We start from the raw sequence: 67,852 nt of genomic DNA on the forward strand, positions 1-67,852 counted from the left end.
GGATATAATGAGTCTCGCTGCCCCGGATAAGCGGTAGAAGATGGATGGATGGATGGATGGATGGATGGAGTCTCGCTGTGGTTCACTAGAGTCACATAGCCAGAGAAATGAACTTGTAACTGAAGTATTTCAGACCGAAATATTTTCTCATTTCATCTCTTAGAGAATTTCTTTTGATTGCATCCTAGTGTGAACCTTTCAGCCTGCTTCACAATGCACATCAAAAGGTGTTTAGTAGTAATTAGGCCTGGGTGTGTTCATGCTACTTCAACCAAACTATTAATTAAATTTGGTTAACAGTTTTATTGAGAATCTAAGGTGAAAATATTTTTATTTTCCATCAAGAAATGAAATGATTGTTTAAAAACTGTATTTTGTCTGGTTGACAAAAACTGTTGTTTTTTCTGGGATGAAGATCTAAAAGAATTAAATGTGACAAATATGCAACAATGAAAGAAATAGAAACTTGGAAATAAAAAACTTAGCAATTACAACATAGGAGAAGAATTAAAATATGGCAGAAACATATTCAACTTAACTACAGCTGATAAATAAATAACAATGCATGCAAAACAGTAAGAAATACAGTGTGGAAGAGATCAGAGACTGCCCCATCAGACACTGCCCCATCAGAGACTGCCCCATCAGACACTGCCCCATCAGTCACTGCCCCATCAGAGACTGCCCCATCAGAGACTGCCCCATCAGGCACTGCCCCATTTGCTTTAGACCCTTTAGAGACTGACCCTATCATAGACTGCCCCTTTAGAGACTGACCCTTCAGAGACTGCCCCATCTAAGTCTGCCCCATCAGGGACTGTCCATCAGAGACTGCCCCATCTAAGACTGCCACATCAGGGACTGTCCATCAGAGACTACCCCATCTCAAATTGCCCCATCAGAGACTGCCCCATCTAAGACTGCCCCATCAGGGACTGTCCATCAGAGACTGCCCCATCTAAGACTGCCCCATCAGAGACTGCCCCATCTAAGACTGCCCCATCAGAGACTGCCCTATCAGAGACTGCCCCAACTAAGACTGCCCATTAGAGACTGGCCCATTAGAGACTGACCCATTAGAGAATGCCCCATCAGAGACTGCCCCATTAGAGAATGCCCCTGACTCCTGGTGCTTTGTTGCTTTTTATTAACGAGGTATTTGATTTTTTTCACTTATCACCAGACAGGAAAAGATTCCATATGCAAGCATTTTAATGACACAATCCTAATAATCAACATTAACAGTAAAAAATAACAGTAAGGATCAAACACAGTTTACTCACAGATTGAATCAGGTCCAAAAGAAAAAACACAGCAATACCCAGGTTATAAGATACACAGACAATTAAAGAGGGTAATTCAAAGGGGGATATGCAAGAATACACAACAGCCCAGAACTCAGAACAACAACATGAAGCTTCCTTGTCCTTATAATGGTAACAGGAAATCGCAGAAAAACTCACAGGAAGGATTTGTCTGGATTTGTGAATAAATTCCACACCAATATTTGAACAAAACTGTTTTCTTTGTCTCAATAATGCTACTTTAATTTCGATATTTAATGATGTAATGATTTCAGATATTGGTGAGCTATGTTGGTTTATTCAGATATTTATAAAAAAAATTGCTGAAATTCATAGATGTAAAATGGCAAAATAACTATATATAAAAGGGAAAGGACAGGTTTCCATGAGTCCTCCCTGGCTACTCGGTTAGAACAGGCATACAAACTTAGTATGATTACAGGCTTTTTTGACTGCAGTTGTTGATTTTACTGAAGCTTCTGTAACCTTGTGTAACCTACAGACCAGCTGAATGCCAGAGCAAAGATTAGAGGAGAAGCATTTTTAGAATTCAACAGCACCATAACCCGGCTTTCGCATATATACAATCATCCCAAAAACACATGAGTTTCATTCTCATTCCCATGCTCTTGGCACCAATAGTCACCACTCCTATGGGCAGGGATGAAATTCTTCTCAGAACATGAGCTAGTGTGGCCAAGTGGCTCAAGTAAAAATGTAGTCTCTGTGGAGGAATGGGTTTGAATCCCACTTTTGTCAGTCAGACATTTGCTATGAGCTTTACTCGCTTATGGTTTGGCATTGAGCCTCATTCCAGAGTCTTTACACAGTGACTCACTCTGTTATTATGCGCTGTAACTGGCTGTGGCACAGATTTCACCTTTTGCCTTTTAACAGTCCAGTCTTGCATTGAATTCACTTCCAATTTCTATTCCATTTCAACCAAGTCATGTCAAGAAGTTAAGATGCTTTTATTGTCAGTTGAACCATGTACATCTGATACAGTACATTGTGAAATAAAACAACATTTTTTTCAGGACCATGGTGCTACATGTAACAACAAAGAGCTAAGCACATAACTAAGTCTTAGCCACATAAAGTGCATTGTGTTCAACCTAGTGCAAACAGAGTGAGAAAAGCACAGGGCAAACAGACAAAACTAAAACACTACTGGACAAATACAACAAAATAGCACCAACAGCATGTGCAAAAACAGCATGTAAACCATTCATTCGTTCATTCATTCATTTTCTACCGCTTAACGAAACTTCTCGGGTCATGGGAAGCCTGTGCTTCTATGTTTTTGGACCGGGGAGGAAACCGGAGTACCTGGAGGAAACCCCCGAGACACGGGGAGAACATGCAAACTCCACACACACAAGGCGGAGGCAGGAATCGAACCCCCAACCCTGGAGGTGTGAGGCAAACCACTAAGCCGCATGTAAACCATGATTAACTTAAATTAATGACTTGAGTGATTAGTGGAATTATTGTGATATTGGAATATTTAGTATTTGGGATGGTTATGTTTAAATAGAGATGTAGAAACGGTGCAGAAAATACAATTAAAAAAATGGGAAGAAATATTTTCTGAGTTTTGGTCCATACTGTATGTCACACAAGTGACTGCTTACTGAACCAGGTCAGAATTTACATTAAGATCTACATTTATCAAGCACCAGCATGAATGAAGCGATTCCTTGGTTACATGAACTGCTTTTTTCCCCTGTGTCTACTTACTGTAGATGAAAAAACATTTCTTACCCATTCTGTACCTAAGCTTTATTACTAGTCAAGAAAAACAATGTAACACCGATGTATGTACATAAAGTAGCACATCAATTCTATTGATTCACAGATTCCATTTTTCCCCATCAGAGTCATAAATGATTGGAAAATATTACATCACAGTGATTTATGAGTACGTTCTGCTCTTCCAAAGAGTCTTCTACACCGGAATTGTGAAGATTTTGAGTATTAGGGATCAATTTGAACTAAAAAAGGAACTTTAAATTGAACTCCCAGAAAGAAAGGGTACTAAACTAAACACTACTTTAATAGTCCATATACTTTAGGGTAGCTTTAAAGCTTTACTCTCAAATAGTTACAGTAGAAGCCCAATTATATCACTTTTTGTAAATTATATCCACATTTCTATGTGAAAGAAACATCTTAAAGCTGCAAACGTTCATGTTACAGGTACAGATACAGGTACAGGTACAAGGACAAGGTAACAAGGACTCCCCCTGGTGGTCATGAGCTATTATTGCGACCATCTAGCTTGAATTTTGTTAGTGTATTTAGTACTTAACTGCTCCATATAGCAGTATTTAAACTCTAAGCACTATTATATGTCCATTCTCTAGCACATTACATGGATGTTTGGGGAAGTGATGGTCAGATATCCACAAATCTTTGGCCATATAAGATATTTTCATATTTGAAATAGTTCATGTTCTCATATGCATATTTGTACCATCAACATGATTATTCGATGAATCGAAAACATTAGGAAAATGTAATCAATTAAGTATTGTTATAAAACGACTGGAGTTGTAATATTTATTATTAATATTTAATATTGTCAGTTGTAATATTTATTATATTTTTGTAAGGTCATTAAAACAGACTTCATCTATACACTTGGCTATACACTGTAGCCCAGTTGGTGGCGATAGTGAGTCTAAACGCTGATTCACCAACTGCCGAAAAGAACCAAAAGAAGTCTTTTCTTTACTATTTCAGCCCCAGCTATCAGAGTGCTACAGTATTAAATTCATTTTATTAAAATGATATAAATATCAGGAAACCTGTCATTTCACCATAGCAGCAACTGGTGAGTAGTCGAGATTAATTATGAATACAATACGCTGTTTTTCAGTGTTTCTGCTTCAATCAGTCACGTGGAGCAGCTCGAAACCTTGTTTTTACTGTCAACACTATATGATGTTTATAAGCCTACAAATCAGTTGTTCTCTGCCGACAGTAATCAAATCTTTTCAGGAGAAAGTACACAATGTCTGCTCGAGTCGCCAGATGACGTCACAGCCCAATTTGCATATTCATTGTAAAACCTGGGTTAAAGGATTCCTGACGTTTCACACTGTTCAACCCGGGTTCATGTTCTCATATACATATTTGTACCATCAACATGATTAATCGATGGATCGAAAGAATCTTGGAATAGAAAATAGAATTGGAAATAAGGATTATGTTTTATTCGTTGTTTAAAGACGTCACGTTTGGTTCGAAAGGCCACAAACCGACCGTGTAAGGACGGAAGAGTTGTCGAATTGTAAGGAAAATCTCAAATTCAGATTTTATTTGTTACACATACACGATCATGCATAGTACAACATTTAGTCCTGTCACTGATATAGACAATAGAATGCAATTTAAAGAAGAATAAATTTTATCAAATAAATATTAAAAATAGAGGTCGTTACTGAATATGGTGCAGAGCCATGTGTAAGCAGTGTTGGGCAGTAACGCTTTACTGTAAGGCCGTTACTTTTGACAGTAACTAATACTCTAACACGTTACTTTTTAAAAAAAATTAACTCCGTTACCGTTACTATATTTGGCTGAAGTGTAGCCTACAGCCTAACCTGTTTACAGCAGCGACGCATTGTAGGATCGGTGGATGCCAACCTGTAAACATGAAGAAGACGCGCTGTGGGCGTGTTTCTGTTTATTCAAGTATGTGCGGCAGTAATTCCGAAACACATGGGCTATAGCCCGCCCACACTGAAAATTGATTGGTTGACTTACTGAAACAGGATTGGCCCCCTCCCTCTCTACTGTGTGCTACCGTGTGCTTGCTCGCTCGCTCGCTCGCTCTAGATTCTGGGAGATTGTAACTAATTTGCAGGCATCAGGGAGCCACAATCAATATGCGGGAGACTCCAGGAACATCCGGGATACTTGGGATGTCTGGTTTTGTGTTTGTATAAACCGTAAAGCATAAAGTGGCATTAATGGGAACATTAAAGAACGTTCTTTAAAAAAGTAACTAAAAAGTTACATTTAACAGTAACGTATTACTTTTTGGTGTAAGTAATCAACAATGTAATTGAGTTACTTTTTGAATGAAGTAACTAGTAACTGTAACTAGTTACTATTTTTTAGTAACTAGCACAACACTGTGTGAAAATGTATTATATATATATATATATATATATATATATATATATATATATATATATATATATATATATATATATATATATATAAAATATGAAATGGCCTGTGGGAAAAAGCTTCTTCTCATTCACTCTTGTGTTCGCCTTCAAGGCTCAGAAACACTTCCCCAGGTCATGCCTCCGATTTACATCCGGTTTCTAACAGGCTCTAACACAGCGGTGTCCAATCTTACCCGGAAAGGGCCGGTGTGGGTGCAGGTTTTCATTCCAAACAAGCAGAAGCCACACCAGAGTCCACTAAAAGCCAAGAACAACCAATTAAAAAGATGGAATCAGGTGTGGCTTCTGCTTGGTTGGAACGAAACGCTGGTCTAACCCTTGCTCTTGTTTTGGTGAAGCCTTTCTATTCTCGAGGTGCGCTTCGGCTCATCATACCGCAAGGTCAAATTTCTCTTCAGCAGAAGCTTTAATGTCTTGCAGTAAAACTGGAGTATTTGGAGCTGTTCTTCATTCCATTTCTCCTGATTAAAGTTCTAGAAAAGAAAAGCAGTCCAAAAGTGACATGTCTCTGCCACCACTGGGCTTCACCACGGACATACGATGGTGTCGATGTGATTTCAACTTAACTTTTGGTATTATAACTTTTGTTCTCGTCAGACCGTCACACGTTATTCCTCGTGGCTTTATGAGATCAAATAAAAAATGTTTGAGAACTTGATCCAGGCTAGGATCTTCACACTTAGAGTTTGTTTAAAAATAAAAGAGCCCTTTGTATTGCCACCCGAACCCTGCAGCCCAGTCATATGGAGAATTCAGGAGGAACTGGTTACTTAACAGAAGTTGTTTCAATTCTGTATATGTTGCTGTAGGCATTTAGACCAGTTTCCTTCTGCTCTTCTAACCAATTTTAGCAGAAGATCTTGTTCTTAATGATCTCACTGTTGTAATCATATTTTCTCCATTGGTAGTTTATTACTTTTCTGTGTTCCAAAGTATATCCATGGCCTTGGAAATGTTTTGTTTTACTCTGATTGAGATCTCATACTCTGACTTTTCCAGGAACAATCTCTATTGGAACAGCTAATTGATCACCAGATGGACTCTCATGTCCTGTCAGAGCAGGAATTCACTCTTTATGCGACCTGCCACTGATCACACTGGAAGAGTGAAAAAGGACTTTACTATTTACTCTGGATCTAGTGAAAGTGGAGACGGATATCGGGTGCCGTGTTACAATCAGTCAGTCATAACCACGCCGGTCGATCCAAGGGCAGGTTCGGGTTTCTGTGTCCTTTAATGAACTCACTCCATTACTCCGTATTAATAACCCGATCTCCATTCTTTTCCTCTTCTGATTTTATTTAAGGATCTTCGTCGTCAGTGGATGAATTGCCATGTCGTACAAGCTCAAAGCTAGATCCCGCAGTTCCTGCAGATAGCGGCTGTAAAATGGCTACACTTAATCTAACGGCTTTCTTAAGTTTGCTTAAGGCAGCGGCGACTTCTCCGTGACTTCTCCGTCTCCGTTCACCTTCTCCTGTTCCCAAATTAGCAAGGCTCCACGTTGTGTTGGCGTGACTTTTGAAATCCCCTTAACAATTCATGCGCCGCACCTTACGAGACCCAAGTAGGGTCTGTTCTTTGTTACTGATACTGATATCAGATAACTTGAGGACATTTTCCCTCGAGGAAATTAATTCAGTGCTGAGTTACAGTGGTCTTGTATCTCGTGGCGTTCGTAATGGAAAGTGCATAGGAAAGAAATTACTAAAATATTTAGAGGTTGTTTTTTTTGTTGTTTTTGTTTTTTCTGCCACCTATTAGCTCGGCTTGCCCTAGTTTTCGAGTAGCGTTGGTTTATCCCGAGATTAGAACGAGCTCACCTTTAATGAAACCGATGCTTTTGCTTCTTCGAACAGGACGTCCTCGGTGCTGCTGCTGCTGCTGGTGCGTTGCTGCTGGTGCTGGTGCTGCTGCTGCTGGTGCTGGTGCTGGTGCTGCTGCTGGTGCTGCTGCTGGTGCTGCTGCTGGTGCTGCTGCTGGTGCTGGTGCTGCTGCTGGTGCTGGTGCTGGTGCTGGTGCTGGTGCTGGTGCTGGTGCTGGTGCTGGACGGCTGCCGCAGGGTCTGAACGCTGAAGATGGAAAATATTTTTCTGCTTGCTTTTAGATGATCTGATAACTTTTTAAAAAAAAAAATATTTAGAAACCTTAGAAAAAGGAAAATAAAAGCCAGGTACGTAAGAATAATAGCAGTTCCCTAATTATGTATTTAGGTTGTTGATGAAATATGATGGACAGATCTGACATTGTGTTCCATGCAGCTCAGTTTGTTGAGTAATTGTTTACGCTCTAAAATGCATTATATATGGATGTCATATCTAAACTTCCCTTTTGTTGCCAATTAAACCGTTAGATTTCGGTCTGACGATCTGTTTGTTGCAGGAACAAAGATGCAGAGCTGGAGGTGTTATTTCTCAAGGCTCATGCGTCTCTCGGGGCACTGGGTACGTTTCTGTCCCCGGCAGAGACGACCTGGACCGCTGCGGCAGTTGTGGAGCTACGGGAAAGTCGTCTACAATTCCCTTTACTTTAACGTCCTCACCAACTGGGACACGGTGCTCGACTCCATCTTCGAACCGGTTTATTGGTTGGTGGACAACCTGACTCGCTGGTTTGGGGTGGTGAGTTGCCTCAGATGATTTTTTTTACTTTGGATAAGTCAGTAATCAGTATCAGTACTTTTTTTTTTTTTTTTAATTCGTCTCTGATTTTCTTTGTGCTTTCTTAATTGTCAGAGATAAACTTTGTATATCTTAATGGCAGTAAACAGGTTTAGAAACAATGTCACCTGCAGTGACGTACTAAGTCTTATTAACCCAAATAAACCAGAATTATTAACCCAAATAAACCCAGAATTATTAACCCAAATAAACCCAGAATTATTAACCCAAATAAACCCCGAATTATTAACCCAAATAAACCCCGAATTATTAACCCAAATAAACCCCGAATTATTAACCCAAATAAACCCAGAATTATTAACCCAAATAAACCCAGAATTATTAACCCAAATAAACCCCGAATTATTAACCCAAATAAACCAGAATGCCACGTTAATTTGACTGGCAGTTAATTTTGCACTTAATAATATAATAATAATATAATAATAATAAAGTTTTAATAAAGAGACCCGATTGTACCTGTTATTATAGTATGACTAATATTTTGAACAGCTATACTTTTGCTAAACGAATCCGAAGGAGGTAACATATTCTGTAAAAAAAAAAAAAAACCCAGCAGCCGCAGCGAAGCAGCTCGGATCAGGTTTCCTCACTGGTGCTTAAAGACTGATGTCTGTGCACTGGAGGATTAATCACACAGGGATGCGGTAGAGCAGAGGTTAAGGTGTTGGGTGTTGAGTTCAAATCCCAGGTCCACCAAGCTGACACGGCTGGGCCCCCGAGCAAGGCCCTTAACCTTCAATTTGTCCGTTGTATAAAATGTGACAAGCCACACTGGATAAAAGTATCTACCAAATGCTGTAAATATAAATGTAAATGTTTCCTATATTCTAAATACTCGAATAAGAAATGACAGGATGTACAGAGAACGGAAATGATGTCCGTCGGTCCAAATACGGTCTTAAAGCACGTGTTAACGCGGTGAAGATCCCTTTAAAAATAACAAATGAAAACTTTATTATTTCTAAAATGAAACCTAGATAAAGTCAAGATATTATTTAACTTTGTCTTTAGATCAAACCGTACATCAGTAGTGACAGATACGTGTCTTGGCTCGTAGATCCGTAGCCACAACAGAATCTGACACGGTGCTGCTGGAGATTTTTTACCTCACACACGTCATTTGTTTTTTGCAGCCGATCCCTGATGTTTAAAATTGTTCTGGTATACACAGTAGATAGATTTTCTTGAACCAGTTGTTTTGCTGTTATTTTTTCCTCCCGCAGGTGTTTGTGTGTCTGGTGATCGCTCTCACCACGTCTGTGGTACTGATCGTCTACCTCTGCGTCCTGCCGCTGATCGTCCGCACGTACCCGGGGCACTGGATCCTTTGGCACCTGTGCTATGGCCACTGGAATCTTGTGAATATTGTGTTTCACTACTACAAGGCTATCACCACATCTCCCGGGCGTTCTCCACAGGTTCCTCATCCTCTCGCCTCTTAACCTAATTACAGCACTACATTATTACTCATGTGTCCACTTCTGAGTTAGATGGAGCTTAAAGTTGGGGTCTTGGTTATTTGAAAAATGCTACAGAAAACTGCGTTGGGCCACCAAACAAAACAAAAACAAAACTAATGAGCATAAATGGGCGGGGCTTGTCGATATGGGTGGAGAGTGTTCAGTGCGCATGTGTGACATTAGCAGGAAGCGGTTTTAACATTGACATGGAGGATAAAGATGAAGAAAGAAAGGCTTACGATAAGGCAAGTAGTAGGACCCGTGTTAATATAGAACTGAACGTCTTCCACGTGAAACAGAGATAAACCTTTCCTGCTACAACACACAGTACTACAAAAACACATTTGTATTACCATAGTATTACTCATCGAGATCATTTATTGCTAAAGATATACCCTCGGTTAGCTGCCCCAACAGGTTCCGCCATAATACTCTGGTGTATGTGTGGGGGCGGAGCTATCAAAACAGGGGTGGGACCCATTTGGGTTAGGGGCATGTTTGTTTTGGTGATTTCAAATGTCAACATTGGCTTTCAAACAACAGAGACCCCACCTTTAAGAGAGCTCAGAGGACCGTAAATGACCGAGGACCGCCTGACGTGCTTTAAATTCCAGGAGGTGACGGACGTTCCGACGGTGACGATTTGTAAGAAGTGTATTGTCCCCAAACCGGCGAGGACACACCACTGCAGCATCTGCAACACGTAAGGGTTTGGCTTTGATGCATAATGAACGAGCCTCAAATATTCAACGATATAAATATAACGATATCCTACAAAGCTATAAACACTGGACATAGTTTATTATTTAGCTGTAGCTGTGGTGCTAATTACTCTTCCTATTATCCTTATTACTATACAATAACTTTACTCTGTGTCTCTGTTCAGCTGTTCAGTCCTGACAATCAACAAATTTGTGTTTATTTTTCTCACAGGTGCGTCTTAAAAATGGACCATCACTGTCGTATCCTTTTGTCTTTTGTCTCTATATCGAGACATATGTAAGCGAAAGCTCTGTTTGCTCTTCAGTTGGTTTTTATCCTTAACTTGTTTGTCTTCCAGCCTGGTTAAATAACTGCGTCGGTCATTTTAACCACCGCTACTTCTTTTCCTTTTGCCTTTATATGACCATGGGCTGTATCTACTGCAGCATCAGCGCCAAAGACATGTTCATAGAAGCTTACTATGCCATCGAGGTAGGCAAACCAGACTGTTCTCATGGGTTTTAGAGCTACGAATCGTCTTCTCTGACTCCTGAAGGAGGAATCGACTCACAAGTCGACTCAGTTAGGGGTGTTGATGCAGTACCAGTTCTTCTAGTAATGATCTACAAAAATACTGCAAGGTTATTTCAACAGTTTAGCAATAGCAGTTAGCCTTAGCAATTCTACTTGTTGCACTCTAGATACCTTGGGAGCCTGTTAGTAAAAGATAATGAGATCAGAGAACAGCGCAGGTTTTCAAATGAGGTTTTTTCTACCTGGGCTTCGGTCTGAAGTTCGATCATAAAAGTGGGTCATTACAAAAAGGACCTTTTGTGTAGTTTGAAGGTGTTTAAGGCCTTTAATAAGCTTAGACAGGATGGACAATGAGGCTTCCTGACCTCTCTTGTTACCATGCAGTCAGGATTGTCAGGCTAAAAGGATTTAAAAGATTTTGGAAAAAAGTCACGTTTATCATCCTCCTCCTCCTCCTCCTCGTCCACAGACTTGAATTAATAATTGAAAAAACTCAATAAATCACAGTAAGATGAGCTGCTCATGTACCACGAGGTTCTTCTTTTGTTTTTATTATCAGCTGTAATTCTTTAGTTCTCCTATAAACATTTATACGGATGAATTTATAGGCGTCTTGGACTTTAACTCCTTTACCGAACATGTTTAACGACACTCTGTGAGGTGATTTAGATTCCTTCGTGTGAACCGTGATCTTGTAAAAATCTTCTTTTTTTTCCTGTTACTTCCTAAGAGCTATTATCAGACTCCTCCACCTCATTTCACTTCTGAGGAGAAGTTTTTCCATAAGAGCCTACTTTACCTCTGGGTGCTCACAAGGTAAGACGTGGCCAATGCGTCCGTCACTTCGGTATTAAAAGGTTTTCATTTATTAATAAATACAAACAAAAAATACATTTTTTATGGTTTTAGCTCCGTTGCAGTAGCTCTCGGAAGCCTGACCATCTGGCATGCTGTACTTATCACCAGAGGAGAGACGAGTGTGGAGAGACACATTAACGGCAAAGAGAAGAAACGCCTGAAGCAGATAGGCAAGGTGGGCTTCCTGATTTCTGGCCATTTACATCAGTATGAAATTTCTACACGGATGAACAGATTACAGTGGATTTTACAGCTTCAGGCAAACACTCACCATGAACCGAGGAATTTCCTTTAATAATCTCTGTAATTATTCAGAACCGATTTCATCACGATGTCGGAAACCTACATCGTCTAGATGCTTGTGCTCTTGTCGTGCTAGTAAACATCTGTCCATAAACAACGTTTTAATTAGCTGCTGTAATTAATCGATCATCTTACTCAGCTCCCCCACCCCCACCCCCCACCCAAAGACTCTTTGTTTTGTGACACAAACCGGTTTCAGTGTATAAAAAAACTCCATCAAAATTGGAGAATTAGTGAGAACCCTGAGCTTGTATCTGACGGTCTTGGTGCACTCACATTTGTTGATGTGGTGACATTCAATAATTCGCTTTTAATAAAAAAAAAAAAAACTCTAAATGCAGGACGCTTGGATTGCCTCATTTGACAACCTGTCAAAATGTTAAGTAGTGCTCAGTCCAGTGGAGCGTAGGAGCACCTGGGATTTGCCTGAGATGAGGGCTCAGGAAGAACAGGAGAGGTAGGAGAATAATGAGAAGTTAGAATGAGAGAGTGGACACAGGTGAGGCGGAGGGCAGGGATACACGTGTGGACAGTCAGATCTGGTGCCTAACGAGAAGCCTGAGTTGACTGGGATAAGGAAAAACTCCCATAGATGAAGGACATGAGGGTGAAACCTTGAGAGGAACCAGACTCGAAATGGAACCGATCCACATTTGGGTGACACTAAAGAGTGGAGTTACCAGTGAAGGGCTCCGTGTATCACATTCGAGGTGTTTGGCAGTATCGGCCTTGCACTATACAGATTACAGCGAAATTAAAGCGGTCCTTACAGTGCAAATCACTTAAGTTGGTGGAAGCTAAATTTCAGTATTAAGAATTGAAATATATAAATATATAAATGAATATATATATAAATAAAATATAATAAATAAATATATAAATGAATGAATAAAATAAAAATAAAACTATTTACAAGTGAAAAAAATGAACAAAAACACAAAAGAATAATAGTGAACATGAAGAATGAGCATGGAGCCTGTGACTATGCGTGCGGTGGTTAAGGTGTTGGACTACTGATCAGAAGGTTGTGAGTTTAAATCCCATTTACACTAACCTGACACTCCTGGGCCCCCTGACGAGGCTCTTAGCCCTTAAGTGCTGTACAAATGAGAAACATAAGTAGCTCTGGCTAAGTAAATTCAACGCAAGAAGAGTTTATTTTCATCACGTATTACAGCACAGTGAAATTCATTCTTTACATATCACAGCTTAGAAGGTTAGGGTCAGAGCACAGGATCAGCCATGATACAGCACCTTTGGAGGTTAGGGCCTCGCTCAGGGGCCCAACAGTGGCAGCGCTGGGGCTTGAACCCGGATCCTGATTAACAACCTTAACCACTTGAGCTAATGCAGAATGTCCAGAATTTTTATTTACACCTCACACGATTTAGACACATCTCATAATCTCTTGAAATTTCTTCCTTTACGACTCAACAGTAACCCAGATCTCACCTCCCTGTGCAGGTTTTCAGGAATCCGTATCATCATGGAAGAATAAATAACTGGAAAATGCTGTTTGGTGTGGAGACAAAGAGGTACAAAATTTATGCGCATGTCATTTCAGCTTTAATGAGGGAAAAAAAAAGTTTGAGAGCACTAGGTTTAATACACATGGTTAAAACCTTTCTTTTCCCCAGTCAGTGGATAACTCGGGTGCTGTTACCCTCGAGTCACCCTCCTCACGGTGACGGGCTGATCTGGGGCTGTCCTCCATTCAGACAGGACACCATGGACACTATATAAAGGTTTAGTTTCAAACCAGCAGACTTGTCAGTGCGAACATTTACACTGCTGTTAGCAAACGGTGGAGTATCGCAGTGGATTAGCTGTAAAAGTGACTGACTGACTGTACGTGCCAAAGATTTGCTGCAAAATGATCTTTTCTGGATGTGTGTGAGTATTTTGTGCGATTTGTGAGACACACAATCTTCTGAAGTGTTTTAGTGGGTGAACAATTTGAGTTCTGTACATTTCATTGAACAAATGTAATTCTCAAGGGGTCCATTTTGAATGTAGAAAATTCAATCAGTTTCTTTCTTTTTTTTTTTAAAGCTTCAAGATTGAAACTTTTATTTGATGATCAGCAGCTCTGACGAGACAAATACAGTAACATTTCATTAATCAGCAACACGCTCGTTCGGAGCTGTGCTCCATACAGCAGAGTTTTTATTGTATAAATTTTTTTTTTTTTTTTAAATAAATCATGTTTCATGTAGACCTGCTTGTCTTCTCTTACGTCCCAGACGAAGCCACGTGGATTCCAGCACGTACGCTGTTTAATAAAGAAGCCAATTTACACCAGTATAATAACGAGGTTTATTTCCGTTTTACACATTTACAAAGATTGACATGTAAATACCACCCACTATCTATATCCTTGGCATAAGGTTACTTGTGTTAGTCTTTCCAGTGAAATGCAAAATAATAAAAATCAACACTACGGCTCTGAGAACTGAAAACAAATGTTTATAACGTATGGAACATAAAATCTAATACTTGTGGCCTCCATTTTTTTTTAAGGTAAGTTAAAGTTCCTAGAAAAACGGCATTTTTTCTTTGTGAGATGGAAGTGTGACGCCAACCGAGTCTGTAGGAAGCGAAATGCCTTCTTTGAGTCTCGTTAACTCCATCATCAGTAAAGAGCATTATCTTGGTTAGGATCATAACGGACATGGAGCGTATCCCAGAAACACTGTGCATGAGGTGGGAACGACGCACCCTGTGGTGTATTGTAGATATTAAAATTCACCGTGAGGGGCAATTTAGCGAGGCTAGTCTACCAAGAGCATGAGTTTTATTTCTCCTCACCCTGAGAAAGCAAGAGCAGGTCAAACTCCACACAGACGGTAGGCTGAGATCAGGCTCAAACTGAGGTCCCTGCAGACCCTCCTGATTATCAGCAACTGCATTAACCAGGCTTCATTATACATAGCAAGCTGAGCTAGCGAGCTGGCTGTTACTAGGTAGGGCTGGTAAGTTGGGCAATATTGTAAATAATTCGCTTCAGTTCTTGATTTCCTCTCGTAAGTGGAATCTCACAGAATGGCATTTTCTTGGCTGATTGGACATTATGTCCAGACGTTCTGAAGCTAGTGCGTGTTTCTGGGTTCAGTGGCAAGACTGACTGGGACGTGTGTGCGGGACGAGAAAGCAGCGTATTTGTTGGTGTAAAAGGAAACTGGTGAAAAGTATAAACATTACGTAAAACATGTTCATCATTAAGCAACAGAAATCATCTGAGATCAGGGACAATACTTGGTAGGAGTGAGCTCCACGCCCCCCCGCCTCAGTGCATTATTTTATCAATAGTACATTCCTTTATTCCTCATGGAGTTATTCCCTGTGCCTAGAAGTCTACCTCGACCTCCTTTGTGTGGAATTAGTTAGAGCAATGTGGTGCGAGTAGGACAGTGCGGAAGAGACTGGGGGTGAACCTTTCTGATGGACAACGGTGCTCTCGTCTTCACCTTCCTCCCGGACTCCCTAACAAAAACCTGCAACACACACGAGCATACTTGGTTCACATGCTGCAAAAGGAACAGGGTTAGGATTTATTACTTTCACACAGACATACCATTCGCTCCGTGTTGCCACCGCCTCCTTTCTCACAAGTCTCTTCTTGTCATCTAGCGGCTTAGCGAGACAGCGCAGGACCCTGGCACGGAAAGGCAACACCTGCAGCCACACAACGGAAAAAGGTCAGAGTCGTTTTGGAGCACAAAATGGTTGGCACTTGTGGGCACGTGATTTACTGATCACCATAAAATAGCACTTACCATGTGACCAGGCAGGCGGGAGAGGGCGTGGATGCAGCGCAGCGTGGCAATCCTCGCTTTCTGTTCAGGAGAAAAGGTTTGAATGGGATTATTTCCAGACCAGCACCAAGACAAGACAAATCAGTCAGTCAGTGAGTGCTGATGTACTGAAATGAGTGTGTATGGTGTACCATGGCAGGGCTGGAAGTTAGAACCAGCAGGCGGGTGAAAAGAGCCTCCAGCTGTGCCGTGAGAGCAGGTGGAGGTTCCAGGAGCAGCGGCTGAAGGCAGGAGAGGGTAGAGAGCTGCACCGCCTCGTCAGGACATGACAGCGCTTCCAGAAGCAGGGGCAGCAACTGAGCAGCGACAACAATAAAAGGTTTTTAGTCAGCCGGGTCAATTTTCTAACCACGGAAAGTAAGGACCGGGATTATGAGCTACGGAATTGTACAAATGCTGCTCAGACTGATCTACTCACAGGTGGAAGCTCCGTCAGTTGCACTTGTCTGGGCAGATTATTGACGATGTGTGACAAGGCCTTCAGGAACACAGACCTCTTTTCTGAAAAATGTGCACAGACAAACATTATTAAAAAGGAGATTAAATAGACCGGTGCCCAAGGTTCTCTGTTCATCAGTAAATACCTTGCTCTGCACTGTTGAAGCCTTGGACGAGTTTAGCAGAATTCTCGGTAAAGAATCGCTGGCGGTACATAATGCGCACGTCGGCATGACAGCTGCGGTTCAGCACATCTGGAGAATCGCTCATAAGTAGCGAGAAACTGTCTGCTGCCTGAGAAGCTAAGTGATCGTCGCTCAGCAGGCAGAAAAGCTGAAAGAAAAATGGATAAAACATAAAAGACAACCTTTCAACAAAACAAATTATTTCCAAGTAAACATTAATGTGGAAAGTTTTCACGTAATCAGGGTCCGTATCAATAAAGCTTCTAAGTGTGATCTCAGAGAGCGCCTAATGTAGCTTAAAATTTATAACTAGGGATCATAGCTCAGTGATTCTGGTCCTTTTTACTGCATTCAAATTTGGTTCATATTCTGAGAAATTGTCTAGTCGGTATCGTCTAGTCGGTATCGTCTAGACGGTATCGTCCCCTCCACTAATGACCAAAAAACAGTCAATGAGAGAAAGTCAAACCCAAATGTTCTAAAGACAAACAGGAGGTGATACAAGAAGAATTCAAGAAGAAGAATGGTCTACCTTGTCAGTTAAGTTCACAGATAGAGGATGGTAGCGCAGAAGCAAAGCCTTTACCACCTAAAGAAAAAGGAAGAAATCAATTTGTGTTCAATCACATTTACTAAGGATGTGTGTCTACTGCCTCACTAATTACTTTAGATGCCTTAATAGATCTGCTTCACTTTAACCATTTCAACCCCACCCACTCACTTAACCCCAACTGCCTTAATATAACCCTAAGCTCCTATCCCTAAGCCCTAACCCATAACTCTAACTGCCATGAAAACCCTCATTTAACCCTAAATCTCTCATCCTATTTGCCCTAACTGACTAAACGGCCCCAATATAACCCCAACCGCCTGCTCAGTCAATACCTTCTGACCAATCAGATTTGAGATTTCAACAGCACTCAATACAGAGAGGAAAACGGTCACATTTGTTTACAGTGCTAATTATTATTATTTATTATTAGATTTTACCCAGATTAGCAGAGTGAAGGCTTGAACTCGCTGTGCCGGGGATTCACAGTCTAATGTCGTATTTATTCTTTTCAAGGTCTTCTCCAGAACAGCATCCAGAGCTTGGCCTAAACACACAAAATCTGTCAAGCTCTACATTGTGTCATATCGCCGTACAGGCCGAGTAAAGCGTGTCTCCACTTTAAATAGATTTCATATAGACACACGTGTGACATTTCGTAGGCTTTTTACACACCTGCTGCTCTTTTGTTGATCAGGCCGGCAAAACATTTGGCAGCGGATGTGTAGGAGAACGAGTGTGTACAGGTGAATATCAGCTCCTCCAACTGGACTAGAAGCCTGTCGATGTGAGGAATCTCCACCTAGCACATAATGAACCTGGCTGATGACACTGTAACTGATTGTATACAACCATTTGAACTTGTGTTAATGAAAATGAATAAAGTTTCTGTATAAACCTACCTGTTGTGAAAGGGAACACACCGAGGCCATTAGCAAGCACACAAGCTGTGACTGGGAGCAGCAGTCTGACTGGATCTGCAGGGGAAAAAATTACTTCTGCTTTTACTACACGCTTTACACTAGGGCTATTCATATTAAACGTTTACCTAACGTTTTCTTAACACTTGTCTAATGTTTAACTAAGGAAATGAGGAAATTATGAGGGGTTAAAAAAAATTGATCTATATTTAATAAACATTTTTATATTTAGATTTTAAATTGGATCTAGAGAAAGAGCAAGACAACAGAGATGGGATATGGCTGGATTCGTACGGCTGATTCATTAAATGTTGAATATTAATTTTATAATAAACAAATAATGTGCAAAAGCACATGCAAAGAAATGCTTTAGAAAAAAAGAAGAAAAAAATTAAATACAAAAAAAAGTTTTTTGCTCAAATATATTTGCAAATATGAAATGATTTACATTTACAGATGCCCTTATCCAGAGCGACTTAGTTTTATCTCATTTTTTTTATACAGCTGAGCAATTGAGGGTTAAGGGCCTTGCTCAGGGGCCCAAAAGTGGCAGCTTATTGGACGTAGGAATCAAACTCACAACCTTCCGATTGGTAGCCCAACACCTTAACCACTAGGCTACCACATCCCAAATGATTGACATTGACCAAATTCTCAGACATCAGAAAACAAGCAGCCTATAAAAGAAATGTTCTAATTGTGTGTGAGACAGAAAAGATACTGTATATATAAGAGAAAGGGAGCTGGGGGTCTCACCTTGAGCAGCTGAAGCTGGTCTGGATAAGCATTTTCTGGCAGGAATGACACGTCTCCGTCCAAGAACAGGGCAACTGTCTGGGCAGCCATTTGAGCAGCAGGTCTAATAATGACACTCGTTAACAAATCCACTCTACACTAGTAAACAAAAAGCTGATGCTAGAAGGATGTGTGTAGAAAAGAATGAACACTAACACTTCACAAAAAGAGTCATGAGAGGAGTCATATAAAGAGTTAAAACCTTGACCTCAGCATAAATACACAATAAGTGACATTATTACACATACAGTCATGGCCAAAAGTGTTGGCACCCCGGAGCAGTGGTCCAAAATTCTGGGTGAGAGGTGTAAGAAGCTTATTGATGGTTATAGGAGGTGATTGATTTCAGTTATTTTTTTCCGAAGGTTGTGCAACCAAATATTAAGTTAATCTGAAGTGTTTTGTTCGGTATCTTCCTTCCTGGTTAAAGCAGCACAGAGATAATAGATGGATCACAAGCCTCCGAGTGTTGCATCTTCTCAACTAAAGATCCCAACAACTTTGATATTAATTTATTCTTTTATAATCTAAAAAATAAGTACTACTTTGACTTCAAACGCACTGTAGATGCCAGACTGGTTTCAGTGACAGGTTGCAGTGACTTACACTGGCTGTAATGCTGCACAAGCTGTGCTTACGACAGGAACTATAGCAGACAGCACCTCCTCTTCTGTGAGGGGACTCATGTGTCCAGAGCACTTCTGACCTATGATAAGAAATAAAACTTTCAGTTTACACTGCATATGGAGGATATTGTTTATTTATTTATTTTTTACACCTACAACAGCATTTGGCAGACATCCTAATAGAAAGCGACTTTTTTTTTTATCTCATTTTACAAAGCTGAGAAAGTGAGTGTTAAGTGCATTGATCAGGGCCCAGCAGTGGCAGTTTGGTGATCGAGGGATTTTTTTTATTTTTTCATCTTTTTTCCTGTCTCAAGTATTTTCTTGAAACCTTCACATCAAGTAAATAAACTTCAACAAAACAAATGGTTGGGTCATGGGTCTTTTCCCAGCAAAGAAATGTCCTATTTCATCCATAAAATGAACATAACAGCATCTAAAAAGTTTTTATCCAGTTATGTTATACAATTAAACACCAAACTTAACCCTAGAACAAAAAACAAAACAAAAACATTTTATCTGAATAAAAACAATAAAAGATTGCTCTGATCTGGAAAATAAGACGTATTCTGATTTTTATTTAATCCCATAATTTATTTTCAAAGCTACAGGGAGCGATGAAAGAGCCTCATGCGTGTTGCCGACCCCTGAGTTAGACGTTTACGTGCCACATGTGCGGCTTCCAAATGATCTACAAAGCTGCCTACAGAAATGGAAGTTGATATTTTAATGTCATCTACTAACACGACAAACGTGGCAGAAAGCTCGAGTAATGACACGTCTCCTGCTGATCAAAAACATAAATGAAATTGACCATAAGACAAAACTAGACAGACTGAAGGTGTGCGTGACCACACAAATAAATAATAAACCTGATGGTTAACACAGAATTTTGTTATTTATTACATACTTTGCTTCAGAGAATGATTGACAAACCTGGACTCATACAATGAGCTCATTAAAAATGTACTGAATGGTGGGCAGGACTTATTAACTTCTAATAATTTGTAGAAGTTGAAAAACTTACTCTGCAGAGCTGCATGCAGGAACAGGCCCAGTAATTGTGGAATGACAACCTTGTGGAAAAAGTCACCGATTTCCAGCGTGTGGTGAGCGTGCTCGGCCATCCTCCGCAGACCCTGACATGCCCAAATCGCCTCCTCTGTCGAGAAGCCGCCGTTACCTGCATGTAGCCAGTCAGAATAAAACGGTCAGGATAAAAGGTGAAAAGCTGAACAGAGAACACCTACAAATTAAAGGAGCTGGAAAGGAAATTGGGAGAACCAGGCTGGTGAAATTAGGCTAACCGGGCTAGCCATGTTTAGCTTTGCAGTCCCTGACTACATGCTAAAAATAAGAGGTTAATAACAGGCCTGTGTCACGCTCAAGGTCACTTTTACAGAACAATTCAAAAGTAAACAGGCAACAAAAGCGGGCAAAAAATTCCACTGGTGCTGTCGCACAACAAACAAATCCTCCCAGGTGCACAGCTGCCATCTCAGCACCGTACACCCAGTGCGTCCGGCAGGGTTTGAGCTACCGTGGTGTTTATGCCGGGTGAGGCTTTTTCTGCTTCACCTTCTCAGAGCTGAATAAATAATTTAAAAGTGGCAGATCAGCAACACTATACAGTAACTCACAAAAGTGAGTACACCCCTCACATTTCAGCAACCATTTTATTATATGTTCTCAAGGGACAAAACTATACAAGTAAAAATTGGATATACAGTCATACCTCGAGATACGAGTGCTTTGACATATGAATTTTTTGAGATACGAGCTGTGATTCGAAATTATTGAGATACGAGCATCCGAGCCACCGCCGCTGAAACAAAGATCCAGAACAACCACGTGTGCTCTGTTTCCCCCGCCTCAGCTTCCCGCGTCTCACTCGGTTAAAGCCGCCTTTCCAAGGCACACGACAAACGACAGCCGATAAAAAATTCATTTCCTATGGAGAGTCGCATAGGCACTGCGTGAGGTGTACTGTCCTCTAAAAACAACTCAACATACAGCCATTATTGTCGAAATATCAAAAGTTAGTACACCCTAAGTGAACAAGTCAAAACTGTGTCCAAAGTGTTAATATTGTGTTTGAGCAGCATTGTTGTCATCCACTGCCTTAATCCTCCTGGTCATGGAATTCACCAGAGGTGCATAGGATGTTTCTGGGATCCTCATTCGGTCCTCCACAATGACATCACAGAGCTGCTAGATGTTAAGACACATGGCACTTCTTCACCTTCCGCTTGAGGACGCCCCACAGGTTGACCAATAGGGTTCAGGTCTGGAGACATACTTGGCCACTCCCATCACCTTCATCTTCCTAAGAAAGGCACTTGTCATCTTGGTGGTGTGTTTGATGTCATTACCATGCTGGAAATGTTACAGTACATACTAGAATCCCTGTTCCCCAGTACCAGCAGCACTCATGCAGCCCCATACCATGATGCTACCACCACCATGCTCGACTGTAGGCAAGACAATTTTCTTGGTACTCCTCACCAGGGCTTCGACACACATGCTGGACACCATCTGAGCCAAACAAGTTTATCTTAGTCTTATCAGACCACAAGACATCGTTCTAGTAACTCATGCTCTTAGACGAGTCATCTGTTTACAGGCTTTCTTGTGAGCCAGCTTCAGAAGAGGCTTATGGGATGACGGCCATGCAAACTTGTTGCGGTGTGCGGCATACGGTCTGAGCAGTGACAAACTGCTCCCTGCATTGCTTTAGAGGTTGCAGAAACGGAAGGTCGCTCATGCATTGTTTTTTTGAAGCCGACTTCTGCATCTGACGCACAGCCCGAGGACTCAACATCCTTGATTAAGCCTTGCGAGGCCTATTCTGTGTGGAACCCGTCTTTGTATGACCCTGACCACTGGACTGTAACTCAGGGTGTTACCGACCTTCTGATAGCCAAGGCCATCTTTATGGAGAGCAACAATTCTAATTCTCAAATCCTCGGTGCTTTCTTTGCCATGAGGCATGGCGCCATGTTCAACATGCAGCATTGACATTATGAGAGAATTGTACTTAAAGCACCAAATTTCATCTGCTCTAATACAAGATACACAAATTAGTATGGTCCTGCTCGGCAGACGAAGACATGAACGTAATGAATAGGACATGTGGCTTTGCATGGGGAAACAATGTACAGCTGTCATCAGTTAGGGTGTACTCACTTGTGTTGCCAGCTATTTTGACAACAATGACTGTATGTTAAGTAATTTTCAGAGTACAGTAAATCTATACCGCTATGTACAGTAAGCATCACACTGACTACTCTAAAATAGATCCAATTTTCATTTCTATAGTATTGTCTTGTCTTGAAAAGATATACTAAAATGGTTGCTGAAATGAGAGGGGTGTGCTCACTTTTGTGAGATACTGTATATGCTACTTTACTCATTTCCTGTCTGAGAATGCACAAACCCTGACAGTATCAGAGAATAAACAAATGGACAGAGTGGCAGTAGGACGTACCTTTGTGTACAGCTTTTAAGACCTGGAGTAGTACAGGCGCGCTCTCCTGCACCAAACTCAGCTGAGACGAGACGGTGGCCAGAGCCGTGACGCAGCGCTGCATTGTTGCCGCTTTACTTCGACTCGGAGTGAGATAGGAAGCGTCTCCTTCAGCCATTGGCTCTGTTAAAAGACGCCTTTATAATCAAGCATAAAAAAAATGAAAAAAAGAATTTGATCATGTTAAAAATTTGGTCAGATCTTTGCGGCTACCTGTGAAGATTTGATCCCTCAGTTTCGGAACCATTCGGGAAATGAAGACGGCCGGATGGAGACGAGCCATCGATCCTGCGCAGTTCATAACTGCCAAACTGAGACGTGAGAGAACGAGTCTGACACTGGGTTCGAGCAAGCTCCAGTAAACATGATGTGTTTTACACACTGATGCTGTAGCTACCTGACTTGTGCATCGTCCTCTTCTAAGACCAGCTTTGTAAGGTGATCCACTGTTATGTCCACATCGGTTTTCTCTATAAGGCCTTGATGGAAAAAAGACGTTTTTTTTTTTAGCATTAATAACCAGATCCTTCTTCATATCGTATAGGTGCTTAGTCTTTAATCTCATTATTTAATTAAAAATAAAAATCTTAAAGCTATTTCACTTGAGCTCTCTATAGCTGCGTCCCAAATGGCATACTTGTGCGCTATATGTTGTCATTTTGTAGTGTAAATCCTGTGACTAGTGCCTTCACAATGAAAATTCACTTCATGGAACGAGACGTATTACAAACATTGCTCCATGTTGTGAGATTTCATTTTTAACATTTTACGTATTGAGTGATTTTTGATGAGGTCATTTGTAACCGACATGGAAACGGCTTCTACTTCCTGTCAGTAACAAAACGTTTGCGAGGATGCTACCCTCTAAAATTCATGCACTAGACAGTATAGTGAACAATGTGCCATTTAGGACACGGCTTGTCTTTATGCGCCATGCTTATTTTCCAGTGAACTCCAGGACACAATATCAATTAAATCATCATTTACCAATAGATATAAAGTACACAGGCAGCCAGACTAGGCAGACTAGCAAGACAGACAGAGTGACAGACAGAGAGTAAGTCAGAGAGCAGAGTAGACAGACATAGACGAGGAGACAGAGTGGCAGAGAGTGACCGACAGAGACGAGGAGACAGAGTGACAGACAGAATGGCAGACAGAGTGACAGACAGAGACGAGGAGACAGAGTGACAGACAGAATGGCAGACAGAGATGAGGAGACAGAGTGGCAGACAGTGTGGCAGACAGAGTGACAGACAGAGTGACAGACAGAGACGAGGAGACAGTGACAGACAGAGACGAGGAGACAGTGACAGACAGAATGGCAGACAGAGTGACAGACAGAATGGCAGACAGAGTGACAGACAGAGTGACAGACAGAGACGAGGAGACAGAGTGGCAGACAGAGTGACAGACAGAGTGACAGATAGAGTGACAGACAGAGTGACAGACAGAGTGACAGACAGAGTGACAGACAGAGACGAGGAGACAAAGTGACAGACAGAGTGGCAGACAGAGTGGCAGACAGAGACGAGGACACAGAGTGACAGACAGAGTGACAGACAGAGACGAGGAGACAGAGTGGCAGACAGAGTGACAGACAGAGTGACAGACAGAGACGAGGAGACAAAGTGACAGACAGAGTGGCAGACAGAGTAACAGACAGAAACGAGGAGACAGAGTGACAGACAGAGTGACAGACAGAGACGAGGAGACAGAGTGGCAGACAGAGTGGCAGACAGAGACGAGGACACAGAGTGACAGACAGAGTAACAGACAGAGTAACAGACAGAGACGAGGAGACAGAGTGGCAGACAGAGTGACAGACAGAGTAACAGACAGAGACGAGGAGACAGAGTGACAGAGAGTGACAGACAGAGTGACAGACAGAGACGAGGAGACAGAGTGACAGACAGAATGGCAGACAGAGTGACAGACAGAGTAACAGACACAGACGAGGAGACAGAGTGACAGACAGAATGGCAGACAGAGTGACAGAGAGTAACAGACAGAGACGAGGAGACAGTGACAGACAGAGTGACAGACAGAGAGGCAGACAGAGTGACAGACAGAGACGAGGAGACAGAGTGGCAGACAGAGAGTAAGTAGGCAGACAGAGTGGCAGACAGAGAGTAAGTAGGCAGACAGAGTGACAGAGAGAGTGACAGAGTGACAGAGAGTAACAGACAGAGACGAGGAGACAGAGAGTAACAGACAGAGACGAGGAGACAGAGTGACAGACAGAGATGAGGAGACAGAGTGACAGACAGAGACGAGGAGACAGTGACAGACAGAATGGCAGACAGAGTGACAGACAGAATGACAGACAGAGTGACAGAGTGACAGACAGAGTAACAGACAGAGACGAGGAGACAGAGTGACAGACAGAGTGACAGACAGAGACGAGGAGACAGAGTGACAGACAGAGACGAGGAGACAGAGTGGCAGACAGAGACTAGGAGACAGTGACAGACAGAATGGCAGACAGAGTGACAGAGTGACAGACAGAGTAACAGACAGTGACGAGGAGACAGAGTGACAGACAGAATGGCAGACAGAGTGACAGACAGAGTAACAGACAGAGACGAGGAGACAGAGTGACAGACAGAGTGGCAGACAGAGTGGCAGACAGAGTGGCAGACAGAGTGGCAGACAGAGTGGCAGACAGAGACGAGGAGACAGAGTGACAGACAGAGTGGCAGACAGAGACGAGGACACAGAGTGGCAGACAGAGTGGCAGACAGAGTGGCAGACAGAGTGGCAGACAGAGATGAGGACACAGAGTGGCAGACAGAGTGGCAGACAGAGTGGCAGACAGAGACGAGGACACAGAGTGGCAGACAGAGACGAGGACACAGAGTGGCAGACAGAGTGGCAGACAGAGTGGCAGACAGAGTGGCAGACAGAGTGGCAGACAGAGACGAGGACACAGAGTGGCAGACAGAGTGACAGAGAGACGAGGAGACAGAGTGGCAGACAGAGAGTAAGTAGGCAGACAGAGTGACAGACAGAGAGTAAGTAGGAAGACAGAGTGACAGACAGAGTGACAGACAGAGACGAGGAGACAGAGTGACAGACAGAGTGACAGAGAGTAACAGACAGAGACGAGGAGACAGAGTGACAGACAGAGTGACAGACAGAGTGACAGACAGAGGCGAGGAGACAGAGTGACAGACAGAGTGACAGACAGAGTGACAGACAGAGTGACAGACAGAGTGACAGACAGAGACGAGGACACAGAGTGACAGACAGAGTGACAGACAGAGACGAGGACACAGAGTGACAGACAGAGTGACAGACAGAGACGAGGAGACAGAGTGGCAGACAGAGTGACAGACAGAGACGAGGAGACAGAGTGGCAGACAGAGAGTAAGTAGGCAGACAGAGTGGCAGACAGAGTGACAGACAGAGACGAGGAGACAGAGTGACAGACAGAGTGACAGACAGAGTGACAGACAGAGACGAGGACACAGAGTGACAGACAGAGTGGCAGACAGAGTGACAGACAGAGACGAGGAGACAGAGTGGCAGACAGAGAGTAAGTAGGCAGACAGAGTGGCAGACAGAGTGACAGACAGAGACGAGGAGACAGAGTGGCAGACAGAGAGTAAGTAGGCAGACAGAGTGGCAGACAGAGTGACAGACAGAGACGAGGAGACAGAGTGGCAGACAGAGTGACAGACAGAGACGAGGAGACAGAGTGGCAGACAGAGTGACAGACAGAGACGAGGACACAGAGTGACAGACAGAGTAACAGACAGAGACGAGGAGACAGAGTGGCAGACAGAGAGTAAGTAGGCAGACAGAGAGAAGACTGATACTTTATTGATCCCAAAAGAAATTGCAGATGATTCAACATGAACCCATTCCGGTTTGATGATGAGATTCAATCAAAGAATCAAACTTTATTTATAAAGCACTTTATAAAGTTGACCAAAGTGCTGTACAGAAGAATCAAATCATTCAGCTGAAGCACAAAATGCTTTTTCAAATCAGACTTTTGTGTGTGTGTGTGCATGCACGTGTGTGTGTGTGTGTGTGCGTATGTGTGTGCATGTGTGTGTGTGTGTGTGTGTGCGTGTGTGTGTGTGCGTATCCACCCACCAGGCTGCTGGGCCAGCGTGGTAATAACTTTTGTAGCTGTGACTTGAAGATTTGCACTGGACTCAGTCAGCGCAGAAAACACCACGCTGCTGAGAGCCTTCTGGAAAGGGAGCAGCACGTTCTCCTCTGAATGGGGTGCAAAGAGAATCCAGCAGAAACAACTAATTATTAGAGTCTGGTTTATAGTCAGAATAAAGTAAAAGTTCTTTCATACATTAAAAAGTGGTACAGTTGGCTTTATTTTTAATTTGCTATCACATTAGACTTCATCTTGTCACCTCGTACTAATTATTTTCCTATAGTTGCATTTCTCCAGGTCTTTTATCCCTCACTACTATTAGTATATATAGTAAAAATGATCAATATCCAAATATATAAAGAACCGCATTCAGTCATGACACGCTAAACACGAGAACACACACACACAGACGCACACACAGACACACACAGACAGAGACACACACACACAGACAGAGACACACACACACACAGACAGAGACACACACACACAGACAGAGACACACACACAGACAGAGACACACACACACACAGACAGAGACACACACAGACACACAGACCTTGTTCTGCAGGCCGGCTGCTCACAGTGGGCTGAATGAATCCTTGCAACACCTCCAACAGAGTGCGCCGATGAGCACACTACAAACACACACACGGCATGACAATCAGAAGTAACAGCAGCATTCGTTCATATGTTTAATCCAGCCATCTTCTTTACTGCTTATATTACACAGGGTCACCAAGAGCTTGGCGCTTATCCAAGGAGATTATGGGCACATTCATCAGACCCCCCAGATAGGGTGCTGACCCGTCACGACACATTCACACACACGTGCACACACTACGGACAGTTTAGAGATACAAATCAGCCTGTAAACCCAAGTGCCCAAGGGAACCCCTGAAGAATAAGGAGAAAGTCTACTTCACAATCACACAGGGCAGAGAGGAGAATTGAACCCCCAGCCCTGAAGATCTGAGGCAGATCAACAAATCATTAAAGCCACCTCACCCCTGTGGGATGTGAAACAGACCTGAGTTCTGGTGTTGTACTGCTCAAACAGTACAGGCAGCACCGCCGCCGTCACAATGAGGCTTGCCCTGTAGGAGGCGCCACATGCAGCCTGCAGCAGCTTTGCGCTCGGCCACACCAGCTTCAGATCGGGCTCACACAGGTGGTGCTGACAGTCTGAAATGAACAGATACAGAGAGAATGTGAGCGAGAGAGAGAGAGACAGAGAGAGTGTGAGCGAGAGAGAGAGAGAGATTGCCTTCTTTTGATGCTTCTTATAAAACAGAACATTTTTAGCCTAAACAATTTGATTGATGTCTGGATTAAATTTATTTCTGCAGTTCATTTGTACGTTATTAAAACTGAGATACAAAATGATCATCTCTTGCGCATCTCCCTGTACCTTTGAGGACGAGCTCCAGAAACGTTTGCAGAGTGTCTCCCGAGTCTGATGTGAGAACGGTGCGAGACAGGCAGGACGTGATGGCGCTAAGAGCAGAGAGACCCGCTGACTCGACTCGCTCACTTGCTGTCTGGAATACCTGCAAACCGAACATGACTCCATGAGCTTAGTTTTACAAGTAAGACCCCAGGCACCAGCAGGCTGCAAAAAAATGTTAGAGTGCCTGAACAGTTCATCAACAGTGGGAATATGAATCAATCCGACACTGAATCAACCTGATACTGATTCAATCAATCTGACACTGAATCAACCTGACACTGATTCAATCAATCAATCTGACACTGAATCATCCTGATACTGATTCAATCAATCTGACACTGAATCAACCTGATACTGATTCAATCAATCTGACACTGAATCAACCTGATACTGAATCAACCTGATACTGAATCAACCTGATACTGATTCAATTTGATTAATTGGGTTTTTTTTACATTTCTATTCAAAAGTACATTCTGGGGGAAAAAGTATTCAACTTGATATTCTAAAAGGAAATAGTTATTTTATGGATTCAATTGTATCAAAGAATGCAGTTATAATAAAAGCTTCAACTCTGCAAAGGTGCAACGTTACAGGAGTTACTCAATATAAACATTCAATAACTGCATTCATAAATCCGTTTAAAGTTACATGTAAAGTGTGTGAAACAACTTCCTGTTCTCACGTACGTTAATTACAGCTAAAAACGTTTTTTTTTGCTCACGTCCAAGATTTTTAATTTGCATACTACCAGATAATCATCATACAGAGTAAAGACCCGATGTGCTATAGGTTGTCACCTCTCTGCGTATGGAGGACCAGAGGCCTGGGAGGAACTCGGCCAGCTCTTTGTGTCCGTAAACAGGTGCACAAGCAGCCTAGGGCAAAAGGGAGCTAGTTATTATTTACCTTCCTGTTTGCATTTAAAAACAAACTAAAACAACCTCTCGGGTTCATTCATGTTAGAAGCGGGTCTTACCAGCGTCTGCAGGGAGTCCACCTTGGAGTTCTGGAGGTCAGAGTCGATCTTCTCGATCAGTAACGGCAGCAGGAACTGTCGGTGTGAAGAATGCAAATCCATTACATAAAGTAACAACGGTGCACTTTGAATGCATTTGAATAGGAAACTGAGGAGCTGCAGGTGTGATGGAAATGTAAAGCATGAGCTCTACTTCCTCTGTCACACCTGAACCCAGCAAAGTAGCACTGGTCAAAGATTTACCATTCATCTGTGCTGCCTAAGCTTTAACTACATGTACAGCAACATAGTGGTGTGGTGTGTAGTATAGAGGGAGGGAGAGAGAGAGAGAGAGAGAGAGAGAGAGAGAGAGAGAGAGAGAGAGCAAGCAAGACAGGCGGAGCGAGAGAGAGAGAGCGAGAGAGCAAGACAGGCAGAGTGAGAGACAGAGAGAGAGAGAGATAGAGAGAAAACAAGACAGGCAGAGAGAGAGAGAGAAAGACAAATACAGAGAGACTAAGACAGACACACACACACACACACAGAGAGAGAGAGAGACAAAGAGCCCGACAGAGAAAGACAGAGAGAGTGTATATATAAAAATATATAAATTGTGTGTTAATCTTTTTTCTGCTGTGATCTTGAGATCTTGTAAATCTTTCCCTTCCTTCAGATGTGCTAGTGAATACATTGATCTCTATCTCTTTCTCTGATCAGACGTTTTGTGACAAACCTCTGCGAATCGTGGTGTTCCTGTAAGAACGTCCCGTAGAGCCAGGATGAGGTCCTCCTGCGTGATGTTGTGCGGGTCGTTGGGCGGCTGTGCGGAATGTGAAGAGACTTGTAATTAACTTGCATACAATCAGAAATGTCTCGTTTTTTTTAAAGTCTTTTTTTATACTCAATTTTCAAGGAGAACAATAACACTGGAGACGCTTTCATTAGAGACTGCAGATTAAAATATTTTAATAACTTAGTTGTTACTGGGCTTGAAAGTGAAGCTGGAATTCTACGTACAGGCGTGAAGTCTATCGGGAAGTAGCAGGATGTGACTTCAAACAGCTCCTCTGTAAACTGATCTAAAGAGAAAAGGGGAAAAAGAGTGAGTCACACACAGAGACAGAGAGAGAGAGAGAGAGACACAGAGAGAGAGAGAGAGAGAGAGAGAGAGAGAGAGAGAGAGAGAGAGAGAGAGAGCGACACAGACACACACACACACAGACACACACAGAGAGAGAGCGACACAGACACACACACACACAGACACACACAGAGAGAGAGCGACACAGACACACACACACACAGACACACACAGAGAGAGAGCGACACAGACACACACACACAGAGAGAGAGCGACAGAGAGCGAGCGACAGACACGGACACACAGAGAGAGAGAGCGACACAGACACACACAGAGAGAGAGAGCGCGACACAGACACACAAACAGAGAGAGAGCGACAGAGAGCGAGCGACAGACACAGACACACAGAGAGAGCGACACAGACACACACACAGAGAGAGAGCGACAGAGAGCGAGCGACAGACACAGACACACACACAGAGAGAGCGACACAGACACACACACACACACAGAGAGCGACACAGACACACACACACAGAGAGAGCGACACAGACACACACACACACACACAGAGAGAGCGACACAGACACACACACACACACAGAGAGCGACACAGACACACACACACACACAGAGAGCGACACAGACACACACACACACACAGAGAGCGACACAGACACACACACACAGAGAGCGACACAGACACACACACACAGAGAGCGACACAGACACACACACACAGAGAGAGCGACACAGACACACACACACAGAGAGAGCGACACAGACACACACACACAGAGAGAGCGACACAGACACACACACACAGAGAGAGCGACACAGACACACACACACACAGAGAGAGCGACACAGACACACACACACACAGAGAGAGCGACACAGACACACACACACAGAGAGAGCGACACAGACACACACACACAGAGAGAGCGACACAGACACACACACACACACAGAGAGAGCGACACAGACACACACACACACACAGAGAGAGCGACACAGACACACACACACACAGAGAGAGCGACACAGACACACACACACACAGAGAGAGCGACACACACACACACACACACACACACACAGAGAGAGCGACACACACACACACACACACACAGAGAGAGCGACACACACACACACACACACACACAGAGAGAGCGACACACACACACACACACACACACACAGAGAGCGACACACACACACACACACACACACACACAGAGAGAGAGACACACACACACACACACAGAGCGACACACACACACACACACACACACAGAGAGCGACACACACACACACAGAGAGAGCGACACACACACACACAGAGAGAGCGACACACACACACACACAGAGAGAGCGACACACACACACAGAGAGAGCGACACACACACACACACAGAGAGAGCGACACACACACACACAGAGAGAGCGACACACACACACACACAGAGAGAGCGACACACACACACACACAGAGAGCGACACACACACACACAGAGAGAGCGACACACACACACACACACAGAGAGAGCGACACACACACACAGAGAGAGCGACACACACACACACACACAGAGAGAGCGACACACACACACACACACAGAGAGAGCGACACACACACACACACACAGAGAGAGCGACACACACACACACACACAGAGAGAGCGACACACACACACACACAGAGAGAGCGACACACACACACACACAGAGAGAGCGACACACACACACACACACAGAGAGCGACACACACACACACACAGAGAGAGCGACACACACACACACAGAGAGAGCGACACACACACACACAGAGAGAGCGACACACACACACACAGAGAGAGCGACACACACACACACACACAGAGAGCGACACACACACACACAGAGAGCGACACACACACACACAGAGAGCGACACACACACACACAGAGAGCGACACACACACACACAGAGAGCGACACACACACACACAGAGAGCGACACACACACACACACAGAGAGCGACACACACACACACACAGAGAGCGACACACACACACACACAGAGAGCGACACACACACACACACACAGAGCGACACACACACACACACACAGAGCGACACACACACACACACAGAGCGACACACACACACACACACAGAGCGACACACACACACACACAGAGAGCGACACACACACACAGAGAGAGCGACACACACACACACAGAGAGAGCGACACACACACACACAGAGAGAGCGACACACACACACACAGAGAGAGCGACACACACACACACAGAGAGAGCGACACACACACACACAGAGAGAGCGACACACACACACACACACAGAGAGCGACACACACACACACACACAGAGAGAGCGACACACACACACACACACAGAGAGAGCGACACACACACACACACACAGAGAGAGCGACACACACACACACACAGAGAGAGCGACACACACACACACACACACACACACAGAGAGCGACACACACACACACACACACACAGAGAGCGACACACACACACACACACACAGAGAGAGCGACACACACACACAGAGAGAGCGACACACACACACAGAGAGAGCGACACACACACACAGAGAGAGCGACACACACACACAGAGAGAGCGACACACACACACAGAGAGAGCGACACACACACACAGAGAGAGCGGCACACACCACACAGAGAGAGCGACACACACACACAGAGAGAGCGACACACACACACAGAGAGAGCGACACACACACACAGAGAGAGCGACACACACACACAGAGAGAGCGACACACACACACAGAGAGAGCGACACACACACACAGAGAGAGCGACACACACACACAGAGAGAGCGACACACACACACAGAGAGAGCGACACACACACACAGAGAGAGCGACACACACACACAGAGAGAGCGACACACACACACAGAGAGAGCGACACACACACACACACACACAGAGAGCGACACAGACACACACACACAGAGAGCGACACAGACACACACACACAGCGACACAGACACACACACACACAGAGAGAGCGACACAGACACACACACAGAGAGAGCGACACAGACACACACACAGAGAGAGCGACACAGACACACACACAGAGAGAGCGACACAGACACACACACACAGAGAGAGCGACACAGACACACACACAGAGAGAGCGACACAGACACACACACACAGAGAGAGCGACACACACACACACACACAGAGAGCGACACACACACACACACACACAGAGAGCGACACACACACACACACACAGAGAGAGCGACACAGACACACACACACACAGAGAGAGCGACACACACACACACACACAGAGAGAGCGACACACACACACACACACACAGAGAGCGACACACACACACACACACAGAGAGCGACACAGACACACACACACACAGAGAGCGACACAGACACACACACACAGAGAGAGCGACACAGACACACACACAGAGAGAGCGACACAGACACACACAGAGAGAGCGACACAGACACACACACACACAGAGAGAGCGACACAGACACACACACACACAGAGAGAGCGACACAGACACACACACACAGAGAGAGCGACACAGACACACACACACAGAGAGAGCGACACAGACACACACACACAGAGAGAGCGACACAGACACACACACACAGAGAGAGCGACACAGACACACACACACACACAGAGAGCGACACAGACACACACACACACAGAGAGAGCGACACAGACACACACACACACAGAGAGAGCGACACAGACACACACACACAGAGAGAGCGACACAGACACACACACACAGAGAGAGCGACACAGACACACACACACAGAGAGAGCGACACAGACACACACACACACAGAGAGAGCGACACAGACACACACACACAGAGAGAGCGACACAGACACACACACAGAGAGAGCGACACAGACACACACACAGAGAGAGCGACACAGACACACACACACAGAGAGAGCGACACAGACACACACACACAGAGAGAGCGACACAGACACACACACACACACAGAGAGCGACACAGACACACAGAGAGAGAGTGACAGAGCGAGCGACACAGACACACACACAGAGAGCGAGCGACACAGAGAGTGAGCGACAGAGCAAGCGACACAGACACACACAGAGAGCGAGCGACACAGACACACAGAGAGAGAGAGCGATCGACACAGACACACACACACTGAGAGCGACAGAGAGCGAGCGACAGACACACACACACACTGAGAGCGACAGAGAGCGAGCGACAGACACACACACAGAGAGCGAGCGACACAGAGAGCGAGCGACACAGAGAGCGAGCGACACAGAGAGCGAGCGACACAGAGAGCGAGCGACACAGAGAGCGAGCGACACAGAGAGCGAGCGACACAGAGAGCGAGCGACACAGACACACAGAGAGAGAGCGCGATTGACACAGACACACACACACACACAGAGCGACAGAGAGCGAGCGACAGACACACACACACAGAGAGCGAGCGACACAGACACACACAGAGAGAGAGACAGACAGAGAGAGAGAGCGAGACAGAATTCCTTCAGCTTTATCTGTAGAGCTTCTAGACTAAACATGAGGTTATTAGACTATGCATGATTGAGTGTGTGTGCGCGTGCGTGCGTGACCGATGCTGTACTCACTAAGGTCATAACCTCTGTAGATGATGTTTCTGGCTATCTGGAAGGCCAGCAGCAGGTTGCGAGGGTCACGTTCTCCATCGACAGCCTGCACAAATCCAAACACAAAGTCTGGACCCAAACCTTTCAGCTCTGCAGAATGAGGACAAAGTCATGGACAAAAAAAATGACAACGGAACTCATGAGCCAAAGCAATATCTGTGAAGACGATCCAGATAAATCTCATCATTTCTCATCTCATCATACACATGTTCAACCCTTCGATTTAGTTCTGTATAGAACAAAAGTCTGAACAAGTCTGGTTACATAGAACGTTCCATAGAACCTGGAATCCACAGTTAGTCCCTTAATAAGGCAAAAACAAAGCCAACCCTTTCTGACCAATCAGATTTGAGCTTTCCTCAGCACCGGGATATTAGACAAAGTGATATTAGCCAAGAGTGTTGTGTTGCATAGATCACTGTGGTGAGTCTCTTTACCTTCCTCTCTCGAGTCCATGAGGCTGATGAGGATGTTGTAGACACACGAGCGTTCCGACAGCATCAGGGACTGTTCACATGAACCCCAAAGAGAGTTAGTAAACAAGGCTGTTCTTGCTCTTCACATGTGTATTTGGTGATTTATAAGATTGTGTTGTGTTTCAACTCCAGAGGGCTTTTCACACCTGAACAGATCCTGGGTTTTATCTTGTTTCAGGTTATATTTTAACCAGGATGAACTAGCAAGAAATCCATTCCTTCTTTATTTGCGTAATTTGTGCCGTCGATAATCCTGATTGTACAAATACAGTCTGCTTGTCTTGTGCTTTAGCATTGACGTGTGAAATAAAATGTCACTGTGTAAATCCTCCTTGGCTGTTTTAAGACTTTAAAGAAAAACTAAATTCTTTATTTTGATTATAACTAAAAAAAAATAATTAATGTGTCTCCATTTTCCCCCTCGGAGACTGTTTACTGGTTCTGTGCTTCAGACAACAAAAACCCGGGAGGGTAAGTGCAGTGTGAAAAGCCTTGAAGAGAATCTGATCAATGCGTGTTGTCTGTGACATAATTCACCTGGACATTGACATCCTGGAAGAGGGCTTTCAGAATAGAAACTGCTGCACCAGGAGGCAGCACCGTGCACTTGGCCTGGAAGACGGAGATCGTTTACAATAAAGCCAATCACAATCCAAGCACGATGAGAAGCAGCCACTCAAGGACCTAAACAAAGCCTTGTGACCGCCCTGACACTTCAGCTTCCTGTCACTAAATCATTACACTTCTAACTCACATGATGTCATTGAGCTAAACATACTAATCTGCATTTGCTCATTAAATTGATTCGTCTAAAAGATTCGACTTGTGACTCAATATGGATTTGTTTAGACGAATCAATATTGAAGAATCTAATTTAAATCCATCAATTATTTAATATAAACAGATTCCCGCTGGTGCCAGAGACAGGTGGGATGGTGTGTGTGTGCATGTGTGTGCTTGGGCTTACCAGAGCGCTGAGTCCACGGAGGACGTGTGGAGTGACGGCATAGTGATCCTTTAGCCTGTTCTCATAAAACACCACCAGGACCTTCACTGCAGAGAGGAAAGGGGGAGGAAAAAATTTCTTTAAGAAATCGGCTTCTTCTCTTGACAATAATCTCACATAGCCCATATATTGTACATGTGATTGTTGTGGCTTGATTTTCCCACTGAAGAAACCTAGTGTTTTTTAATCTAGAGAAAACTACTCGAATTGCTGAAACTGCGGGCAGAGGATTAGTCTTTTATGCTCCCACTAGTGAACGACTTTCTATGAGAGCACATGAAGCTTTTGTTGAAATGTGTTGTAATGAAGGTGTCACGTGACAAATCTCAAGTAAAGTCAAGTAGCTTTTATTGTGGAATATCTAATCTGACCCCGAACTTCGCAGAGTTTCTGTGATTTGGCATTATTTCAGTGATCAAAATTCAACCTGTACTGTTTAAGCAGGACGTGTGTGTGTGTGTGTGTGTGTGTGTGTGTGTGTGTGTGTGTGTGTGTGAAACAAAAGCTTACCTTCGCTCTCTGAAAGGCCGCTGTAGCATTCCTGCAGGACTTGCGATAGGAGCTGCACACCTCGGCCACGAGTCTGAGTCTGAGAGCTTGTTAAACTCGACCTGAGCAGCAATAAAACAGAACATTACACCAGTTCAAAATGAACATTACACCAGATTGGCCACATGGTCACTGTTGTGGGGATTAGTTTGAAGCTGCACCAGGGTTCTGTACACAGAGGCAGTCCTGTAAAGGCTGATTTATTGCTTGTTGCACTCTGAGCTTTTTTTTTATTCTGCTTGCACTTCCTGTAGTCGTGTTTTGTCTCCACTACTCTACATATTCTGTTTCACTATGTAATTTAACCAAATGCACTTTGGAGATAAAATCCTCAACACAAGGTTTTATCCGACCTTTAATGGCATACCTCAAGCAACAGACTGCATGTGATGAACAGGAGGTGTGAGCAGTGCTTTCATACACTTGAAGGTAGAGTACTAAGTGCGTAGTAATCAATTAATTTGGGATGCAGCTACTAGGAACATTTAAACCACCATCACCGATCGTGTTCAAATGTAATCGTCACACAGCAATGTAGTGATTCTGAAGAACTGAAAATAAAGATCATCCGTTTCTGTGGGATTTTCTACTTGAACTGCTAAAGCCATGGTCCTCAAAAGAGCTGAGAACATGCATGATATCTCACTTGTTGAATGATATCGATCAGGACAGGACTATTCAAGAATTTCCAAAGCATTAGTTAGTTCTATGGAACACTACTGTAATCAACATGGACAGCACATGGACATGACCATGAACAGGATGTCCATCCAAGCGGACAAGAGAACAAGCAGAATGCTGCTCAGGGAAGCTGTAGAAGCATCTGGCAGGTGCTGTTTACTCAACAGTCTCTTGTATTCGTCACTGAAGACTGAAACACTGTGCACTGGAGCTGGGACTGGGACTCTGGTCAAGACAGTGGAAGACACAGGTCCCAATCTATCAAGGATATTAAATGATTTTCAACAACCCAGTTGAAAGTGACGTGACATACAGCTATGTATGGTGACCCAAACTCAGAATTCGTTCTCTGCATTTTGACCCATCCAAAGTGCACACACCCAGCAGCGAACACATGCACACACCGTGAACACACACCCGGAGCAGTGAGCAGCCATTTAAGCCCAGATCTAAATCCTATTGAAAACCTGGGGAATGACTGGAAGTGGACTGAGCACTGATCATCACCTCACAATCGGACAGATCTGGAGCATAATCAAACCGTTCGCGACGTTGCTTAGCAAACAATGACTGACTGCTGTACTACAAGCAAATGGCGCTTTAATAAAGTACCCATTAATATGTGTACACACTTATTTATTCCGTATTCACTTGGATTTTATTGGTCGCTTCGTTACATCCTTTTTTTTTTGACCGCACAAAAACCTGCAGTTGTTATCAGGGTGTGTAGACTTTTTATATACAGTGTTTACAAAAATCTGCAAAACTTTTTCTTTAAGAATGGGTAAAATCGGTTTAATTCGTGCCACGTAAACTCGGCTTATGTCGAATCCACACAATGTTGCTGCTTAGGTGTAATACATTACCCAAGTGCCTCAACCAGCTGAAGTATGGAGAAATGTCCAGTCTTAACACCTGTGAAACAGATGAAAATATAGTTTAGGCAAATAAACAGAGTCTGCTTCCTAAAGTGTAGTACAAAGGCATCTGGAAGAATTTTGGAGCTCTTGTCCTGGATAACTTTTGTACAGTATATTAGATCGTATCTCTCTTCTCTCCCTTTACCCATAAACTCATTTACAATGTGTACAATTCGGCCCAATGTGCATGTGCATTACAAGCCTGCTAATCACCTAGCACACGTAAACAAACAGCAGGCTTGCACGTGTCAACGTTAGCTTTATTACAATGGTCGATTTTGGATCAGTTTCACCGTGTAGTGAATATCTTCATAGGCTTTTCTCATAGGCAGAGGCAGAGAAAGCCGTTTCTAGTTCTACAGCACACAGGATGTGGTGAAGCAGCTAGTAACATTCTAGTCACGCTACAGACGTCGCTTTTTTTCCCTTACCCGTATTTCTACAATCCCACCTCCTCTTCTCTAATTGGCAGGTTGTTCACATAAAGCACGAACTGACCAATTACATCTCGATTATTGAATTATTAGCCAATCATAGCAGAGGGGGCGGGATTAGTCGGAATGTAGGTGCGATAAGAAGTTCGGTTTGTAGCAAGTTACAATAAGACTGTACACACATCATTAAAAGCACGTGTGGAATTACTATTCGTTCACAACAGCAATATTCGTATAATAAGCCTATTAAATACCTCTCGAGACATTTGCAGCTGAACTGTCAACTTGTCCCGATACAAATTCCTCAACCAGCCCTAACAGTTCTGTACCGTCGGCAGCCATCGCGACAAGCTTCAAACATCCCCTGACGCATGCGCAAACGCGCAAAGTAAACGGTCTGATAATTAATACAATTATAGCAACAACAAAAAACACTGCGCTTGTTCGTGCTATTTTACAAACCAAGATAAAAATGTGTTAAAATAAAAAAAATAAAAAAACAAATACTAAGTGAAAGATGCGCTTAGCGTCCAATCACTGAAGAATTAGATGTGACGTGGGACTCGAATAGGAATACACGCATGCGCACAAGGGGGCTAAAAAAAAAAAAAAAAAAAAAAAGCAAGCAGCTGAACCTGGCGATCAGGAGGAATAACTGAGTACAGAAGAAGTGGAATTTGTGAATATACCGATCCGTGTTGGCTTTATGGCGGATTAACGAGTCGATTCGGAGCTCGGCGTTGCTGTTTACTGCCTCTGAGCGCTTAGAGACGCTAAAGCGAGCTTGTTTTTCGGACACGAACAGGTCTCGCGCACACAAGTGGAGATCCAGTGAAGTAACGAGTCGTTAACTAATCGTTAACGAGTCGTTAACTAGTCGTTAACTAGTCACAGAACCGTTGATTCTCATCACTTACTTTGTGTAGCTAACTAACTACTCGGTTAGAAACAAGCTGTGTCGCGAGATTAGCGTACAACTCGAAGAAGAGATGAAGAAGCTAGGCTAAACTTTCAGTAACTTTATACCGAAACATCATTTAGCATCGGTGCTAATTGTGTTGTGTTGTGTTGTGTTGCGTTGCGTTGCACAAGCTGCTCCAACGGAAACCGTGCGCGAGACTCAAGCCGAACATCTGAAAACAATAACAAACCGTTATAATACTCAGGCTCTGTTTCCCCGGATGCCAACAAGAACGTTGAACTTTACTTCTTCACTCAGCCTGCGAGAAGCTCGTGGATCATATTCTCGGTGTCTGCTTGCACGGTATCAGCTTTTAAAAGTCGATCCACGAGCAAGTAAACAACCGGCGAAGCCACTGACGCTCTCTGTTCGTTCACGCTGATGCGTTCTGAACCGAATCGTGACATCAGAATCAGAATTAGAATCAGGTTTATTGGCCAAGTGTATTGACACACAAGGAATTTGGTTCCAGAAGTTCGCGAATCTCAAAAGACATCTTATAAAGGACATCCTGCGCAAAAGGTATCTCAAGGTTTTTAAGTTGTATCCAGAAAGCAATGTTGCTGTTGTTGAACTGAGCACCATGGGAGGATGTGTGGGGAGAGAGCGCCCGGAGTCCCGAGGCTCAACCCGCCGAGGTAGGGGCCAGAGAAAGCGTGGAGGTGAGATTTCTGCTTAGCTAAACATTTTTCTTGTTTTACTTCTTATACAGTTAAATTGGAATGTAAGTAAAACGTCTTTTGTTTTGTTTAAAAATGGGAAAAAAAGTATATGAAGTTACTGAGAAAACCTATGTGGAAAGCTAGTTCCTGCCCTTAAGGCTTGTTTTGTATTCATATACTATACACCTTCTTGAAATTGGCAGGGATTTTGACATTTACTCAACTTTTTACAACTGAGCAATTAAGGGCCTCTTCTCAGAGGCCAAAGAGTGGCAACATGTTGGACCTGGGATTTGAACTCACGACCTTCCGGTCAGTAGTCTGACACCTTAACCGCTAGGCCACAACATTTTTCAAATCAAGTTTGGTCCGAATTCTCAGTATCTAATACGCTAGGTGAGAAATAATTTATTGCTTTCGCCGAGATTTTGCAGTATGGAAATAACGGACAGGGTGACGTACAATAAAGTAGCATGACTGGTTCTGAAGAGCTGACTTTAAGTACCGTAGATATTAAACATTCATTGGGGTTAAACCACACTTGTCTAAGACAGATTGAGTAAATTTGTCAAACGAGAAAAAAACAGTTGCTGTTTTTTGGAAAAGAATGTGGAAAACATGGCAACGCTAACATAGCAGATGTTAACTAGTCATTAACTAGTCTTTAAGTCGCAGAACCTTTCATTCTCATTACTTAGTTTGTGTAGCTAATTAACTACTCGGTTAGAAACAAGCTGTGTCACAGCATTCGGATTGCATTCATACTACATGCAGATATCGTGGTCAGTACATGCTGAATTAAGTAGGAAGGGAATCAATTGCAGTAGGTTACTGTCTCTCGCACACACACATCGTTTTTATTTGTTTTAAAAACCCCAAATAATCTTACCTACTGCACCATTAGGACAGATGCTGAAGCACATTACAGGATGTGTATCACCTTTAGAGCTGTTTACTTTTCTCAGGTATATCACTGCAACATGTAACTGGGCAGTTAAAGGAATGTTCCACCCATAAATACGTCTATAGCGAATTATCCGTGACGTGTTTTTGTGATGGCGGTGCTGTATTTGTGTTATTCCCGTGAGAATTTGGTGGTTGTGTGCCGCTCTGGTGTTATGGGGACGTTGTTATTGCTAGTGAGTTACAGGAGGGGTAAAGCAACAGAGTGGGTGTGTCTTGTTCAGAATCAGAATCAGGTTTATTGGCCAAATGTGTTGACACACAGGGAATTTGGTTCCAGATTTTGGGGACTCTCAAAAGTACAGACATAAATATCACTATACTATACAAGATAATACAGACTATACAAGACAATGCAGATGTGATACAATAGACATTATGAGTATTAAATGTGAATACAGAATATATGACTGATCAGTTATGTACATAAAGTGTGGGAAGTGCACAGTAGTATAGCAGCAGTAGTGTGTGTAATATATACAGATGATGTGATGACTGACAGTTCTGATAATGCAGTACTTATAGATATGAAGCAGTGAATATAATTATTCGGGAAAGAAATTGTTCCTGTGCCTGGCAGTTTTAGTAAGCAAAGTTCTGTAGCACCTGCCAGAAGGGAGGAGCTGAAAGTGTTTGTATCCAGGGTGCGAAGGGTCGGTGTTTTACTAGCAATCTGCCACAGAAATAGTGCAGATGGCCAATACTGGACTCAGATTCCCAGAATCCAGTGCATCTATATGAAGTAGAAGTGCCAAATTACAGGAAAAGCCCAGCTAGTTGGTGACCGAGATGAGAAGCATGATGGTATTTTTAAGCATGAAAGTCAGGTTAAAGGACCTAAAGCGCTGCTGCATTTCTCTTTTCGGGTAGAGAGGGAGTGAGAGCTAAATGACACAGCACCATTATTATAAAGTAGTCAAATGGGTAATCATCAGAATCAGGTTTATTGGCCAAGTGTGTTGACACACAAGGAATTTGGTTCCAGCTGTTTGTGACTCAAACGTACAGACATAAATAACACTATACTATGCAAGATAATACAGACTATGCAAGACAAATGCAGATGTAGCAGTAGATATTGCGAGTATTAAATATGAATACAGAATTGTGGGTAATCTGAAGCAAAAATGTTGATGAAAGAAGTTTAAGCTAAAAACAGTTAACTCAGAATTTCTTTAGAAAATGAATCCTAGAGGTCACTGTGGAGCTTGTTAGTTCATTCATTCATTCATTCATTCATTCATTCATTCATTTTCTACCGCTTATCCGAACTTCTCGGGTCACGGGGAGCCTGTGCCTATCTCAGGCGTCATCGGGCATCAAGGCAGGATACACCCTGGACGGAGTGCCAACCCATCGCAGGGCACACACACTCTCATTCACTCACACTCTCACACACTACAGACAATTTTTCAGAGATGCCAATCAACCTACCATGCATGTCTTTGGACCGGGGGAGGAAACCAGAGTACCCGGAGGAAACCCCCGAGGCACGGGGAGAACATGCAAACTCCACACACACAAGGCGGAGGCGGGAATCGAACCCCCAACCCTGGAGGTGTGAGGCGAACGTGCTAACGACTAAGACACCATGCCTCCCACTTGTGTTAGTTATGAAGGTTTAATATATAACTTACTGGAATGGGCTACAGAGCCACTTAGACCCCGATCAGTATTAAGCACTTACTGGAGATTAATGTACAGTGTGTTTTGTGTGTAATGTACAGTGTGTTTTAACTTCTAGAGCATAGTTCAGGAGTGTATGAAATGTGAGGTATTTGATCTCTCAACCTTCCTGGCAATGATACAGAACCTTCACCTGCAGCCTTGTGTTGGAGTGAATCATCTGGCTAAAAAGCACTGCAGTTAAAATGCATCTGTTGAACGCTGAAACACAATCATAAAACATGTTTGTATGCAAACAGTATTCTTTCTGTTTCCTACGAAAGTCAAGTTTGTCGTCGTGTGCATCTAGGCTAAAAGTGTAATGAAGCTGTTCGGGTCTATTAGGTACAGATTAACAGAATCACAGAAGCAGAATGGAAGTTCAAGCAGCATTAAGAACAATAGAGCTCATAATAAAAACAAGAGCGTGTGGGAGACAGTAACAGGACTGCGGGGTTCCAGTTAAAGTGCAATGCACGATGATATTATCGATGTGGAGTCAAATCTACACTGTAGAAATATCTCCATTGCTCTTTATATAAATCAGAACCTGATCTTCACCTTTACCATGACATATTGAGTCTATTGATGCTATCACCCTTCCTGGTGTAGCATCAGGGCGAGCTGTAGAGACATGTCACTCCTCGCATGCTGAAGATCTCCGAGCTGTGTTCGGTCTCCAGCCTCACTTAAAGATCACTCAGCTGTCTGGGAAAATGCAAAGACTTTCAGATGTTTATCATTTTATGCATGCAATTATTCTGAAAGTGTTTGTTGCGTTTACCTTCTTGTACACCACTCTCAATCCCACCCGCTCTTTTGTTCATTCGTTCATATTTTTGGTGTCAAATGACATAAAGTTCACCTCCATGTTACTGAGGATGCAAACTATAAACATCGTCTAACACTTATTTGTAGCTCGGTTCTGATTCTACAGACGTACGTGTGCGTACAGGGACGTGTCTGGGTCAGAATTAATAAATTGACTAATTGACATGCATCAGAATGGTATAGTGTTCAATTATATTCACACAAATGAGTTTTTTATTTTATCAACACAATATCTGTTATTATTATTACTACTGTTTTTAGAACCCATAGCATTCTTGCTTGATTTGAAATGATTCTTGAGTCAGAAGTGCATGTGTGGGTGATGTGTGAGGAGATTATTTCCTGGTACAGAAACAATAATCTACACCAATAAACACTAATGTAGAAATGTTGCCAGCTCAGAATGGTGATCACCACATGCTACTTTATTTGTTCATGTTTTTCGAAAGTGACTCCTCTACCTGAATTTGTTCATTATTCACTTTGGAGTGCACTATTTTTCTGCTGCAGCCATTTTGTAGTGTTTTGTTGGACTTCTCAGCAGACCGAGTTAAACTCCATGAACAACATGCTGTTTTATTGTTATTGCACCGTAAATACTTTTGCACTCAGTGTCACAGTGCTTTACTTGTCAGAATAGATAACGTGCTCTATACAAATGTGTTGCATTGCATTTAAAACAGACGTTCATCTGTTGTCTTGTGGTTTCGGTTGCTTGCTCATTAATAAGGTTTAAATGGTTTATTTAACATCGAGCCATGGCAACGTGTCAGTCGAGCGCTCTCACTGCATTCGGGATTCGTTTGAACTCAGAGCGGCTTTAGAACGTGCAGTCGCATCAAATTCCATCAAGGCCTACATAAACAACCAACATGGCTGAAACTTGACTACGGCTCAGGTACAACTCAGTTACCTGTTACTGCTTACCCGTGCCCGTACCCGTGGGTTTATACAGTAGCTATAAATGAGATGTGATTGCTTTGCTCACTTTTGATCAGCAAAGACGACCGGCTTCAAAATTTAAAAACACAATCCTATTTCTATCATATTGTGAAATATCCTCACCTGTGTGCAATTTACACTGCACAGGTTCCTGTTTAACCAAACAAAGTTCCTGTTTCACTCATCCAGCAGTCTGCATAGCCACAGTGTTGTCTAGTGCTCTGTTTGGTCCCTTTGTAATAAATATGCTGCCATGTCCAGCCCCACACCTCAGTCCACCGGTCAACGACACCTGGTCTTGTCTAGTCAGTGAACGAGTGAGGGAGTGACTTGTGAGTTAGTGCACTCCTTTCGTCCAACACTAAAACACCAATAAGGTTTTCAGGCTTATCAAAAAAAAATTGCTGCCTTAATTCAAAATACTGCCTTTTTTGTTGGTTGATTTAGCTCGGATGGAAAGGTGGAAGTGAATAAGGACGCGGTTTCATATCTTCCTGAATGGACTAGGCAAAATCTATGACAAGACGGTACATGTAAAAGATTTAAAATTGCAGGGTAGGAGTGCTCGGTCTCTTTCAGCTGTTACTGACAGCAAATCGAAACCACAGCTTCTCAGTGAATAAGCATAAAACAGCATATGCGCATCTTGGATACATCAGCAGACATAACTAGCTAATGAAGATTTATTGCTGCCTATTAGCAATTAGTAGTTCATCCATTCAATAAACCTGGATACGCTCAGCTGTGCCCAAAGGCAGGACATATGCTTATGGATGTTGTGATACAGAAAACCTCCAACTGCCAACCCCCAGTGGATGATTATCTTCACCTACAGTGCGTGTGCAGCCTGTTTTGGACCCAAGATAAGACAATCAATTTTGAAAGACTTGACATGTGTCTATTACAGAGGGAGTATGTGACCTATCTTCACAATGCTTACTTCCTTCCCTTCTCTGACTGAAGTGAAGTCTGGGGAAACAAACAGTATGGTGCGGAGTTCCTGTGTCATGACCTGTGTGTGGTTTGGTGAACTGAGCAGGTTCAATGGAAGTGCACAATACAGGAAGAGACATCTGAGATCAGGAATTCGCAAGCATTCAGTCGGCCTGTTGTGCTCATGTCGGCGTCTCGGTGCTCACAGGTTTTATTGGTTTCAGACTAAGATTTTATCAGGATTTTATTGTAACCCAGATTTTTAACGGACTCTTCGATGAAGTTCCATGTATCAGATCATACGTCCGATACCCGCAGTTAAAGCACATTACTGGTCTGTTACGTTGTCATAACTCATTCAGAGTGTTCATCTACGTTTGACCGTTAAAAAACCTCCAGCTCAGACATGTAGTATTGTTTTTTTTTTTTTGTTTTTTTTATGCCCATTGAGGAAGTCATTAACCTGTTTATGTTGTCCGTGCCTTCTACCCGACTTTCTCGTTAGCAGGATATCTCAAGAATACATTGTTTGTTTTGTGACTTTATTAGTGAGTTACAATCAGAATCAGCAGATTACAAACTGATTAGATTTTGTAATTGATCCAAAGCAGGATCAACGACTTTCTTCCTGTTTGAAGGTTTCATTTCTAACATGGTCAGAAGTGTTATTTTGATATGACTATGCATGTAGTTCTGGTTGTAACATGAAGGTTAATATGCTGCTTCTAATACGTTATTGTTTCTAAACTAACAGCATATACAAGGATTAATATGGAGGACAATACACATAATCTAAAATTAATTATAAACATATAAAAAATGTGTAAATGCATTGAGTAATCAGTGATGTGACAGGAGATTCGGAGACGGAGACAGGCATACAGAAAGATACGGAGACGGAGACAGGCATACAGACAGATTGGGAGACGGAGACAGGCATACAGACAGATTTAGTGATGGAGACAGGCATACAGACAGATTCAGTGATGGAGACAGGCATACAGACAGATTCAGTGATGGAGACAGGCATACAGACAGATTCAGAGACGGAGACAGGCATACAGACAGATTCAGAGACGGAGACAGGCATACAGACAGATTCAGAGACGGAGACAGGCATACAGACAGATTCAGAGATGGAGACAGACAGACAGACAGACAGATATGGAGACAGAAATACAGACTTACAGCGTAAGTAAAAGAATATAACACACTCACATAAACACTGTCCCTTACCTAGAATATCTGAATACCTGAGAAAACATTAAAATGGCCCAGGATCAGCTCTACATATTTATTTACTCTGCTAAAACTCATATATTAAACTCCACCCGGACCTGAATATACAAGCAATCTGTAAATGCCCTCTACTGCCCTTCTATGGGAATCTGTAATACAGTGTTTAAGATTAGAGGAGCAGAGCAGAGCACATTGTTTCAGTTATTCACAACACCTGGTCTGTTAAATCTGTTCCTGAGAACCTTTGAGGACATGTTGGAGTTCTTTGTTCAACACACAGATCTTTACAGTGGCCTGGTTAATGTGCTTATTTGTCTACTTTCTCTTCCTCTTTCATGACTTAATGAGTCATTCTATATCTATCACCTGGAAGAAGGTTCCTGATATATCGCCATGACCTGCACTGTTTCCTCTCAGAGGGCTTCGTGGTTTTGGCAGTTCCACGCTAACAATGTCTTTCACCTCCTGTTGTGCAGCAGTGTGAAACCAGGCAGCAGGGCAAATCCTGATTACGTGGCTGCACCTAAGCTGCCCACACTATAAATAATTTGTTTGGCTGAAAGGTGACCTTTAAAAACGTTTCTTATGGCTGGTTGTTCTTTCTTTGGCCACAAAGCATCATAGCATCTTTATATACAGACACACACACACACACACGCACGCACACACACATCCAAGTGCTCTTTATATTTTATTTCATGACATCAATACAGTTTGTGTCTGGTATGATGTGCTGCTTATCAGCTGCTACACATGGATGCGAGGTTTTTGTTAACGAGAACCAGGTGAAATATGTTGTGTTCCGTGCCCCATGAACAGAAAGCTGGCATATTCTTTGTGTGCATAACATGGCAGACGGAAACTGTGGTTTGAGTGCGTCTGCTGACATAACCTTGTTTTCCACACGTCGTGTAGTATCAGAGTGAAACTGGTCTCGCAGCTGGGGTTGAGGGTGGAATCAGTGGAACATGACATTATCGGTAAATGGTTTTCTTCCTGCTTATTCCCTAGCGGTGTTCTTGTGAACAAAATTAATCGTTTCAAGGTGGAGGACGATTCTTTACAGACTGCAGACTGAAATTTAAGCACCGTCTGACTATAGTAGCAATATGACATTTTGTTCCTCTGTATGTTTAAGACTCGTCTTATAGACCTAATTCCCATAGTTCTCTCAGCATTTTTAAATCACTCAAGGAAACAATTACAGAAAAAAAATGAAAGCAATAACTGTGTTTATATGTGCAGTAGAAAGGTTCTCATTTCTTCCTCTTCCCAGCACACACACATTCCACACCCTCTACCCCATGTGTTTTTCTCCGACATACCTGACCGTGGTCAACGTCCATGGTCTTTGGGTAAGCAGTACTGTTTTTGTCTGGACGACTGATTTTGCAGCCGATTATATTACCTTACTCACCATCGTGGTGGCGTTAACATGTTGTCCCATTGTTGACTCAAAATAAGGGTTCTGTTGTGGTTGGCTGTGAATGTCAGCTTTATAGCGCTTTATGCGTTATTGCGAGTGTAATTGCTTTCGCAGGCCGTATTTTATCCTAAACACGCAGTTAAAGTGGGAGCATCTGTAACTTGCTCAAATAAAGAACTGGAACTCATGACATTCATGAACGCATGATATGAACGCATTCATGAACGCATGTGCTGGTCTTCCTCTGTTTTTATTCTACACCTTTTGAATTATCGAGAATACTAAAATATGTGAAATGTTTGACAGCTCAGATCCCTTTGTGCCTCATACTTTATCTCTCAAGTTGTAACTCGATCGTCAATATTATTGTATTTAACTTGTATTGTATTTAACTTGTATTTTACAGAGAAGTCATTACAGAGCAAGATGATGTGTTTATTGTGCAAAGCAGTATTTGATATCAGCTGTAATAATGGAATTTCCTCTGAAGCTCATAAAAAGCTACTTTAACTGCTCTTTTACAACGCAGGCTGGAGTCGCTATTGTTTCTACTGTAATGAACTTTAATCATTTATGTCAAATTTTGTACTGAAGTCGGACAGTAGCCTGAGGACAGTATCTAGTGGCATTAGCAATAAGCTAGCTGGTGATTTTATCGTCTGTTTGTTATCCGATCTAAATCCAATACCACTATAAAATAATTAAAAAGTCTAGAGCTTTATGCTGTGGTCACTCCATAAACAGGTAAAGATTTGCTAGTTAACTTCAGGGTGTTTTCTCTGGCTTGTGCCACACGGAGGTACAGAACTACAATATGTACTGTAAGTTTACCTCAAACAGGGCAGTCCTGAAGGAATCCTGAATGTTTATTACACACTTCCTTTCACCAGCTCAACGACGATGTGGTTTTTAGTCTAAGAATACAGTATCCATGAATACACGTTGCTGTCAAAAATGAATCAACACCTTTTAATATCTAATTGGAGCGTTCATCATCGCTGCGGTAGAAATGTCACAAAGCAACGTTACAGCATTGTGTAGGAAACGAACCATAATATCTGCAGTGTGCCACATTAGTTATGAAATTCTACTCTGTTCAGTTCAGTTTATCCGTATACACTTTTCACGTTGTCACTAATGCCTCTTTTCCACCAGAAAGAACCGGTGCTGGTTCAGAGCTAGCGCTGGTGCTGGTTCAAAGTTGGTTCCACTGGCAAACCTTCTAAGAACCGGTTTGCCTTTCCACCGGCTAGAGAGCCATCACAGCACCGAGTGTGACGTCACTGTATATGCGCAGCAGCGGCAAACACAAACACAACAACGTTAGCGCAGCAGCGGCAAACACAACAACAATGGCGGATGTTGCTTTACTGTTAATGCTCATGGCTTTGCGAACCTACATTGGCATCCAAACGCGGCAAATAAAACGTGTACGTGCAGCTCCTTGTAATCTGTATAAACAGAGGTTGTGTTCGATAAAGTACATAACGCTATTTTATCAACACAGAAAAAAATTTAGCCTTAGCATGTTGCTACCTACCATCATGTGTGCTGATAATGTATCATATCGCGGTAAAGTAAAAGTGTATTAAACATTAGTATACTTAAGGTACATTATCAAATGCACTAACAGTAGCTCCGCCCCCAGCTCCTGATGCAAGCGGTTCTTAAGTCCAGACCAGCAACGTTTTGGTGCTACTTAAGAGCCAGTTTTCCTGGTTCGGAGCCGGTGCTTTGGCAGTCGAAACAGAGAGAACTGGTTCTAAATTAGGCACTGGCTCCGAACCAGCACTCGAACTTGCCTCGGTGGAAAAGGGGCATAAGCGGTTTAGAAATAAGTTACTATGTGTCTCTAATCTCTAATGAGCCTTTTATCCCTAATGAGCAAGCTGGAGGTGACGGTGATGAGGAAGAAACCTTGAGAGGAACCAGACAGAAGTGAACCTCATCCTCATTTGGGTGACACGGGACAGTAAATAGTGTCAAAGTAAATAATGTCCTTTCTACAACAGTTTATATTTGAGTGGAATTAAGTACCCAAGAGCTCATGAGGAACTAACAGACCAACTCAGATTCGGAGTTCACCACAGACCCCACACTAATTCCTTCCTGCCGACATCTTTAAAAGTGCAACTAACAACACTAAATGATATAAAATGCCTGTTTACTTTTTATACGATATGATTTTGTAAAGATTGCAGAGAAAATGTTGTAGTATCACGGGAATAGAAATGCAGGGCCAGACAGTATGGGGAGGTGTATAGTCTAGTCAAGCAGAATGACAAGCAATCCTTTTCTTTTTAAGCTAAAGCGAGTATGTTGTGACATCTCATTAAGATAAAGAAGATATATAAAAAGTGAATATGTTGTTCATGATCTGTTGTTGCAGTTAATGCGTAATACAATCGTAATAGAAAGTCATCGTCTATGCGGTGTTGGGGCTTTTGGGTCAGAACTGCTGGGAAATTTGACATCGCTCACTCACCACAGATGTTTTTAGTAACAGCTACAATGTTCAATTATAAAATCAGGAAATCACAAGGCAGCAGCACAAAACGTTAAATCATGCACATACTTTACATGTGATGAGATTCAGCTAAGCTTCTCATCAAACAAAAGATGACTAAGACTTTGGTATAGCAGCTGTTCTGGCTACAGTTTGAGTTCTTTCAGGAACTGTCGGTCTCGTGAGATTTTCATGCACAAAATGGTGTGAAGAACGAACACAAGTAACCAGTAAGTGGGTGAAAGCACCTTGAGGTCTGGATGGTTAGTTGACAGAAACGTTTGGTTACTCAGATAATTACTCTTTGCCACCATGGTGAACAGAAAAGCGTCTCAGTACGCACAACCCAATGAATGTTGAGGCGGATGGATTGCAGCAGCAGAAGACCTTTATACGGCATATGTAGCAACGAGGTTGGTGACTAATGACTCGGCACCGCCCTTGTTGCAAAGTGTTGCTCAATAAGTACTTTGCAGGAACTCCTAAAGATTTCTCATAAACGAAGCTTTTTTTTCCATTAAAAATATGCATAGTGGATGTGGACGGCTTAAGCTGGGTCATCTGCTCAGTAGCAACAGGAAACAAGGTGGTGAATAAGCAGCTTTTCTCTTCTGTAAATCTGCAGGTTGAACACATCCTAGGTTATGATTTGAAATAAATATAACCCCATGTAGAAAGAAATTCCAAAGATTTCTATGGTCGGTACTGAATAATACAGAGCTGAATTATAAAACGCAGACGCAACCTTGACCTTGTTTTAACGCACCACTACTACGGCTGCAGGCGAATGAAAAGCTCGTTACTGTTGCACCTCTGGGAAATACATCTGTATACAGCCGACGTGCTGCTTTAACAGACAGCATGAGTGGGATCAGGCTACTGCTGAGTGACTTCTCTACTGACATACTAATGTACAAGAAATGCAAGATAAACTGATTTTAAACTGAAGTATGTTTTAGTTCATGAGTGAATTCTTTCAGGTTTTGTTCCTCTCTCTGGATGATTGGGAAGAGTGTCCTGTTGTGTATAATCCCTGTTATCCAGTTATTTATATAATGTGTGTATTATGTGATTAAAATAATTAATTAATTAATTAATTAATTAATTAATTAATTAATAAATAAATAAATAAATAAATAAATAAATAGTGGTGTGAAAATCTGTTTGTTTGGTTTTTTTTGGCATGTTTCAGATCATCATGTTTCAGATCATCAAACAAATTTAAATATTAGTGGAAAATAACACAAGTAAACACAACATGCAGTTTTTAAATGAATGTTTTTATTATTAAGGGAAAACAAAATCCACAACAAAAATAGGTTTATGGGACAAGCACTTTTTCACACAGGGCCATGCACCCATATGAGGATGGGTTCCCCCTTGAGTCCGGTTCCTCTCAAGGTTTCTTCCTTTACCAATTTAAGGGAGTTTTTCCAGACTTGCTCATTGGCGGATAAATACATACAGATTGTGAACTATTTATATCTAATAATAATCTAGAATTTTTTATTCTGTCAATTCTTTTACTTTTATTATTCGTTTTTCCTTTATCATTAATTATGTTTACCTTCTGCTCTATGTTTATGTTCTGTAAAGCTGCTTTGAGACAATGTCTATTGTATTTGAATGTAGGTTTGGATTTTGTTTTCCCTTAACAGTAAAAACCTTCCTTTAAAATCTGGATGTTGTGTTTACTTGTGTTATCTTTGACTAATATTTACATTTGTTTTATGATCTGAAACATTAAAGTGTGACAAACGTGCAAAAAAAAAATCTGGATGGGGGCCAACACTTTCACACCACTGTGTATATATGTATGTATGTATATTTCATAATACCTACTATCTGTAATATAATATCTATCATTCTAACACGTGTTGTCTTACACAGCCCGTAATGAACCTCTGAAGAAGGATAAGCCAAGGTGGAAGAGCGACTACCCCATGACAGAAGGGCAGCTGCGCAGCAAGAGGGATGAGTTCTGGGACACGGCACCGGCTTTTGAGGGCCGGAAGGAAATTTGGGACGCCTTAAAAGCGGCTGCTGTGGCTGTGGAATGCAACGATCATGAGCTAGCTCAGGCTATACTGGATGGAGCCAGCATCACACTACCACATGGTGAGGGAATCCAGATGGTTACAGCAAGTATCTGCTGCTTTATCTGTGGCTGCTCTTTTTTCTCTTTAATGTAGTTTTTAGTGAAGCTCATTCACTAGTAAACTTATAATTATGTTTAATGGAGTTACCTAACTGTACCCTGGAAGGGGAAATTTGCAGTTTGTAATGATTTGGCAGTTTCAACCGTGAGAACTCTGATTTTGACGGTTACCTTCTCTGTTAAAGTGTTGTAGATTTATATTTAAAGGAGAAGTACTTTTCACTGTTCATTGTGAGCAACCTTCAATTGGCACAGATGGATGTTGAAATTTCAGTTTGGTTGTGTTTTCTGTGGTTTTGTACCTGTTAGAGGAAGGAAATTAGTTGAACACAGCATTATAATCTTTCATCGCTATCACATGTAAGCAGCTGCATTTCAATGCTAGGCTAAAATAGGAATTTTAGAGCTCAGCCTGTTACACACTGCAAAAATGTTTTGTGCAATCGAGATTTAATTTTCCATTTTTTTGCCTCCAGGATCCTTGACCGAGTGCTACGACGAGCTCGGCAATCGCTACCAGCTCCCCGTCTACTGCTTGGCCCCACCGGTCAATCTGATCACCGAGAGGAGCGATGAGGATTCGATGCCAGAAAATTTAGAGACACAAACAGCCCCCAAAAAAGAGTTTCAGCTCAAGGTGCGTCTCTCGACTGGCAAGGACGTACGTCTCAGTGCCAGCATGGCTGATCCTGTGGGCCTGCTGAAGAAGCAGCTGCAAGCACAGGAGGGCATCGAAGTGGCACGTCAACGCTGGTTCTTCTCTGGTAAATTACTCACAGACAAGACACGCCTTCAGGACACTAAGATCCAAAAAGACTTTGTTGTCCAAGTCATTGTGAACCAGGCCGACTATTAGTGAGGAAGTGAGGACCAAATAGTGCAGAAAACACGGGAAGCGTGGGGGCTGCTTTGTGCTTTTTTTTTTTTTTGTTCCTCTTTTTTCCTCTCATCAGGGAAATATAATATGAAAGAGATAGCCAGCATGTGGTGCCTTCTGTGCACTCACAAGCATGTTTTTCAGCCTTTATTTACATAAAAACTATGTTCCTAAATTCGGGAGAGAGAAGAAAGAAAGATGGATGTCACATGCCGCTTTAACGATCTACTACAAAATGTCATTGTTTGGATTCTGACCATCACTGTACCTCACTGGAGACACTGGTTCTGTTTCATTTTTTGACCGTGAAACCCAGTGAAAGTACTGTGTGACCTCACTCAGAATCTTTTGAAACTTGCTTGGTGAGAAGTGATTGTTGAAAGAAAGTGACATTGTGGGTATTGATCAGAAAGAGTCGTGTTTATGCTTGCTTGAGCAAAGTGCCAATATCAGTGAGGCTTAAAAAAGCAAAAGCACATAATCTTTTGACCCATGATTCTGGAAAGGCCTAAGAGGATTGTTTCAACCCATACCTCAGTGCTCCTGCTCCAGATGATCTCTCAAGGCTTTTATTTCTTCTTTCAGTATAATTAAAAATTATTTTTTAAATAGAAAACAGGAACTCGAGCTTCATTTGCACACTTGCTTATACGTATAGCGTAGAGGTGTATTGTGCGCCCTTTTAAAGTAAGAAAGAATTATTCTTATATGCTGATTGTTTTCGAGGTGTGCCTTCGTATGTGTCGGCTTAAAGGCCAGTGTCTTCAATATAAAGTCTGGCTTTTTTGTGTTTTAAATCGTGGCTGGCCCCACAAATGTCATTTCAACCTTGTAGCCCAATCAAATTCAGAGCGAAGGCACAATTTTACTATGCAATTTCTTTTTCAGTTCACAAAGTTGTTTTATTTTAATGTATGCTGTGTGTAAAAGGAACAGGTTTATCAGATGGTTTTACCTGATATTACATTTTCAAAAAAGTGCATTCGTCGAGTTGCACAATTCCTGATGTGACCTTTATCTTTGCTGGTACAGTCTGGAGGATAAAATAAAATGACTGTATTTCAGATGCTCTGTTTTGGCTTTATCTCTACTAGATGTTGTCATTAGAGTCTAATGGAAATGAGCAGATAAGCTGTTGCATAAAAAACCCCGCAGTGTCAGTGGCGGGGGTGGTGATCAGGTGGCAACAAAGCACCAGTGTCTGACCAAAAGCAAAACCCCAGCGTTGATAAATCCCAGTGCAAATAAAAACACAGTTTGTTTATCTTTTTACTCCTCAGACTGTTTACCTGTACTTTGTCCAGGGTAAATGTAAACTTTAAAATTAAATAGTACAATAAGCCATAACTTTGTAAATGATGTCCTTGGAAAGGCGCTCGCGCTTGTTTCAGCTGGCGTTGGAGTGTCTTATTTTACTGTTAAAACCATGTTAGGCTTCTCCTCCATTTAAAAGTCACTGCATCCAAATGATCGTCAGTATAAAGACCTCATCCATAACATCGGTCTTTATCTCAAATCACACAAACCTTGTGCTTTTACATTCTTTTATTAGGATTACACCAGATAATTCATCGGATAGAGTCTATGTCAGGGTCATTTCTTTTTCCCCCCCAAATTAACCTCAGAATGTGCAATACAGTTCTCCTGTACTATCACAGTACAGTTACTGCCTAATGGGTAAGGCACTGCCCTATCCTGCCGAATCACAGCTTCATCATTGTCCTGTTATTGTCCTTAATCCTGCTCAGTGTTTTGTTTTTGTTTGGAAGCATTAAGAAGCTGCCTGAGACCGCTGTGTTGACTGTGACCTCTGCTGTTCAAACAGGTCTGATTGGTTCCTCACAGTAAGCAGAACACAAAACCCACATGTTATGACAACAGACCTGAAAGCTTGTTTTTTTTCCCCCTCAGCATTTTAGATCAGTGACTTTCTGTTATTACTAAGTACCTGATCCAAAAAAAAACAAAAAACGGATGGCTGGATATTGTTTTGTACTGTTATTGGTAACTCTTGATAATTGTACATGGAACCACATTGATGTTCATGTTAAACATGAAGTGAAAATGTGGTAGAAATCTGTGGGCTAATCAGAGAATGTCTTTGTAAAACGGTCCATGAAGGAAGTGTGTTGGACATGTGTACGCCTGTACTTTGATTATATTTTTAGCCTTAACGAATGCTGTTCGTTATGCTAGACAATCTCTCATAAGCAGACTTGTTTAAGAATGCTGTAGTAGAAACAGACAGGTTTCATCCTGCATCAATACTGCTCATGGTTGACGAATGATTGTATGGCCTGTGGGAGGGGAGGATCGGTCTGTTTCTCCTGCTCTTCGACTGTTCCAAAATCTCCCTACAACGTACGAGGTTGGACAAGCGCCACATTGTGACTGAAAAGCTGAAGGAGCCGTAACCCAAAGCCATGGATACTCCTGTTTTTCTTCAGAGTGCTTTTGAAGAGCTAGCACGAAGACCTCCTTTCCCTTACAAGCATCCAAAACTATCCATAAGCCATCATTCTCTTCTGAAGCCTGCTGTTGTTTTGGGAAGGAGGGGAAGAGAAACTTGATTTGAACAATTGAAAGACTTTTATAAATCTCAGATGATTATCTGTATATTGAGAATCTGAAACGTGGTAAATATGTTGTATAGAATGTTTACACGTAAGCAGCCCTTTGCAATCATTTATAAGGCTTTTCTTCCTCACAGATATTTTAAGTATCAATAAAATCACTTCAAATACAATATATTTGTCTATTTTAATTGGTGCACGAGCCATATGGGGATTGGTCTTGCAAGAAAGACATCTTATAAAGCAGCTTTGACCTTGAGGCAAAACCTTGAGTTAGTTACCTTTCACTGCCATCTAGAGTTTTCTAAGAAACAATGCAGTAAGTGGGAATAGAAACATGTGTGTGTGTGAGATTTAGTGTTGTTCAATAATCACAGTTTGCCCAGCTTCACTCTGGAACGTTCCTGAGCTCTGGAGATACAGTGGTGCTTGGAAGTTTGTGAACCATTTAGAATTGTCTATATTTCCGCTATAAACATGACCCAAAACACCAGAATTTCACAAAAGTCCCTATGAAACAAATCTGATACAACATATTATACATGTTCATTTATTTATTGAGAACCATGATCCAGTATTCTCTTTGAATGGCAAAAGTGTGTGAATCTTTGCTTTCAGTATCTTTTGTGACCCCCTTTGTGCAGCAATAACTTCATGTACATGTTTCAGGTAACTGTTTATCAGTCCTGCACAAAGACAAGGCATTTGATCCCATTCCTCAGTATTAAACAGCTTTAACGTTTAATGTTTGTTAGTTTATTTACATAATCTGCTTGCTTCGGGTCCTTCCACAACATTTCTGTTGGATTAAGGTCAGGACTTGGCCTTTTCAAAACGTTAACCTGGTCCTGTCCCAGCCCAGATGCCTCAACACAGACCTAAACCATTATACTACCACCACCATGTTTCACAGGTGGTATAAGGTTCTGATGTGAGAATGCAGTACTTCCCTTTTTCCAAACATAACACTTCTCATTTTAAACCAGAAGGTTTTATTTTGGATTAGACCGTCTACAAATTATTTTTAAAATAGTCCTCTTTCTTGTCCACATGATATTTAGCCAACCTCAAATGGACAGCAATGTTCTTTTTGGAGAATATTAGCATTTTTCTTGCAATTCTGCCATGCACACCAAGGCAGTTCAGTGTTCTGATGATGGACTCATGAACATTACCATTAGCCAATGTAAAAGAGTCCTTAAGTTGTTTACAAGTTGCCCTGGGTTCCTTTGTGACCTCACAGACTAAAACGGCTTACTTTATTGAAAACAGATTGACTCTAATTTGGCTTACAAATTAACTGCTAATCCTAGAGGTTCACATACTTTTTCCACTCACATGGGAACATCTTCCTATTTTAACATCTTCCTGAATAAATAAATGACCAAATATTAAAGTGTATCTGATATGTTTGATTGGGTTAACCTTGACTGCTTGTTTGAAAATCTGATGATGTTTTGGATCATATGTATGTAGGAAATCTAGAAAATTCTAAAGGGTTCCTAAACTGTATTTCCTTCAACTTCAATATGGAACTGTTTAGTTTATTCTCCAAGTTCCCTATGAGATTCTTGATTAGAATTCAGGATCTCCTAGTTTCCACATACATTCCAGTTGTTCCCCATCTTCCCAAATTTAAAATTTTTCCAATGTTGTCTAAACATTGTAAGACTAGCCATTATTTAAAGCGGTCACATGCTTTTTATCCAGTCGTGGATAGTGATGCCACATGTATGCATATAAAAAGGTTGACAGGCTTTAGGAATTTACAGTTTAAAATGTCAGCTCATGAAGAGCCAGGATTAATTGTTAATCCCAGGAAAAGCATGAGCAGTGTGAAACTTCATCCAACATAACCCAGGATTCTGTTTCCATGGTGATTGACTTTTCAAACTTGAAGTGGTCACTGCAAACAATACTAACATGTAAAGGATGTTCAGTGTATCCAGGGGTGAGTCTTCAAACAAGTGTGCATGTGGGACCTGGTACAGCAAGTGCAAAAGTGAGGAAGGTGGATGTGCTTGAGTCTATGCTACAGGACCATAGAAACACGTGTATGATTACACATAACACATTAAGTGTCTATATTAAAGCCCTGAAACACCAGACAGAAATACAGCCTACATTGCTGTTAAGTGAAAATTTGTTGTGTTGGACCCAGAAGACATTTTTCTCAAACTATCAGGGTGTAACTACAGACAAGGTTTTAAATTTAATCTACATTTGATGAATCTATATTTCCTATAAACCTTAACCCTTGGTACTGCAGTAAAAAAATCATTTTGAAAATTATTTTCATCTAGTTTGGGAATCCATGTGAAAGAATGATTTAATTCAATTCCTATTGTATTTGTATTTTAACAATGGGCATCCTTAATGAGCAAGCCTGAGGTGACTAAGGTGACTGGTGAGAAGAAGAAAAAACTCCCTTAGATGGAAGAGGAGGAAACCTTGAGAGGAACCAGATAAAGCGGAACCTCGTTCTCATTTGGGTGACACTGGAGGGTGTGATTATAAATCTGAATAAATCTGACAACTGTGTATTGATGAGGGGTTGTTATCCTCAAAGACCATAGAGTTGGTATCTCCTCTTAGAATGTCTGAAATCTTCATAAAGCAGAATCCAACTGGAGCTGGTATATCTCTAGCTGCCTAGGATCCTCACAGGCTTGGCTTCTTCTCACTTAAGGTCTGAAATATTCATGACCTGGAACACAACCGTTTTTAAGCCGTTTACCTTACAGAGTTTAGAACAGATGTTGATGCAACGACTTCTGGGTCATGATCCAAGCTTACCCAGCTCCCTCACACCTCCCATTCCCAAACGCCCCAGACAACACTGGATAGTGTCTATGATGGGATCAGGCTAACGATAAACACAACTGAAAATGGGGATCTGCATGACTTCGTATCAAAGGAATGTTTTTGACAAAAAAAAGATGATAACATTTCTCAGAACTGATCTGGTGTAGAAAAACAATTCTGTTTAAACTGCCTGATTAAGCAATGTTCTTGGACAGATTTACGGAAATCTAGTCCTCCCCTCTGAAATGTTCCAGGATAATGCTAGAAAAAATAAATAAATAAATAAATGGTTTCTAACAGCCTATGGTCTCACGCAAAAAGATCAGCTATCTGAAAATAATCACCAGATGGCGGTGCAATCAATTCAACCAGCAGATGGCAGTGTAAACACAAAACAGTCTGCAAATGACAAACATGCCGTTAGTTCAAATAAAATCCACAACAGACCACCAGATGTCGCTGTGCGCAAATAAAATATAACGGAAGTTTGGCTGATGTCATTGTTTTTAATGCCTTGTAAACTTTGTGGACGGTTAATTTTGTATTCACTGTCACTGTTTTAAGCAATGAAACTGAAACAGTGGCCAGTGTAATGTTGGAGGTTTCACATCTATACATTAATAGTCTAGAGGCCAAACTTCACTGATTTCACATTCCATATGTAAGAGCGGAGTGTGAAGGTTTCACTAGAAGACTAATCACATAGCATAAATTTTAGCAATCCACACAACATCATGGAATATCAGAGTACAAATGAGGACAAATTGTTGGTGTGCGTCTTACTGTCTCATTTGTGAGCAGGACAACAAGTCTTGTAAGTGGTGTATCGAGGGTAATGTAGGCACACGATAATGAAGTACCAAAAACATAGACAGTAACTGTCTAAATGAATTTCACTACAGAATTAATTGCGCACCTTGACTCCAACAAAACCGTTCTTCGGGTGCTCCTAAGGGCAAATATTCATTATTGGGTTGCCATAGCCAAACCGGTCACTCGAGCAAATTCCAAATGTCAGTTTTAATGGTGCCAGCAATTGAAGTTTTGGGTTGGAGATAATAAGAAACATGTATTGATTTCTGATGAGTCCACCTTCACTGTCTGTCCCACATCCGTGAAAGTTACAGTGTGGAGAAGCCGCAAAGAAGCTCAACGCCTGGACTGTTGCGTGCCCAGCGTGGAGCACAGAGGTGGGATCAGTAATGGTTTGACTTGTAGTACTGTATCATGGTATTGCCTAGGTCCACTGCTTGTCACTGCTAAGGTACTGAACAATTCTGGAATAAGGTAATTAAGTATCAGGATGATAATGCACCAATACACAGAGCAAGACTGGTGACAGGATGGTTTGATGGAGGAGGCCCTACACTATACTTATAAATTATTGTGGTCTAGAAGCAGGTGTTTTATTTTTGTTATCTAACATCTGTACATGATGTCTCTCTACCCTAGGTTACCAAATCACAGTGCTGTGTTTGTTGACCCATGTAGAGAAACCAATTTCCTGCTGTTATTTTTTAAATCCCATATTTAAAAGTAGATTATCCAATAATCCGGTCAAATTACTTTTCATTCAATAACTCCAGATGACTGAGTATGGACAATAAGGTAAGGAATTATTGTGTTTTTCTAACAATGTGATCCTGATGAAGGTTTTTAATCAGCTGGATTCTTACAATAAAAATGAATGCTTGTAATGTAAAGTGTTGAATTTATTTTTCCAAAGAAACCATAGCCATGTAAAATCCTATATTATTACTATACTATAATATTTTTCCGCTTAACACAGAGATGTAATCACGAACATACATAAGACATAAAAGCCTATAATAGCACATTTTTCCTGCTTTATCCTTAAGTTCTTATCGGTATTCTAAAAGCAATTCACAAAGCATATAAACAATTGCATGAAACCTTGGGGAGATTTAGCATAAAGCTAATTTATTTTTTAAATGCGGTATCATCCATACCAACAAGGATAACCCCACTATTCCTATGATCTCTTGACAAAGTTCCTTTTATCTGTTTCTTAAAGACTTTTTATGGCCAAATGTTTGTGGACACCTGACCTGTTTTTGGACATCCCATTACAGATTATTATAATAAACTCCACTTTCTAGGAAGGCTATCCACAACATGTTGGTGTGTGACTGTGGAGATTAGTGTTCAATGTGTTCATTAGTGAGATCAGACACTGGAGTTAAGGCCTGGTTCTCCTGTTCATCCCATTTCCTCACCGAGCTGGCTTTGTGCACAGGGGTATTGTCATGCTGGAGCAGACTCAAACCTCTTGAAATTCCAACAATAATAAGACAATTGTAGAAGACATTCTATAACAATGTTTGCCTTCAACATTACAGAAACAGTTTGATGAAGAACCACATACAGTATGGGTTTGATGGTCAAGTACAAATCTTTGGTAATATATTGTATGTTCTACTAAAACATAATAACTTGGCTTCTGTGTAGGAAAGTTCTTAATGGTAAGATAAATGCTTCCTTTTTTGACCCATTGGGGAAAGTCATTTCATGTTCTTTTTGAATCCTAGTTTATTAAAATAATAAAAGATTATTACTTTTCAAATGAATTTACTTGCAGTGCGCCCATGTGGCTATATGACAATATGACAATAATGTACAGAATCATTGTTTTTGGAACAGCAAAAGTACACAAATAAAATGTGATTTATGTAACAATCTTAAAACAAAAGCAACACTTTTAGTAAAAATATGAACTAATATATACACCACACCAATATTATATGTCAGATGTTTAGAGCAGTGTATATAATCAGTGGTTTTGGCGATATACTGTATGGGCTGTTAGACCTGTTAGTTGTATAGTAGTATCTGTTATCTTTTAAAGATAAATAAACAACATCTAGCATTTTGGATAACAGAATTCGATTATTTGCTGTTAACAAATGATTTAAGGCAGATTATTTTTGATCTGGAACTATGCGATGCTGGGGCTGATTTCTTGAGTGTAGATGCAGTCGATCACTGACAGTCAGGTGAATGCAGCAATATTTTTCAGCTTACCTGTATATCACTCACTAAACTAAACACTCTTTGGTCAATCAAATACAAATCACTCTGAAATGTTGAAATAAAATGTTTTGAATGAATAGAAATGATATTCATTTGCAGATTCATGCCATAAACCCAATAGAACATAATGGACTTACCAAAAAAAAAAAAAAATTACGAATGCTGCCTAAATACAGTATGCATTTAAAAGTGTGTGTCTCTCTCTGTGTGTGTGTGTGTGTGTGTGTGTGTGTGTGTGTTTAATACTTTCCCACACATCATTCCTATTAATCATTTCAATTAATTCAGTTTTATTTGTAAATGCATACATTTATTAATTAATCCCTAAATAGCAATCAAGAGGTGACGATGTGAGGAAGAAACCTTGAAACCTAAAATGAAACCCATCTTCGTCTGGGTGACAATAGAGTGTGATTATAAATTGTTTTTCTTTTATAACTGTGTACTACTGTATATGGACAAAATGTACACCATCACCATGAGATAAGTGTGGATAATACCAGGTAGAACCCGTAAACATAACTAGGATGTACTTCATTGGTTAGCCTCAGGTCTCATCGGTTTACTCTCAAGTCTCCAGTACTGAACTTCAGTATAATAGACTTCAAGTTAAAACTGGAATAAACTCTTGAATAACTCAGGAAATTATTAAATTTATATCATCTTTCACAAGTGCACCTTTTGACTCTATAGAAATGATTTACTGGTGTATTTACTGTACTGGTGTCTGATGTCCCCCAGATGAAGACAGATTCACTTTCAGCTTTGGTTCCTCTGAAGGTTTCTTCCTCATAATATCTCAGGGAGTTTTGTTCTTCATCACCGTCACCGTCAAATTGTTTATTCTTCAAAGCACTTTAAAAAAATGAAATTGAATTGAGTGAGTAGTTTCTTTGTCATAACAAGCTATTGACAGTTATGAGATCTTCAGTCTAATATCATCACCGGCTGCTAACAGGTGTTTTCTGTTAAAACACACCAGAACTTATCAATGATCTTTCTTCTTCCTTCTATTTTAATGAAATATGAAATCTTATAAATGGCAGTTTATTTAGTTCTGTACTGAATAAGATCTATAAACGAAATAACATTTTAAAATGATTATCCTGGTCAAAAGTTTACATCCCCCTGGTTTAATGCATGTTACCTTCTTGAGCATCAGGAAATATTTTCACTTTTTGTAACAGTCGTCAGTGTGAGAAGATGGATCACAAAAACAACTCATCTACTGAAAAGGGGTCAAATATGGAGGAAATCCTGGAAAATCCTGTATCTGATGCTGAGAAGCTAGTTCATGCCTTCATGACCTCTAGACTGGACTATTGTAATGCATTACTGGGTGGTTGTCCTGCATCTTTAATAAATAGGCTACAGTTAGTCCAAAATGCAGCTGCCAGAGTTCTCACTAGGACAAGAAAGTATGATCATATAACCCCAATTTTATCATCTCTACACTGGCTACCTGTTAAGTTTAGAATTGATTACAAACTGCTGCTACTTACATACAAGGCTCTTAATGGTTTAGCTCCCATGTATCTAACTAGTTTCTAACACGTTACAATCCTTCACGCTCTCTGAGATCACAAAACTCAGGACTTCTGCTAGTTCCCAGAATATCTAAGTCCACTAAAGGTGGTAGAGCGTTTTCTTATTTAGCTCCCAAACTTTGGAATAGTCTTCCTGATAGTGTTCGGGGCTCAGACACACTTTCCCAGTTTAAATGTAGATTAAAAACTCACCTCTTTAGTCAGGCATACACACACACACACACACACACACACACACACACACACACACACACACACACACACACACACACACACACACACACACACACACACACACACACACACACACACACACACTACATCCCACAAAAATATGCACCAATACTTTAGACTTGCACTTTTTTATCAACAGCAGATATGTTAATCCCTCTACACTGCTTCTCTCTTTCTACCCATCCCGAGGCATCCAGACATTGTACCAGCTCCAATCGTCTTCCGAGCAATGAAGATTTTGTACCTCCACTGAGATGAGGCTGAATCTATGAAAATCCTGAGACATCTACAGATCTCCCAGCTCCAGTTGGACTTTAAGATACCAAGAGGAGATCTGAACTCCATGTGATCTTTACACCAATACAACACTTGTTTGACTGTATATTTGTAATCTCACCCCCAGCTCCACCCATATGAGGATGGGTTCCCCTTTGAGTCTGGTTCCTCTCAAGGTTTCTTCCTTACCAATTTAAGGGAGTTTTTCCTTGCCACTGTTGCCTGAGTCACCTCAGACTTGCTCACTGGGGATAAATAAATACATACATACATACATACATACATACATACATACATACACACATACATACATACATACATACATACATACATACATACATACATACATACATACATACATACATACATACATGCATGCATACATACATACATGCATACATACACACATACATGCATACATACATACATACATACATACATACATACATGCATACATACACACTGTGAACTATATATATCTTAATTTTGTACTATATTAATTCTTTTTTCTCCTTATGTTTAAATTATGTTCTATAGTATGTTTATGTTCTGTAAAGCTGCTTTGAGATGAAGCCCATTGGAAAAAGCGCTATACAAATAAACCTGAATTGAATTGAAAAGAAAAGAAAAGAAAGTGCAAGACCTGGAGGATTTTTCTGAAGAATCATGGGCAGCTTTACTTCTCAGGACAAACAAGAGACTTATGAAAAACTACACAACATGCTGTAATGTACATTAAATGTTCTCATTAGCAAAAAATGTTCCATATGCAGACAGGTTTGTGTTAGTGTTTAGATTTTTTAGACCCCCTATGAAATATTTTGAGTTCACTGAGAGCTTAATATAACATTCTGCTTTTGTGATAAGTCATTTTAGCCGATTTATGTGTTAAAGACTGCACTATCCATGCTGCTGTGGTCAGCCCCACCTTTCCTCTGACCCGGAGTAAAAGTTCCTTTCAGCTGTTATAAGAAAAAAATAATAAACCTGTTATTTAAGAAGACTCTTAGTGGTAAGATAAGACTTTTTGCATCTACGTTCCTGGTTATTGAATCAGTTATGAAATGACCAAATTGTGCTGGTAGTCTGTGATTGCAGGTTGTAGTTCTGTCCCAAACTAAATATCACTTAACCCAACATCACTTCACATGGCAGACTCATTGCCTGTGGGCCAGCGAGTGGTTCAGCTTTGGGTTAGAGGATGGAGGGCTGAGGTTAGAATCTGCTCGACTAGGCAGTCAAACCTGGGCCAGAAGAGAGCAAAGACTGAGCAAGAAGATCAACCTCTACTGAGAAAGTCTGTTAAGAGACTTAATAACACATTCACTGGCCCCTGTACCAGCTTGGCGCTCCCACGCTATGAGCAAACATTCTGGGAGCTGGAGGTCTGAGGGTAAAAGCATCTATTGATATACAGTAACAAGGAGCTAAGTGTGCTCTTTCCTGAGCGAAGAAGCTGAGCAGAAAAAAGTAAGAGAAAAAAATGAATAGATATGAATTAGCCACAGTGCGTTGTATTATAGCACTGTGTGCTTCTTGGTAGTAGATGCATTGTTTAGGGAATGAAACATCAGCAGTTATATATAACAAATGTGTTTGGAATGCTAAGCAAAGATGATCAAATCAGTGGCAGAGGAAGGCAGCTCATAAACACGCTGTGCATGCGCAGACCGAATTGCTCAGTTTCCTCGTTGGAAATTCTGACCGTCTTCTCCACCCATGCTCTTGAAAATCCTTGACGTTTCTTGGAGCCGGGTGAGCCGACATGTCTGTGTCGTTTGTGCTGGGTACGTTTGCTCGACTGGAAGCCTATAAAAATGCATCAGGACCCCCATTGCTGTTACTCCATGTGGCAGGCATCTTTTTTGTCTGGTGGGGATTTACGGTTAAAACAGCCTGTTCCAAGAAGAAGTACAAAAATGGGTTTTGAGGTCACAGCTGTCGATGAGTAAGAATGAAGGGAGAAGGAGAAAAAAAATAGCAAACTTCATGCATTGAGCATTACAGGTTCAGCAAGTTGCTTTTGTCAAAAAGCTTTTAAACACTCTGGCTGTGTTCTTATGACCAGGATCTGAACATGTTCATGTTCAGATCCTGGTCAGACATAACCTAACTTTCACCAACTTAATATCAAGTGACAAACTAGCAGTACATGAAGCCTGACGCATGCTTATCTGAGCATTGAGCAACATGGACATTTCCCGTGTAGATTCTGTTGCTGTTTAGAATGTTGCAAGTCTGTAAATGTTTTTTACTCATGCACCCTACAATCTTTGGCAAGCAAAATTGGATAACTGCCTCTCTGAGCTTGTTGTAAACATCAATTAACATTCTGCAAACATAAGCTGAAAATTTCAAGTGCAAGCCCTTATTTAGTATTTAATCTGTCCAGTGTACTGATGCTTTAAATGAGTCTCTCTACATTCAAATGAAATGACATTATTGAAGATATTTTGATAGGAGCAAATGTCCCGGGATGAGCACTGCTAAGTTTTTGTATGTAGGATCACAGTGATGCTTTTTTCCTCAGAGTGTCTTTACCAAACATGGCTCAGCTTGTGCAGTGTGTGGACTGGACTGGACTGTGAGACACAAGTATTTTGTCTTAGTGATGAAATTGATGGCCAAGTCTGCTCGCCTTGTCTCTACCTTTTCATGGTCATCCCTGCGATAAGAAGCTTAAATCACAGCTGAACAGAAGCTTTCGAAAGATTCCACCACTGTCTGACCTCCATGCTGATAAAGACATTTGAGAGGAGCTAATGAGCTCAGATCCATGCCTCAGCAGAGATGACTACTACTACTACTACTACTACTACTACTACTACTACTACTACTACTACTATTATTATTATTATTATTATTATTATTATTATTATTATTATTTGACAGTA

The 67,852-nt window shown here is 41.8% G+C and overlaps 3 protein-coding genes across 7 annotated transcripts; 2 read left to right on the plus strand and 1 right to left on the minus strand.

Moving 5' to 3' along the window:
- Positions 1-3,988: 3,988 nt before the first annotated feature.
- On the plus strand, positions 3,989-14,262 carry zdhhc16b (zinc finger DHHC-type palmitoyltransferase 16b). Of its 2 annotated transcripts, none has more exons than XM_027159081.2 (10): positions 3,989-4,140; positions 7,889-8,127; positions 9,414-9,608; positions 10,265-10,353; positions 10,584-10,612; positions 10,711-10,844; positions 11,617-11,702; positions 11,796-11,919; positions 13,512-13,582; positions 13,685-14,262. In XM_027159081.2, the coding sequence occupies exons 2-10, from the start codon at positions 7,897-7,899 to the stop codon at positions 13,788-13,790; spliced, it is 1,065 nt and encodes a 354-aa protein (XP_027014882.1). In that variant the 5' UTR covers positions 3,989-4,140; positions 7,889-7,896; the 3' UTR covers positions 13,791-14,262. The 2 variants fall into 2 exon arrangements, with proteins under 2 accessions (XP_027014882.1, XP_027014881.1); XM_027159080.2 differs by lacking the exon at positions 3,989-4,140 and adding an exon at positions 7,439-7,679.
- An 87-nt stretch (positions 14,263-14,349) lies between these two features.
- Positions 14,350-40,600, minus strand: mms19 (MMS19 homolog, cytosolic iron-sulfur assembly component). 2 transcript variants are annotated; one of them, XM_027159079.2, is made up of 31 exons: positions 40,461-40,600; positions 38,822-38,870; positions 37,236-37,336; positions 36,687-36,772; positions 36,257-36,331; positions 35,681-35,750; positions 35,205-35,333; positions 30,451-30,512; positions 30,167-30,253; positions 29,455-29,529; positions 29,276-29,353; positions 28,437-28,575; positions 28,056-28,210; positions 27,585-27,663; positions 27,007-27,132; positions 23,300-23,381; positions 23,116-23,213; positions 22,864-23,025; positions 20,404-20,559; positions 19,357-19,456; positions 18,712-18,814; positions 17,938-18,012; positions 17,711-17,837; positions 17,476-17,582; positions 17,018-17,074; positions 16,447-16,633; positions 16,281-16,363; positions 15,994-16,158; positions 15,824-15,883; positions 15,622-15,722; positions 14,350-15,541 (listed from the first exon to the last, which is right to left on the minus strand). In XM_027159079.2, exons 6-31 carry the CDS (start codon positions 35,742-35,744, stop codon positions 15,511-15,513), a joined length of 2,688 nt encoding a protein of 895 aa, XP_027014880.2. In that variant the 5' UTR covers positions 35,745-35,750; positions 36,257-36,331; positions 36,687-36,772; positions 37,236-37,336; positions 38,822-38,870; positions 40,461-40,600; the 3' UTR covers positions 14,350-15,510. The 2 variants fall into 2 exon arrangements, with proteins under 2 accessions (XP_027014880.2, XP_027014879.2); XM_027159078.2 differs by lacking the exon at positions 40,461-40,600 and adding an exon at positions 39,564-39,837.
- A 66-nt stretch (positions 40,601-40,666) lies between these two features.
- On the plus strand, positions 40,667-57,218 carry ubtd1b (ubiquitin domain containing 1b). 3 transcript variants are annotated; one of them, XM_027159082.2, is made up of 3 exons: positions 40,667-40,932; positions 53,328-53,555; positions 54,072-57,218. In XM_027159082.2, the coding sequence occupies exons 1-3, from the start codon at positions 40,854-40,856 to the stop codon at positions 54,449-54,451; spliced, it is 687 nt and encodes a 228-aa protein (XP_027014883.1). In that variant the 5' UTR covers positions 40,667-40,853; the 3' UTR covers positions 54,452-57,218. The 3 variants fall into 3 exon arrangements, with proteins under 3 accessions (XP_027014883.1, XP_027014884.1, XP_047673648.1); XM_027159083.2 differs by having other exon boundaries at positions 40,667-40,908; XM_047817692.1 differs by lacking the exon at positions 40,667-40,932 and adding an exon at positions 47,396-47,457.
- The last annotated feature ends 10,634 nt before the right edge of the window (positions 57,219-67,852 follow it).

This window comes from Tachysurus fulvidraco, chromosome 8 (genome assembly GCF_022655615.1).
Source record: "Tachysurus fulvidraco isolate hzauxx_2018 chromosome 8, HZAU_PFXX_2.0, whole genome shotgun sequence".
NCBI lineage: Eukaryota > Metazoa > Chordata > Actinopteri > Siluriformes > Bagridae > Tachysurus > Tachysurus fulvidraco.

Bases quoted from the DNA above. Each gene is read 5' to 3' on its own strand.
- zdhhc16b (XM_027159081.2), top strand. From the start codon at position 7,897: ATGCAGAGCTGGAGGTGTTATTTCTCAAGGCTCATGCGTCTCTCGGGG. The intron at 8,128-9,413 runs GTGAGTTGCCTC...TTCCTCCCGCAG, and splicing joins TGACTCGCTGGTTTGGGGTG to GTGTTTGTGTGTCTGGTGAT. The intron at 10,845-11,616 runs GTAGGCAAACCA...TTACTTCCTAAG, and splicing joins AAGCTTACTATGCCATCGAG to AGCTATTATCAGACTCCTCC.
- mms19 (XM_027159078.2), bottom strand. From the start codon at position 39,651: ATGGCTGCCGACGGTACAGAACTGTTAGGGCTGGTTGAGGAATTTGTA. The intron at 27,133-27,584 runs GTCTGTGTGTCT...CACCCCATTCAG, and splicing joins CAGCCGGCCTGCAGAACAAG to AGGAGAACGTGCTGCTCCCT. The intron at 16,634-17,017 runs GTAGACCATTCT...TTTTTCTTTCAG, and splicing joins CTGTGAACTTAACTGACAAG to CTTTTCTGCCTGCTGAGCGA.
- ubtd1b (XM_027159082.2), top strand. From the start codon at position 40,854: ATGGGAGGATGTGTGGGGAGAGAGCGCCCGGAGTCCCGAGGCTCAACC. The intron at 40,933-53,327 runs GTGAGATTTCTG...TGTCTTACACAG, and splicing joins GGGCCAGAGAAAGCGTGGAG to CCCGTAATGAACCTCTGAAG. The intron at 53,556-54,071 runs GTGAGGGAATCC...TTTTGCCTCCAG, and splicing joins CAGCATCACACTACCACATG to GATCCTTGACCGAGTGCTAC.